Genomic DNA, 60,948 nt, shown 5'->3' with positions numbered 1-60,948 from the left:
CCCCTGCTCTGCTTGCTCATGGTCTCACAGCAATCTGCGCTCTAAGAATGGTGATGACAGACTTATGCTCTGAACTCTGGAGATGCTGCATGCACAAGCAGCTTGGGAAAAGCGCTTTATACATGATCCAAGGCAGGTTCCTCTTAGCAGCTCCATTTTCACCAGGGTATCACATACGTAGGAATGGTGCAGTAAGCCCTGGGAGAGCTCTGGTCCCTGCTCTATTACATTCTCAGTAGCTATGAATTCAATCTCATCTCAGCTGCTCTCCTCTGTGCAAAAGAAATGGTACTTCATTACTGTCAGGAACAAAATGCTTAAATGCTGTAAGTAATCCACAGAAAATCTTTGATAGTGTACACTTGCTTTGTTACGGATCTCTAAAAGATGCTTCATGCTAAACTTAAACATATGGCTGTGCTTTGCAAAAATCCACTTCAGTCACAAGGCTGAACCTCGATATCCATCAAAGGCATGCAGTTTAACAGTCTTGCCTTAGCTTTATGACAGTGTATGTTCATATACAGTCATACAGGCTTTAGATTTGTAATGGTCTGCTAAACATCACTGCATACTCCTAACTGCAGTCTGTCTTCAAAGCAAATAAATTCTTTCTTTTGCCAGAGAACAATGGAGTCAAAGCCTTTACATTTCAAACTTTAATTCTCTCCAAAGCTTTCCCCAGATATGTTCCCTCTTCCAATTATGCTTTGATAAAATACTTCTGTCCCTATACAAGGTCCCGAGGAATATGAGAAATCGGAATTTATAACTCTCAACCCTCTCTATCCAAGGTTCACTGTGGCTGCTTACGCTGCACTGTGGAATGCTTTCCCATTATTTATTTATTTATTTATTTTCACTCCCATGTCAGATGCTGAACACAATTTGACTCCTAGCCCATTAATCATGTCAGCCTGCTTGTTATTCATATAGGTTACTGGGCAGAGTTATAATCATTTCAGCCAAGTAATTACAAAACTTCCATTTTCCTACCTGTGCCCTAGCTACGTGTTGATCCAGCCGGCATTCCTGCTCGGTCAGACAGGTGGGTCTGTAGGAGGCAAATTAATTTAATTGCAAGGGTTGCCAGAAACAGCAGAGGTATATTTTAAATCCCATGACTCTTGGCTGTTTTATGACTATTTTGAAGCGCATGGCTGTGACCACGATGACTCTGTCTACTGTCCTTTTTAAACATCTTCTCCTTTGACTAATTTGATTAGCCTCATTCTTGGCTGGCTTTCCATCAATAAAGCCCCATTCAAAAGATGGCCCCACCGCTTTTGCAGAATGCAGCCTAAAAGAGAACATTAACAAAAGGAAATGTAATATACAATGGAAAATTAAACAATGTTTACTTTACTCTTAATACCCTTTACTCATGTAACTCCTCCAATCGTTTATTAATGCTTGGTCTGTTTTAAACTACCTTTCTTCCAAAGACAGCTTGAGCAACAGTGAGTTCTCCTCATATTCAACTATTTTGAGACTAATTATAAGCAAAAGTTATAAGAGAATGTAGCTCTAGCAACAGAGCTGCACCTTCTTACACAAGGTCAAGTCTTTTGTACTATAAGACAAAGTCTGGTGTAGTTAAAGAACGACACAAAGCAAAGATATACTCCATAAAACATTAATATTTTAATGAAAAATCTTAGCTTCATGTTTCTATCCAAAGACACTCAAAACTAGTTTTTCTCCCCCCTTAATTTTGACCTATAATGGGACCAGTTTGGATAATTTTTTTTGTATTTTAGAACATTTTTTTTTAAAGATTAAACAACCAGGCTAGCAAAAAGGTACCCAATACATACTTTTCTTATATCAAACAAGCTAGTATTTCAATACAATGTAACTATACAGAATATATACATTACACATATGATCACAAAGCAAACACTACAGGCTCAGAACAGATTTGAAAAAACATGATATTCACATTGATTACAATAACTCTAAAAATGATTGTAACGTTGAAACGGCACTTAGTTTACAAAAAAAGTCACAAAAATATATATAGCCACCAAGAACTATGGTTCCTGAAAAATACTAATAGCCAGATAGTATTATATAAAATGTGAAGTGTATTTAAACATCGTATACATTAAAAAACAAAACCAAAACCAAAAAACAATTCTGTTAAGTCAATAAACATGCCAAGTAATCTAGCTGTGGCCAGCATCAACAAGAGAAGCTGTACTGTGGATGAGATGACGACTGGATATACGGCTGGTGACCGGAGACTGGCACAGTTAAGGGGGTTTCACTGTTACTAAAATGCACAAAGAAGCCCAACAATAATTTATTTCACATTTTTCCTCCAGCTTTACTCTTTCCCTCTTCGGGGTTTCACCACAGGGCAGCACCTAGAGCGAAGGCACTGCAGGAACAGGGCAAAGAAGCTGTCCAAGAAATTTGTGTAGCCAGGGCTATAAGTCAGAATATCAAAAGCATGCATCAGCGAAATGAATGGTTAAACAAAATCACTCCTCTGGGGACTTCAGCAACCCTCAGGAAGACTGTAGGTACAGTAGCCACACAGGCTGGCAGCACCAGAAACTAATTCGGCTCTATTTTTTTTATTTTTTTTTTAGTGCAACCAGATTTGTAGTTGAGACCTGTGGGGCACTGAATTACTGTGATAGCACACGTTGAGTTAACAAAAACCCAGAGCAGTTAAGTACTGTTGCATTAAAAAAATTTCACATTTGTTTTTTTATGGTACATTTCCTCAAATACTTTGAACCGACTCTCCTCACTAGGGACCTCTGATGTGGCTGAGGCGCAGTCTGGCCTTGAACCCTCTTATCTGTCATCAAGATGCTATGGAATTTATTATGTCCGTAACTGGAGATGAGAACCCTCCGAAGTCGGGCTTCACCTTGTACGCAAAATTCGAACTTAATCGAGCTGAATGAAAATTAGCTATTTTCCTTATTCTGATGGTGTGGAAGTTGCAATGGATCTAGGAGCAACGGGCGCTCCTACATCTGCATTTTCTCCATCCCTGCAGGGTGCACAAAGCTCCCGTTCTATTTGCATATAAAATGCTTCATGGTGCGTCTCAGAGAGAGACTGGCAATAGTCTCAGTGCTCTTATGTCCTGGGGCTGGAGGGGAAAGCCAGCAACCAAGAAGCAACTGAAGCCCTCATATAAAAACTTTAAACCATAGCTTAAAAACAATAAAATTTTATCCCGTAAGGGATATATAGGGATCATAGTCTTATAAAATATATTTTACTGCATTGGCAGCTAGTACTTTTTAAAAAAGTTTAAATTCACACCTTTTAGACTCAAGAAACATGTGAACCCAGAACCATTTTCAATAACCTAGTCTACTAATCTCTCAGTATGAGAGACTTGACTACACTATCTGCGAGCCTGACAACTGAACTCAAACTGTAGCAAGACAGACAAACCATCAGGAACACACATCTTTTTTTAATGTGGTGTAAGAAAAGTGACAAGCAGTTCTGACAGGGAGCTTAATTTGCTGAATGTGAAGGCATCCCCATGGATTTCCAGGGGAGTTGTGCTATACGTCTGCATCAAAAAACAAAACAAACCCTTACGATTTGGCCAAATCTCCCACACAGCTAAAATAGCACTTCTTTTTTCTTCCACTTATTGTGGGGAAAGAGATAGCTTCTGAATGTTATCCCCTCTCCTGAAACACCACATTCAGTCAGAGAAAAAAAAAAAACAACTTTCCCCTGTTTTCCCGTTGTTCTCATCAGACATACTGCACAATATGCAAGGGATAAAGACCCCAATCAGACTCCAAGAACCCGGGACCCCAGCATACGGCAGAATCTTGCTAGTTCTGTGGTAGTGAAGGCACTCTACTTGCAAAATAAATGGGTGAGGAAAGGATTTTCCACTGAGTGCAAAGAATGGTACTGCATAGAAGGATACAGAGAAGTAAAACACACTTACGTCACTTGTGAATGAATGTGGAGACAACTCACTGGGGCAGAAACTGCCGCAACGGGTCTTACGTGTGGCTATTTGGAAGAAATTCTCGACCGCTTAGAAGGGAAGGGAAGATGGCGAAGGGATTGGAGCATCTCGCGATACGCGCTGGGAGAGCTGGGACTGTTTTGAACAGAAGGCTCAGGGGACCCTACCAACGTGTCTAACTAATGGATAGGAGGATGAAAAGAAGATGGAGCCAGACTTTTCTCAGTGGGCGCAAGCTGAAGTACAAGAAATTCCATTTAAACACGAGAACATTTTTAAGGTGATGGTGGTCAAACAGTGGAATAGACTGCCCAGAGAAATCACAGAGTCTCCATCTCTGGAGATATTCAGAACCTGACTGGACAAGGTCCTGAGCAACCTGTCCTTGCTGACTGCTGCTCTGAGCATGGGGGGTCTGGACCAGACGATCTCTAGAGGTCCCTTCCAATCTTCCAATCTCAACTATTCTGTAATCCCAGTCACACACACCTACAAATGCAAACCAAATAACTTAGGGTAGGCTTTTTTTTTGAGGGTGAGGGTAGGTGGGAGGGGGTGATATGAAAATGCAGTCCAGGGTTCAAAATGCTCTGATAATGTATTGAAAGAACCTTTAGGATTAATCCCAAGTGCAGTTTAAGGCAAGTTTCTTCTAGTTTAGTTAGATATCTATCTCACTCAAATTGGAATCCAAGTATTAGCAACAGAGCTTGTTTTATGATGTTTTATGTTTTTACATCTCTCCTGTGAAGAACACCAGCATTCCAAAGAACTGAACACTTCCAACAAGTTAGGGAGGAGAAATAAAAGGGTATTTGTATTTAATTTGTGGTAAGTTCTATGGAGAAAAGAGATATTAACAAGAAACAATTACAAACAGGAAAGTTAACAAATAAGCCTAACCCTAAAGCAAACAGACAAATAAACCCTCTAAGAACTCTACTGTCCCTGCAGTGAAATGAGATTGAAAAGTGAGAAAAAAAATTCAGATGTTACACAGAGATTACAGGGCTGAAAAGATAATGTGTAACACTGCAATGAAAAACAAAACCCAAGACTTGTCTTGTACCAAGGTGTTAACAGTTAATGATACTCATTTCTTCTCAAGGAAGAACAGATTAGAGCTACAAAGTTGTTTTTTGTTGTTCTTTTTTTTTTTTTTAACTTTTTAAATTTCTCTTTGGTCTTCAGAAGGCAGTTTGCCTTCTGACACAAAATTTTAAGTCTTTTAAAAATGCAATATCCAGATACGTCTGTTCTGTATTTGCACATCTCCTCACCAACAAATTTCTTAGCAAAGTATCTAATGGGTGAAAATTATCATATTCTAATAGAAGATTATGCCCATCTACATCTGACCTTTGAATATTACACCTGTACAGTCTTAAACTGTGTTTCTGTGTAAGTACTTTTTGCTACAAGAATCACAAAGGATTCTTATATACCTGGAAAGACAAATAACACTTATCACAAAAAAGAAAACCCTATATTTGAGTTCAGTGTCATAGCCCTATAAGTCAAGAGAAAACTCAGAAAAAGGCATCTCCTTGTCTCACTGGCTTTTCAGTTACAGAAATCAGAAGTGGAAGAGAACTGGTCTTTAATTTCAGCCCATCAAAAAGACACTGGACTGACTCACAGTACAGTATCCCTAAAAAACAATTTCTCTTTCAAGCCCTTTTAAGACGTACAAAAGGTAGACAGCAAGACTGAATTGTAGCAGAGAACTTCTTTGCAGCATGTTTATAAAACACCCTTCGAATCTGGTGGAGAAACTTCACTCCAGTAACTTGGAAAGGACTGAAATCCTGACTGTTTTCCCTCTATTTAACTAGTATGTTTTGTACCTAAAACACAGCAGAGAAGAATTGTTAAAGTCACTGAAACCCTTTAAGCTCTTTCCAAAGGGCAATAAGCTTTTTTCTTTACAAAAGCTGGCTATTAGTAGAAACAACTCAGACCTACAGAGTATCAGAGCCACCTAAGCTAACTGAATACAAATTGATCTTGCAATATAATATGACTTTAGTGTCTTCTGTTTCTTCAAGAGCAACCTTTCTCTATTGGTTTCATTTCCTCCTCATGTTTGCATAAAGCAAATCCAGATAGAAAACAGAAATTTAAAATCAAGATTCAAAACTAAGGGAGTATATCATGCCTTTGGAATACTAAGATCACGTAATACCTACTCTCTCAGCATGTCATCTGTAGGCTACAGGCATTTGGCATCAAACACCGAGTTAACTTCAGAAGCGATTAAAAAAATCAAAAACCTCCTAATGTATTTCCTAATTTAGCTTTCAAAGCAGTACTATAGCCCAAACAGCCTCAACAAACAAGAATCACTGCTCTGAAAATCCCACACCCTAAATTTGAAGCTTTTTCTAAATATGGAAAAAATGAAATTGCAAATCTTTCAATTTATTGCTTACTTGAGCTGTGTATGTAGCTGGAGTAATGGCCTTTAATAAACTGAGTTGGCAAGGATTTAAAATGTTTTGAAACAGGAACAATTCATCACCACTATATAGGCTTTCTGTAAACAACCCCCTGTTGGGTTAGAAAGTTGGCCTCTGAAGAGAATAAATTGCTTGTTTTGTCCAAAAACAGACTAATAAAAATCTCAGAAACTATACATGCATATGTATAAACAAAAAATGTGCAATAATGCACAAAAGAGCTCATTTTTTTCCCCATCTGTAAACTCCCTCTAGTTAGCTTTTGGAGATGAGTAAAAATCCAGTATTTATGACAGGGGGAAGTGACCAGAACTGCAAACTATCTGGCCAAGATTTAAGAATTTCACTTCAGGAAAACCTTCATTTTCATGCATGGTTTCCCTTCTACAGAAAGACACAGTCATGAGATATTTATCAGGCTTGTGTGGATATACACTTCTCTATCCTCCTCAGTTCATTACGCATCACTAGAATTTTCCTGGCCATAGTATTTCCATGCCTAACCTTAGACAGGCAAATCCAGACAGGCTATTTGATCAAGCAGTTTCTAAAAGGACTGGAATATAAGAAGTAGGAATACCTGGCATGACATCACTTGGTTTGTCAAAACTGATTTATCTGAGATGAAAAGGGACAATGTGTTTTTAAAAAGTGTGTGACTGTTAGTTTCAAAAATGCTTACCATTTCCAAAAAAAGGGTTACAGTAAGCGCTTTGAAAAACAGCAGGCACAGTGATAGGAAGTGTCACTTTTTATGCAGAAGATTAAAGCATCCACTCAAAACTAGTCAAAGATGTTCAGTAATGATTTCCAATGCATCCTTTTGTTTGTCATTTTAAAAAGGTTTCCTCTGATTTCTCTCCCTTAACCAGAGGGTCTGCAGAAGCAAGAGAAACTTAATGAGCTGTTCTAACTGTGGAAGAAGAAATAGTTAAAGTGATCTGAATCAGTTGTTCTTCTTTAGAAGTATATCACAGCTTCCATGATGTTCTGACAAGATCTTTTTGTGCATTCAGTCTTAAATATTTTCACAGAAGTGATCATTCAGTCATGAAAAATAATGTAACATCTGTTGCAGTTTTCTGTTTAAAGCGTAGCTTACAAAGTAAAAAAGGGAAAATCTCCCCAATTTTGTTTAAAAAAAATTAAATTAAAATGTACAGGACCAAACACAGGCACTTTCCAAAGAACAAAAATTAAACCAAACCATGAATTATTCAATAGTAATAGATGACAGCTCCGGTTTCGGAGGGTCACCTGCGGTTGCCTCAGCAGTGGCGTTAGTCTTTGGCTGCTCTGGCACATCTTCTTCCTTCTCTGCCAACCCACCCAGAGACCCCAAGGGGAAAGTGCTTTCACAATTCTGAGTTGACGAGACCTGTGAAATGACAGGCATTTGGACAGAAGAGTTGCTTTCAAAGCCATGCTCCCCTAGCTCATACTGCCCGAGGGTCTCTTCTTGTTCCTGGTTTAAGTAGTCCGGTACTAGGAAGTCACTAGAAGAGGGGCAAAGGACAGAAGAGAAATGTCACTTCTCACACAAACATTGGAGGTATCAGTTTCTTTGCATCAGTTACATCACACAAGCTACATACTGCATTTAATAGAGAGCAAATACTCATTTCACACTGTTCTAAGATCATCGCAGCATACTTCACTGAGCACTATAACCTGGTTCTCATTAAAACACACAGAAAATTTTATTCAACACCATCTATTTTGCATCGTTGTGCATCTGTATTTCCTACACGGTAACTTCTTATTTAGGTTGTATCACCTTGATGAGAACGAAAGTTAACGACTGGAACATCATATGGCACTAAAAAGATCACTGAAAAAAGGGAGCACTCAACCTTTAAAAATAGAAACAAAAATGAGTTCAGCACAGGCAAAGATGTGGGCCTTCTCCACCCCTGAGATAAGATCCACCCAAGAAACAGCAGTAGCACTCAGAGCGGCCAGGCTGTAAACAAAAGCTTGAGGCAAGGAAGCACAGGTTCTGCTGCAAGTACAAGGAGGCTGCCAACTACAGTGGTGTTTTGTGACGTGGACACCTCATACTAGTGTGAAAAGAAATGAACTTCATTTCCTTCCCTGATCCACACCATTTTAGTTCTTTCTGGACAACAGTTCCAAAGCTTACTCTTACCAACTGTTGGCTGAGTGTATCCAAAGATAATCGACCAAACTCTGAAGTGGTATTTGCAGAGCATGAGCAGTAAGGACAATAAATTTTCTTTTCAAATGTTCAGCACCAGAAATGTAAGTTTATCCTGAAGCAAGGTATTTTTTATATCTATATATGCATTTGTATGCTTTGCTTCCTTTTTGTAATCCATTTAAAAGCAGTAAACTTATTTCAGTGGCAGCAGCATTCACTGCTTCAAATCCAAATTAACAATCAACTATGCTAACTCGAGTGTTTGTAAATTCAAGCTAAAGGCAGGCCTATAGACAACTAAAAATCATGTACTTCTCATCTGTTTGATGGCAGCAGTAAAGTGCTTACCACAATCATGGCATCATCCCTTAAGAGTTTTCACTCTAGTTTTGGCGCAAGCCCTAAGAACAAGAACTGCGTAAACTCACAGATTCGAAGCACTTGTACTTTTAAACAACACTGTGCTGGAAAAACACTGACTGGCTTTCCTGGTTTGTTTTGTAATTCTTTCATCTTAACATCACTTCTAAGATAACCAAATAGGAAAAAAATGCTGAAATGTTTTGTAGTAGAAAAAGCATAATGTTTGGACATCATGAGGGATAGCCTTGTAGATGCTGTAACATTTACAATACATTTCCTTTGCGCTTCTGAAGACAGATGACTCACACACAGAGCTGCACCTTCTCTATAAATTTAAGGGCTATCTTGATCCAATTCCCTCATCCACTCTCCTGTTTTGCTACATCAAATTCCAATGGTTACAAACATTTATTTAAATAGGAGAGCACAATGCCAGCCTGATATCACAGAACACATGTAGCACCTTTTAATAGTCCTTAGTGAAGTGCATTTATGAAACATGCCGAGTCTTCTGGGCCCTGATAAACAATAAATATATAACTGGCTTTTACTATTTCAAGACATCACACCTGTTATTCTGTTCATTTAGCAATATGTTACCTAGAAAATGAAAAATATAAGAGAAGGTATGGAGTCATGCAATCTTTCCACAATACCTACCATCAAACAAATACTTAAAATGAAGTCACAAGTCTATTTCTTACGTAAACAAACAGGCTGTGTACAAGACTTTGCATATTACATCATTTACAGAACTCCACAGATAGCAAAGTATAAAATACTGTGGCTTAACACCATTAACCTGTCCATAGATACTACTGAAAAGAGACATTAAGTAGCCTAGAAGCAGCTTCTGCATATCACTGGATTCTTCAATGCCCTCCCATAGAGTTTATACACTGTAAAACAGATCAGATATAACAGATAGTAGTGCAAGAAATAATTTGACTGGAATTAGCTGACAACCTGATGAGAGGCACAGCAGGCTGCCCTGAAAGCAGGAAAAGATGATTTAGGAAAAAAAGGAAAAAGAAAAAAAAAAAAAAAAAAAAGCAAGTTTCCCTGTTAGGTTTTTGCTGTGCACCTCACCTGCTCTGGAAGTAGTTTGCTAGCTCTGACGCTTCATGGTTCAAGCTCCTCAGGTGAACGATTAAATTTCCAGAGTTGGTGAACATGGCGCCACATGTTTTGCACTCGTAAATCCGAGGCTTGCGGATAATATGCCGGGAAACCCGCATGTGGTGTTTATATTCCCCGAAGGAAGTGAAAGTGGCACTACATATCTGGCACCGGAAACAGCGTTTACCTTCGTGCTTCAGGCGATGCATCTTTAGCGAGTAAGCTCGGGTGAACTTTTTCCCACAGCGGTCACACTGAAATGGTTTAATGCCTGCAGAAGAGAGAGAAAAAGATGTTCACCTTTTGTAATGAGAGGTCACTGGCAAAATCCTTCCAGATTTCTAACAGCAAAAGGACAGCAACTGTGGCCAGTCACAAAGAAGTACTGATTTCGGAAGAAACACTCTGGTTAACTTTAAAATGACAAAACAATTAGTACATAGCTGCAATTTCTCAGAACCAGTTGCCAATATATTTCATAATACTGTAACCTGTCTTTAACAGTTACATTTCTTCTTTTTCACAGTTTAAAATGAACATAAGCTTCCATGGTCTGGGCTATGGCTAAGATCCTGAGCCGTAGCCAAAAAGTATCTGACGCAGCAGTCACCTCAAACCATCTTTGAGCTCCTTTGATCTTGGGAGATTCTTGTGCCAGACTGGTTCCCAACAATGCAATTATCAGACTACCCTTAATTGCAACGTCTTTTTCTTGCTGCCTCTGGCCTCAGAGAAGTGTTCTGGCAGGGGGGACTTTGTGCACAGGGATGCCCCTGCAACGGTGATAAAAGGGTAAAGCAGCAGCCTTTATATTGTGTGGGAACCCTTATATACAAGAACTTTCAGCAACTTTGCATGACAGAGAACTCTCTAAGATGGTTTAAGTTCATGCCTCACTTTTTTTTCTTGTTTTAATTTAGACATTCTGATACTAGTTCAATTTTCATTTAGTATAGGCACTAATACAACCCTAAGCCATGAGCTCTGCAACATGCTGCTGTGCCAGAGAGTACGTAATCACACCCAAACAGAATTATTACAACATAAGACTGAATCACCAAAAAGTTAAGTTTAATAAAAAGTCTGAATTCCAGAAAGTGTAGAAATCCAAACGTGAGGTCAAGAATCTGGAATATGGAGCTCTATTCATAATAGGGCTGTCAAGGAATAAAAAAGGTTGTTTCAAAGGGCTGAATGTGCATCAGTCCAGGCTGTTAATTCCACCAGTCTTTCACTCTGCTTTCCTTATGTTCAAAGTGGGAGCTGAACTTTTAATTGGGGCTTTTATACAGAGAAAGCTGTAGTTAAGGTTACACTGAAACTGCCTGTTAAGCATGTGAAAACAAGTTAATATTCTAGAATATCGTCTTGTGGAGCTAAAACTTTTCGTGCTTTTATACTGTTCAAGGGCATCTATTTTCTCAGATAGTTTGAGAAAATCTCTTCGGCCCTTTTGCTTATGTGAAAACATTTTTAATGCTTCCAAGGTCTGAGAGCTTCTTTCGCACACTAATTACTCTAAAACAGCTATTCAAATCTTTTCCAGCTTTGCGCAGGGGCTGCCAATTGACAGGTCAGCCAGAGATGCTTTGCTGAAGCTGTCTGCTGTCAATTATGACTTTAGCAACCTTCTTCAGATAATTTCACAACTGATATGCTCACACAGTTTGCTTTTTTAAATATTAAATGCATATTATTACTGCTAGCCTAAACACAGTCTGGTCATTTTGCCTGAAGGCATTTGACAAATAACTACCAACAGTGAAAAGATTATGCCTTGACATTTGTGGTTGCTCTGCCCTAAAATGGTACAGCATCTGAGTGCAGGTAAGTGTCAATCTCAAACTAGGAGATGAGATGCTAAACTGTTTAGTGCAATAGCCCTTTGATATTCCTTTCATTCACTAAAACATCAATGTTCTTGACGGATACCGCTGAAAAGTCTTGAAAAATACTGATAGCAAAGACATTAAGTGTTCATACAAAAAGAATGCAACTGTTTGAGGATCAAAACTCAGGAGACATCCATACGCTACCTGCTACTACTATCTGTAGTAACTATATTGATTATCAAACCAATTCAATTGTCCTGCAATCCTTCCAAAAGTTCTGAGATCCAAAAGCATATGACATTCCTTCAATGCAAAGACATGAGATGGTTCATATTTTTAATGGCTGTAAGTCTCCTCTACAACACAGCAGACAATTATGACACCTAAGAGGAAAAATTTCAATCTACGTCACCTCTTTAGTATAATAAAAAAGCCAAGTACACTTTGAGATTTCACCTCAAATCTTTATAATAACTTATTCTGATGACTTTCAGGCAATCAAATTTTTTTCAGTCCACACAAATGCTAATTATCCATGAGTGCAGCTATCAGTCAGATCAGATGTATCAAAACAAGCATTCAATGAGACATACCTCTCTACCCAATCTTTCTGAAATCAATTCTCTAGCACCTGGCAGGTGATTAAAAAAGAATTGCATTACTGTATTTGCTGCGCAGAGAGCAAACCTCTGCGAGTCTATAAATTAGCGATTCTTGCAAGCAGTAACATTTCTTACCTGAGTGGATAAGCATGTGTTGTTTTAAGTTCTGAATGCGAGTGAACCGGACCCCGCAGGTTGGACACTGAAAAGGTCTATCTGGACCATTTGGGCTGGGTCTCTCTGTGCTGCTGGTAGAAGGAGCAATGTAGAGTTGGTAGGGATACTGAACGTTCTCCAAACTACAAAGAAAAAATTCACTGATTTATAAGCAAGCTACAGAAAAAAGTAAGAACCCTTGTCTGTGGAAATCTGAACCTTGAACATTTGAGAAGGAAAAAAAAAATTGTCCTTTTGTATTTCTGTGGAGACCTATATTTACATCGGAAATCTCTTCCTCTATAGGTACATGTCTGGCCTGCATCTTAAGTTTTGTATTCACTGACTTTGGAAAGCTGAACAGACACAGAATAACTTCTGTTTCTTTAGGCAACAGGTCTCAACAACAGCTGCAAACTGAATATAATTTTCCAGGCATGGGCATTTTATCACGCATATCGATGATTTACAAGAAGCCAACAGTCCCTGAGGAAGAATTTAAAGAACTGAGTAAATCGGAAAGAAAAGGATTATTTTGCAGTTTCAGTAATATTTACAAAGGAAATTAAAGCTGATTCATTTTTCATTTCAATTCAAGTTCCATGAACAAACATTAGTATCTACAATTACATATTTCTAAGTTTAAAATATTCATCTAATTAATCAATACGTGCTCCCTGTCTGATTCAATCAGCTCTATCAGAATAACTCAAGCATCGTACTTAAAAAAAAAAAAGCACACAGACTATATTAAAGGAACAATTTAACTTTCAAAGTAATTCATTTAAAACTGACTAATTGCTCCTACGTAGCCTCTAGCTGCAAACTGTGTGTTATAATACAAGTCCTCTGGCAAGACACTTGCTTCACCAAAGGGCCTAGAGAAATATAAACAAATTGGCTGGTACAAACAGGGTAACAATAGGAGTTTGTATTTACCTGGGATTCCCCTTTCCTGAGCTTTAAGGTCTCTATTTTCTGTCAAATAGACATTTCAGCTTGCTCACAGCCTGGTGGCAGATCAGACGTCACTGGCAGCAGGGATCTGCTCTGACCCCGAATCTTCCCTGCTGGTGACAGCTAGCATGGCCAGAACAATGCAATTTTACTCAACTCTAATGTCTTAAATGCGTGGTGAATAAAGAACAATGTCTCCCATTGAAGACAGGCAGAAGGTCTCCCTAGCTGAACTAATCCTTTGGGTGGTACTTCCATCTCGAGCCCACATCACTGGTTTCTAGGCTCAGTTGAATTTGTGGACTTGTAACACATACGGGAACCAAGTGTGCAGTTTGCACAACTACATCTGCCTAGCTGCCACACAAAAATCCACAAGATCTAGATCTAGGATCCCTTCTTTAAAATCAACACCCTAACTGTACTTACTCTGGAAATAAGTGTCAGTACAACCGCGAGAAACGAGTATCTGCATTCTGAGTACAAATGAGGGGTTTCAGCAGCAAAAGTTCAAGTTGTAAAATTTGTCTGGTGAGAGAGAGCATCAAGCATCTCTTGACATACACAAGATAAGAGCTTGTTGTGGAGTTTGGTAACAGTTTGTAAAACCAATGAGCATTTTTGGCCTTGCATGGAACTGGAGTAATATTCGCTCTGAAACTCGGTACCGGGGATTTTTACAGAATTTTCCCCATACGTGAGGAGAATATTACCCCAAAAGCTGTATCTTATCCACAATAACGGAAAAGCTGGTACCAGGGAGCACAAACCAGACACACTGGGTCACCTCATGTACGGCGAGGGCTGAGTAGGCCCCGCGAATGGGCCGAGCCGTCTGGGCAGGCCCGGGCTGCACACACACAGCACATTTCTGCTCTAACGCAGACTGCCCATCCTGTTATTACAAGCCTCCTGAGAGCTGGACTATTTTTTTTGAAAACTGGACAAGCAATTTCATTGTCCTTCACTTCTTTTTATACACAGCTGTGTCCAAAAGAGCTGTGGAAAAGACAGATACTGGCAAACTTGTTGATCTCTGCTCAAGGGAATATTTAAAAGAGGGAAGTTGCCAGCTCATACCCTGGGCCTGACAGAATATAGTTCATTGCCACTTAGGGGTCCAAAAAAGATGCCTCACCACATGCATTTGCAATAAAGGAGGTTATTTTCAGGCACAGGTTCTGATTCATCTAGCCAAATTTCTGCCATAAGCACTGGCACTCCTGCTCCTCTTTGTGAGCAGATCACTAGCTAAAGAACAGATTTTACTCAGATGTGGAAACACTGGTTTTATCCCCAGAGTTGGTACGACCGAACGCTTTCCAGTTTACCTATGGAAGCTCTATCAGCACAGACTGACAGACCTGTTATCCCCCCCCAAAAACAAAACAAAACAGAACAAAAAAAAAGCAACATTGCAAAAAAAACATAAGGCACATAAGTCCAGCTGTCATAATAGCCTAATAATCAAATAGCCAACCTGATTTGGGCCCAAGATGGACAACTTTTCCCCCATCCAATGTTTAACAAATATCATGCAATTTGGCTAAGGGGTAAATCCCTTCAAAAAAGGTTTCCTTGTGCTCAGCTGATTGGAGAACTCATAATTAATATTTACACAGCTATGTGCCAACAGAAGTGACAGCCGTGATGCACAGGGCTGATGAAGGGATCGCTGGATGGGAAGCAAGAACTCTCACTCTTAAATGTCCATACAGGTATACACATGTAGTGTGCTCAAATAAGAATTACGTTTTGTTCTTTGCAACAATATTTAATCTGCTTTACAGAGAACTTCATCTTCTAGTGACGTGTTTCTCTGGTCCTTCCTCCCTCATTCTGGCCAAACAGGCTTATAAAGAGGCAAAAGTACATTGTGCTCCTAAAGCTTTCTAGGGAGATACTCAAACACTGCAGAAATTAGGAGCCACTGCTCTCCCTTTGTTTCCAGCTTTCTCGGGCTAGCTCATCCTCAAAGCCTGTACCGGTGCCAGCTTCTCTGCCACTGAAACAGAAACGAGATGTGCTATGGGGACAATCTTCCTAGAAGAAATTTAAAATAAAGGTTTAGTTTTCTATTTAAAAACTTCTTAATGAGAAAGGCTGGTTAAAGCAGATAAAAGGCTCTCCAGCTACCAGTGACTGGCATGTCTTTTTTCATTCTTACATTGCAAGCAGGCTGAAATACCTATCGGTGACAAAACAGTGGACCTTAGCACAATGAAGAAATTACATTTAAAACACAATCATATTTTCTCTACCCTGCTTCTTTTTCCTCATATATACTCAATTTTCCTTGACTTTCAATTTGTGATAATGTGGCATTTAACAGCAGAGATTTATCTAACATCTGAGAGAATTCCTGTAACAGCTGTATTAAAAGATAGGTTTAGAATGTTTTAGCTGTAACGCTAAAAGATACGACCTGCAAGTTTTTCTTCTTTTCAGCAACAGATTATACACATATTCAACACTGTAGAACTAAACACAGACAAATGTAAATGCTGGAATGCTCAGTGAGCCTAAAAATGTCCTCTATTTGTAAATAACAAGTGCTTTAGAAAAATGGGAGTTCTCATTATAATGGATCTCAGAGATCTTTTATAATTGAGCCTGTGCAACTCCTTTGTAAATGCAGCCACAAACTGATATAGAGACTAACTGTTAAATCAGCCAAGGCTGTGTTGGGCATCTTTATTAGAGAAGTGTGTTACAACCCAAAAGTGAAATATCCGAGAAAGAACGTAACAGACATCACTGTGAAACAGTAGTTTTAATATTTACCAGATTCCTGCGGGTCTATTAAACTGACTACAACTGCATGTGAGCTGCTGCTTAAAAAACACTGATTATGGAGGAGGACCAATTCATTATGTTCGTTATTTAACAAAGGAAATCAAGAGATAAAACATCCTAAATTCTGAAATATTTACAAGTGTTTCCACGGTGATAAGGACATTGTATTGGAAGACCTTTAGACAGACCAATCTTTTGCTTTGTTTTATGAAAATAAAATACATACAAACTCAAATATGTATATTTCAATATAAACTTGCATTGTCTAATCACAACTGATTTTGACATTGTGAGAATGTCCACTCATAAAACAATGTACAACCTGGACTTAAACGTAAAGGTCCACTAAAAAGCTAACAAACAGCAAGTGAGGAAGTTTTTCTCCATTTGTATGTTTTGTTGATCACGTTTTCATTTGATTCAGCTAGAGTTACATGTTTGATTATATTAAGAATTCTGTAGTATCTCATTTTACGCACCCAAAACTGTGCACCCGAATTGCTGCACAGAGAATGACAGGCTGTATTTATCTGTTGATATGCCCATCCTGTGCTTGAAATGGGAATTCAGGAGTCCCTTGCTTGAAGGGCTGGCACTGCATTTCACACGTACATGTGAAAGAAAACTTCTTACGACTTTGAAAGCCTCATTTTACCCATTTAACTGATTCACAGATTAAGTAAAGTCTTGGAACTTTCATTTGAATTTATAAAATAAATCACTTGGCAGAAAATCTTAATTCTGCAGTCTAAAATTTTCATAAATTCCCATAACTATTAGTTCCCTTACTGTTATATAAACAATGTGCAAACTCTAGTTCATTTTGCTGATGGTTCTGTTATCCTGAGACTAATTAATTTCAAAACTTGAGCATAAGCTAAGGCAAATATTCTTTCTTTTTCAGCATGAAAGAGACCTTTTTGCAGAATTTTTCAGTGTGTTAAAAGGATTTTCTGTATATTGAATTTTCTGTGCAGTTTGGGTGAAGATCTTTAATTTTATGGGAAAATTCTGAAATAATCCACTGCTGAAAACATGTATGCCACTTGATTTTAGAATTACAGCTTTAAAAAAGGAAGGGATTAGTTCTAATGCAACATGTGCTCCTACTACCAATTCAAACCCAAAGTGCTGGTTATTATTTTTACACTAAGATTTTCTAGCAGATGGATAAAATCTTCTCTGTCATACACAAAATCTTTTATAGGCAGTTATTTTCTCTTCAAATTTAATCCTACAATGGGACAGGTTTCAGATGGAAATGGCAGGAAAGATTTTATGAGCTATGAAAACGCAGCTCTTCATAGTTATCTCTACAGGGAGTTTCACTTGACACAGTTTCTGGAACAACTCCCAAAGATTCACACTTCTTCCTCAGACCCACTTGTCTAACAAAACACTATGCAAAAGCTAGCTTGTCAATACTTTAAAACTTTTCCTGGGGAACAGAATAGCTATCTATACACCATACTTGACACATACCACAAAAGCAAAGAAATGAAAGTCAAACCGATTGCGTGCACCCTTGTAAGCACCTTGCAGGTACGTTGCTTTGCTCCAACAGAACTACCATATAGCTTTGAGCAAACAGACCCATCTGAGCTCTGCCTTCTTTGCCAGCCTTCCCTTTCAAGGGATTCCCATAATAAAACACTCATCTCAACACAGCAAAAGGCTACTACACGCTTACAATAAACACACAGCGTCTTGGTGAAAAGCTGCATAGAAAGTTTGGGAGAAAAGATATAAGGCTGCTCTGTGGCTTAGGACAACAGTAATGCCAGGGGAAGCCACAACCAGGTATCTCATCTTATTGCTTTTGTGGCTTTACGTCAGCTTCAGCACGCATGCAACCACACCTGTTTCACAACAAAGGCTTTTTTTTTTTTATTTATGAATAAAGAGCAGTGATGAAGAAACAGTAAAAACACGAGTATCTTTCTTCACCAGTGTAGCCTGGAAATAAGACAGGAAATGAAAAGCAACAAGTAAGCAAATTCTGACTTTCATCACCTACATTCTTCTAAAGCATCTGATCCTTCAGGCACTGATTGTACTTTGATCAACACAGAATTATATGTACAAACAGCTAAACATTCTGGGATTAAGGCTGGGTAGGTTAATTACAACATACCACTTGCTGCAGAACAGTTTGCACACTACATTGGTACATACCGATCATCATCATCTGCATGAGCGTTAGTGCCAGAGGTACTCTGGAGTGTGGGTAATCCCTCCGTAACCCCCTCATCTATTGAGCCTAGGCAAAGAAAAAAGGGCAACTTAATGCAAATACGTGTTCAAAAAGGGTTTGGGGGGGGCAGGTAAATACACATACAGCTTGCTTTCCCAAATCTCGGAGAGACACTGCTTCCTGGGTGATGAGATATTAAAATTGTCTTGGGAAAATCATTTAGAAAACCCAGAAGCAACGTGTTCCAACTCAATTTCTCCTCTGCACCGATTATCTAGTAAACGGACAACTCAATAAAGGGCAAATATTTGGCACACCTAGAAAATGAAAAGAATCTATGTTAAATGCAGCCAGAGTTTATAAAACACATCCAGTACTAACACCACAAAGCAGAAATGTTACTTTCACCTAAAGCGTATATTTCATCAAATTTCAAGACTTCATGAGCAATACAGTTCAGTTCTGCTACTTTACATGGCTTTCATGTTCCAAATCTTCCACATACGTTATCTATTCAATTGATAATGCCTTCATTTATTGATAAGATGCTGAGACGGGAAGAGCCCCCTGCGAAATTACAAATGCAACACAAAGGAGCCTAAACATCTGTCTGTACGAGAGATGTATACACCAAACCATTGAGAAATTTTGTTCAGAGCACCAACATTTAGACAAGTGGGTTTCAGAAACAGAATCTAAGGTAAATGCAGCACTAAACCAAACCTTTACGACTTCATTCACCTGATGCGCCTGTTGCTCAGACAGGCCTCTCTCACCACCACTTGGAGTCTGGCATTCAAACCTTGTTTAGGCAAACTGAGCAAGGACATTTGGGCCTGATGTCACCATAACATAACAGGGAATTTGGCAGCATAGCACTCAAACATTTCTAAGAACTTGTAGATTCCTCCCCCAGGCATACCCTTTGATAAAAACCATCCTCCGGTTTGGTTACGTGCACCCATTTAGATAAACCGCGTTTTGTTCTCCTGTAAGCTGCGTGCAGGAAGCAGACTGGATCTCCTCACGTTCCTCCTATTCCTCTGACAATGTCTACGTGTGCAATGGAAGATAAGAAAACTAAATGACTGAACTCCACCAAATTTCGAAAGGATCATGGCTGTGGTCATTCCTCTCCAAAACAGAGGTCCCCACACGTATGATCAATAACGTGAAATAACTTGGGAGCGATGCAGAAGAAATTCCATCTTGCCTCCTCTTCCCTCCGTTGAGACAGAACACTAAGCACTGCTCAAACTTTTCTGAAGCCAAGCAGCCTTTGGGTCTCTACCACTGAATCCCTACGAGATGACAACAGACAGGGGAAGGAGATTTCGCTCTCTGCACCTACGTTCTGAGAATGAGCACAGCTTAGGACAGTGCTCGGAGCTGCTCTTGCTGCTAGGGTAGACGTAGCTCCAAGACAGAGGTACATGAGCAGTCTGAGTTCGGGAAGCCTTCTCTAAAGCACGCTAGGAAAATAAAGCATCATTAGGTCTACAATGACAAGTGTCAGACAAAATGGAAAACTGAAAAGAAACAAAAGCATGGAAAGAGAAGCAGAAAACATGTTTATTTTATCAAAAAGAATGAGAGTACTGTCTCCAAAAAAGGCTCTCCTCCCTATAAAGGACAGAGTGTTCTACAAAACCTTACTGAAGTAAAAGATTATTGTCTTAAAGTACCCAGTGTTATGGCACCAGTGATGGGAGGAAACGAGCATCTCCAGCAGTTTCAAAATAACACTAATAGAATCAAAAATTTTAATTTTGCCAAGAACTGACAAACTATGGTTGGGAGATTTGCAACTATGCAATCTGCGAAGTTACAACAGTTAATCCCATTTCGATTTATCCTTCTTTCTCACGCTACGCTTAACTGAAAGTCTACCAAAAAATAATCCCAATTGCTCCTCGGTTTAATTTAATGCCTTCGCCTCTCAAATGGAAACTGTGTTAATAACTTCTGAAAATATCTTCTCATACATAGCTATTGTTGTTACTGTAATGACTTATTTATCGAGGCCCTGCTTCACATCTCCTTCTGTATTATAAAGTGCCTCCAAATATAATAAATTGCAAATGAATGATTCTGAAATTGTCCAAAGAGTGAAGAAGAGCTTTTTGCAATATCAGAAATAAAGGCAAGAATGCTTTTATACCAAATGCACTATAAAACACTGAGATAAATATATGCAATTATACAAGGAAAATATCTTCAGGAAAGAGAAAGCTGTACTTTAACATATCTTTCTGCCTTCATTTGCTGTTCCTATATTACTGCATGAAGAAATACATCTTTGGGAGGTAAAAAGTGCTCTCTGAGCTACAAAGCATGTCTTATCATATATTTGGTACATGGCAACTGTGCAAAAAATGAGAGCATTGTTTCCCTTTATAGGAAAACGTGAATAAAAACTATTATCAGGATAGTTAATAATGTTATGCAAAGACCACCACATATTAATTCAAACATATTCAAGGACAAAGAACAGATTTGCACTTTGAGGATTTGGGGCTGGCTAGTATACTGTTTTTCTCTACGTAGCCCTTTAAGGAAGAACACGCTGTACTAATATCCTCAGTAACAGACATTTCAAGTTTAAACATTATCATCACTAAGATCCTCTGCCCCATGCTGTACAAATGGTCAGCTCCGTGACCTTCGTGGAACAAAAACCAGAATAGGAACTAGAAAATGGAAGATTTTCCAGCAAATGTCATGCAGCTTCCAAACAGGAACCTCTTGAAGATGGATGTGCAAAGCTGCTCGTCAACAGAAATCATTTCACAGCTGAGGAAACTGGCTAAAGCAATCTTCAGCCAGAGGAAGATGCAGCAAGGTGCCTGGGTATTACTTGCAGCACGTTTCAAAAGGAGATTTTATAGCATTGTGGCACCTCTCTTTCTACAACCGATTTCTAATCTCTCATTCTCAGGTCCCAATTCATTCAAACTCATTCTGTGTAGTTTTGCTGACATTTCGAACTCCAAGAGACACCCTCTGAAAACTTCTGTAGATAGTATGCTACTCATTTGCAATCTAGTTCATTCATTTGATCTGTTTGGATATGATATTTATAGTTGGTAAAATTCCCTCCTTTCACTTGATATGCTGTTTGTAACTTTCCCTAATCATTATTTGTACTGGTTCGGTTTTGTCTGTGATGGTACAATTACGTTGATGTAATAATTTGCATCTCCGATCACTTGGCCCTGGCAAAGTCTTCCCCAAGTTCCTACTAAAATAAGTTAAAATCTGAGTCAAACTAAACCTGCTTGAACGAGGATCACTTTTCCTGGAGACTGCCCAGCAAGCAAACTGTTGCTTTTAATCTGTGCGCTATTTTGGCAAACTACATCCGAAGATTTAGAGGTCCTTAAGTTAAGTCTGCTCCTCAGAAAAGGCAAACGGCATTGCCTTTGGTAAATAAAACATTTTCATTTGGAAAAAGAATTAGTGACATATGATATCAACACACGAACTCTACAAAATGACGAACAGAAACAACAACATCAAGTCTTAAAGGACTGGCCAAAGGGAAGATATTTTCATTTCTTTTTAGTGAGTATTACCCGAAATACTTTAACAACACAGACCCTATCTACTGCAAACTTAGAATGGCCAGAGCCACTTTCTGCAGAGAAGAAAGTGATACACTGAGCAAAGAAAAAAAGATTATGCAGGCTACTAGGCTACATTTATTTACTTCATTTTAGTTTATTTACTTAATTAACTGACGTAGCCTTTCATGTATACATTATGTGAATGAAGCAGACCAGCACATTCTTCATTCTTACGGTTTTCAAATAAAAAAGGCTTGATTAAAAATCTTTCAGTAAACAAACTCTACCGAACACAGGTCAAGCCACTTAACTGAAGGCAAAATAGCTGACTAGGGCAAAATTTTGGTAATTAAACTAGAAATACTGCAAATTGCTGGCCTTCTGACTTACTAAAAGCCATTCAATACATTATGTGCAAAGAGAAAAAAACAACCTTTAAATATTAGCTATTAATAAGTAACAGCCTGCTAGAAAAACCCAAAACTGGCTTCAAATTGTCCTTCACGGAAAAAGGTTTCTCTCAGCAATTGGCAGCATTTGAAGAAGCAACTTGAGAACCAAGCCCCACAGAAATGGAAAGATTCTCAGTATTATGACTGTGTGGTTTTGCCTTCGTCTGGGACATTAAGATGACAGTGTTCCACCACTTATTTTGCAAATCTTCTTACAAAGGCTCTCTGTCATGGTTATACAAGATTTTATGTCTGATGCAAAGTACCGTTCTGTCCCTCTGTGGCCACAAGCCATAACTCTTTCAGATTTGGTGTTACAGCGTAACTGAGATCGTGCCTTTTGACACTACTGAAAACAGAATTATTTTCCCCAGTCAAGCAACCAGAGGTAAAAAGGGGCTATCAATCTCTTCTGGATAATCAGGAGGTCTACCAGCAGGCCTGCCTTCCTTAGTTGCGTTCCAGTTATTTAAAGAGCTAACTCCCGTCCCTTCACCAGGGCTTATATATAACATTGCATTAAACAGGAAAAAAGAAAAGCATTTCCACAAAAACAAAACACGAACACATTTCCTCCAGTAAAATCACAAGTGCACACGCATGTACTTGTACATCTGTAACCCCAGAAACGGCCATACCTATAGAGGAAGATTGTGGGCTGATCAGGAGATCTTCCTGAACTTGCTCGCTTCCTGGGACCGTCTGCTGATCGCTCAGGGAGCTCTGGGACGCGCTAACAGGCTGCGATACCTCCTCATGAACCTCCTCATCACTTAACCTCTCCACTTTGACACGCACGTCTTCCTCGATCACGAGGGGTGAGCTGGCTTTCGTGCTCTCACACGTCACGTAGTCTGCAATTCTTCGGTTGGACTCCGAGGGCCCGGGCATTTCCAAAGTCCTAGAGTTCTCCACCTGCTTCACCTTCTCAGACTGAAGCCTTCGATCAATTCCAAAAGGAAAAGTCCAGGGAAAAGCTAAGGAGGAGTCTACAGGCTGATTTCTGGACTCCGGGTAAGAAGTTGAAGGATTCAGCACTTGGGGGGAACTCGTTTGCGTGTTACACTTGAGGGGGCTCTCAGGAGACATAACGATGTAGCTTTTGCGCTTTCTTCGTGACTCTCGGCACACGGGAATGGTTCTTTCCACCACGCTGCACTCAGAAGACACCGGAGAAAGGCTGCCGTCTCGCGAAGTGAAGTTGCAGTTTGCGCTGTTCTCCTGGCCTGCATCTAGCACCTTCTCTTGCTGGCTGTTGGGCGTATTCCATAAGATGCTCGACTTCATGAACTCCGAGCACGTGCTGGCAACACTGAACATTTGCATATAGCTGGCCGCGGCCAACACGTCGATAATGTTTTCTGTATTGATGGACAGCGTTGCCGTGTAAGCGTATTCCAGAAGAGGTATAAAACCAGTCACTGTCACATGGTGCAGGTCTAACACGCTCTTGCTCTCGTCTTCTGCTTGCCCAACGAGTTTGGATCGGAAGAAGTCGCTGCAGGCTGCCAAAACCACCTTGTGCGCCCTGAAGATTTTGTCCTGGACGCGAATGGTGATATCACAGAAGTGTCCGTCGTTGCGAAGCATGTTCAGCTTGCCAAGCATCTCCTGACTGTGAGCAGGGGAATTATGAGTGAATGTTTTAACACCCATTTTTTCACCTTTCTGCTAGCGTTCCTTCCACATATGAGAGATCACAGGTATCCTGAAACAAAGAGAAGAGCTGTCATTTTCATCTCGGAAAGCAAAAGTGAAGTGGCTTCACTTCAGACCCTGCTTGAAGAAAACGCAGTGGAATCCTCTAGGGCCTGGTTTATTATTTTATTTTTTAGGATCCAGACTGTGCAATGGATTAACTATACAAAAATGCAATTACTCAGTTGTAATTTTCAAAAATGCAGACCAAATTGTTTGCAGTCTATCACTAATATCATCTCCCACATTTCTGCTATTGTCCACTCAGAACAAATTTCCAGCACAGTTTAGAGAAAAACAAGTGCCTGTAGCACTACAAAGAAAGCATTTTTGAAACCATCATCTGTGTAAGAAACCTCTATTTTTTCTTTTCTGGGCTCAGGAAACTATTGCTCATGGCTCTTAAGCCTGAGGGACTTTGTCGAATGATTCTTTTAAGTGGAATAGACGTTTTCTTGGATCCACTTATGAGCGTGCAGGAGCAGGCAAATATCCCAGAGAAGGCATTTAATACCAGAAGTTTTAGAGAAACTACAACATGAATTTTCAGAGGGCAGAGTTCAAGCTAGTAAACACAAAATAATAGTTGCCAATAGCTCTGCTTTACTGCTGTAGTGCAGGTACTGATTGCCTAAAGCTGCTTTTAATAAATAATTTTGGACTAGGATGAGAAGTTATTGAAAATTTCTTCAAAAACACAGTGGATTACAAACCTCAAAGTGAAGTTTGGATTTAAATCAAATAGACACAAATTGATTTTATACATGTGATAAATAATGCAAGTAGTGCAACTTTTTCTTACAAAAAATACACACTGCCTGCTTGGGGACCAATTCTCTTCTATGTGTAGGAACAAATGCAAGTTTTCTGTGCAAGGTCCTGAAGGACTAGAGGGGACCGTCTGTCCCACAGTGTCTGGCAGCTGTAAAGACCATCTCCAAAAGAAAAGAATATATAAAATTGGTTCCCGTGTTTGCTCAAATTGTTTCTGAATTATTCCACCATAGAGGGAAAATAAGCTGTAATGTTACACCTTCTTAGGGCCCCCCAAGCTTCCAAGTAAAGTCTTCTGTGTTCTACATGACTCACGTAATTAACATGATACAGAAACATCATCTGGTAAAGCTGGTGGTTAAACATCAATAACAGAATTGGATCTGATTATTTCCTGGAGTCAGTCAGCTTCTTCGCATCATCCTTTGCCTCTTCCTTACACATACGCAGAACCATACCACTCTTGCAAATTGTGCATGTGAAGCTTCCCAGATACAGAGCTCACTGTAGTTTGGAACAACTTCCCACCAGTCTCACAAGTCTTAGCACATATTTAAATGGCAGCTGTCAGAGCCTACCCTGTTCGACAGACAACTGCACTCGGCTTCTTGTTGTCCTCTGATTTCACTTTTGATACCGCAAACCCTTTCGCACTGGAAAAACATTTACGCTAGAGAAGAGACTAAGACTTAACACACGTAAAGGCTGAGTGAAACTATAAGTCCATTTGGATTTAAAATGAAATTTCACACTACTGCAGAAGAAGAAGTTAAGCACAAGCAAAACACTCCTCTTCAGCGAAAGAAAACATATCGACCTCAAGAGGCATCTGAAGATCCAGACTGTTTGTTCTCCAGCATGAATCAAATGAAAAGCATATTTAATTGATCTCAGACCAAAACTCTGCAGTAAAATCTTGTAACAGCATATTCTAAAATGGCCTTAGGATAGCCTTCTTGCTGAATTCCCAGTAGCTGCAGCAATTCCTTGGCACATCAGAAGCCCAGAACCCCTGTTCAGGAACTGGCTGCGAAAAGACTATCAAGGACTATCAATAGCATATCTGGTATTTAGAAATACCACCGATATATAATGGTAAACAAAGAGAAAAACCTAGGCAAGCGATACTCCCAATACTTGTATGCCCAGAAGACTAATCACAATCATCCTTCTCCATTCATCTCAGTGAGTAATGCTCACAATCCCTCCCGTCTCCGAGAGATCTCTCCTGCTCACCTCCTTCAAACCCTCTTTTGAAGCACTGCTTGTCCTGCTTCCCCCTTCCTGCCTGCCTCTCCCCTCTTCTGGCTTCCTTTCCCCTTTCCCTTTCATCTTCTACTTCCTTGACCTTGATCTGGTTACAGAATTTAAAATAAAATAGCGGAAGGCAGCGCAATAAATTTAAATGAATTTATTACACGAGCGGAGCGCCTGCCATGAACGTGGGACCTTGTTTTGTCGAGTCACTTCCACAGCACGCCTTTGCCCCTTGTTCCTCGGACACACCGCTGTGCAAACAAGTGGCTCCTACACAGGCTGAAGGATGTATGCATATGCATGTTACTTTCAGTAAAATCGGAAGAGCTGGGCTGGGGAGGGGAAACAATGCCAGTTATTTATAGTTAATAAGGTAGTAAAAATGTCAAATATTTTTAGAAGGTAATTTGAACAGCATGAAAGTATTTTTTCACATGAAAAGATGGGGATGCTAAAGCTCAGACAGGTCCTAAGGCATTCAGCTCTCTTTTTTAAACTTTTAGTGGCACGGGGCACTTTTATAGCTGCCGTAAATCCTAGTGATGAAAGAGGGTAAAGGACCAAGGCATTACAACTCCACCTCAAGTCTTCGGATTGTCAACATTTCAAAATTACTTTATTTTAAGCTTATTTTCAATTATTAGATATAATCGATAGAAATGATTATTAGATTTACCCTGACAATAACCCAATTATTAGATATACCCCGACAGCAGTTGTTAGATGCTCAGGTATGGGGTACTACATTCAGGAGTGATTAAGAACCAAAGGCAAACTAAACGCACAGTACATCGGGAGCATTTGGGGTCTGGAGATCAAGGTGTGCATGTAAAGTAAGTGATAAATGGGTCGGAGCTGGAAAAGTTGCCTTCAGCTTTAAGCCAAACACCATCAGGGGTTCTGTAAGCAGGTCCTGGGTTGGTGTCAAAGAAATGGGGGCCAGCTTTTCCCTCCCAGCTGCTGGCAGCACGACTCCTCTCTCCCATCCCTAGGCACACACGTCCACCTTGCCCTGTCCCACGCTACAGAAAAGTATTTCAGAGTTCAAGAGAAACAGAAGGAAATTTAAAGATACTTTCAGAAGTTGTTAAAATATTCTCAACGGGACACTTCAGCATGCATCAGAGTTGTTTTTAACTTCGCCTCAGACACTTGCAGCTCGAGCGAATGGTTTTTCCAGCGTGCATTCCCACACTGGAAACGTGTGGGAATTCACAACCTTGCCAAGGCGCTGATCCCAGGACAAGGTGAGAAGTCAGACAAGAGCACTTCAGGACTCCCAGAGAATTTTCTCCACTCCTAGGCAAAAGCAGTTTGAAGGCAAGTGCTACAGAACCAAAGACTTCGTACAATTAGTTTGAACATTAATTCAGGTCTGGGTGTTTTTTAAGCCTACAAGCACTAATGTAGACCTGACCTTTAAGTAGTCAGAGCAACTTAGCTCATTCTTACTGTGTCAAGGCTAACAAAAAACAAGTTTTACCAAGTTATCAATTCACATACGCTGTTTTGTGACGACGATTAAACATACAGCAAGCTTCTGTGCTTAGAAGCAGTAAATATGAAATTCTATGCTATGCCCTGTAAATGGAAAAGAAATGGTAATGGTTGAAAAATTTGGCTTATGTGGCCTGCCAGTTCCACATACGCAAAAGTTGCTTCTTCGCCTCCTGACTAGCACTATGACTCAAAGCAGTGTTTTTAAAACATAGTACCTGGAATGGTCTTGGTTTTTCTTTGAACAAGTCAGTGAAGCACACTCAAAGAACTGTTCGCATTCAGTTTCTGACTTGGCTACATCATTTTACAACTCATTTTTAGCACCACAAAGCTACCGCCCCACCTTTAAACTCTGCGTCCTGACCTGAGGACACTGACAGAATATGAAGACAACTTCTGTGAATACTAAAACCGACTGACTTCAGGTATGTAAATGCCATGTTGGCTCCAGTGCCAAAATGCACAGGAAATTCCCACCCTCCTGCTCCCCAGCCCCTCATTCCTTGAACTTTGAAGCCATGGTGTAAATGGGATCACTACAGCTACCTTTGGGGAAATTTACTCATAACCCAGACCGCTTCTTGGCCACTGGTTACAGCACCATCTCATACGCAGCGGCAGCAGCCCAGGGATCTTCTGTGGGGAGAAATGCGTGAACTGGAAAGTCTCCAGTGGCTGAACTAGGAGCACTGCCCAACTGCACCCTTACCTAAAATATTAGGCTGCTAACATAACTTTCACAACACACCTCATCTCTATTTCTTCTGTGTTCAAGAGGTAGCAATTGGCTGCTCTGAGACACAGAGGTGCAAAACCAGGATCTGCCAACATCCCACCCCGCTGCACAGGTACCAGCACCCCGTTCTCCCTCAAAGCATCTCCCTGGTTAGTATAATTAAGCTTATAATTGAGTTAGAACAACTGCTCTGAGTGTGTACTCAACTTCCAAGTTTGCTGTTTCTATTTCAGCCTTGAAACACTTGTGTATCTAAACACACATCTGTTTCCCCCAACAACACCAGCTGGCCTATTAAAAGGTACTATCTCCCACTACAAATCTTGCCTTGCTTCATTTGACAAAACTGCTGGCTGGAGCTCACAAACCATTCCCATTTCAAATGAATCAACAGTGCTTTCCAAACTTTGTTTAAAACAGTATTTTAGGTCAGCAAACCTAGTTTGAACTCAGCCTGCCATCGCCAAGCCTAGCGGTATTTATGAGAAGAGAAGGCAAACACAAGGTTCCTTTGCTCAAAATTACGTCAATGCACAGCATTCACTTTGGTGTCCTGGAATCTGTGGAATGCAAACCTGTAACCTTTAGCTGCAGCGGGTGAGCAGGCCAGGGAAATGAACCATCCAGAGAAGCACGCAGTGGTTCTGAACTCCAATTTCCTCTAGGATAGCATACTTCAAATTGTAAGCGCACAAAGGAGCTGGTGTTAAATTAGTTACTTCATAAACACAGCGGTTGCGTTAAAACATGAAATAAATGCTGAGCTGCAGTCTATAAACGGAGTCTGAGGGGATACTGCTAGCCTGCAAAAGCCGCGACAGCATCCAGGCCTGGGGCTGACCCGGCCCTCGGTCTCTGGGCCTGGCACCAGGCCTTTCTTCCCCAAACCCTTCCCACTTGACTACCCCAAGACACTGAAATTCCTCAGGCGTCCTCTTCCTCCCAGCTTCACAGAAGAGGACGATTTTGAGGTGTTTTCCTTTGCAAGGAGTCTGCGGGGAGCTTCTGTTCTTGGACAGGGCTCCCCGGCAGGTTTGGCAGGCCTCCTGGAGGAGCGCTGTGTGCACAGCCCTGCTTCAGAGCGGAGAATTGCTGACAGCGAGGTACAAAACTCTGGAAAGCTCCACCTGGGAGCTTTAATTGTAGAGTAATTCCACATTCGAAGCTGAAGCCTAGAAATGCTGCAATCCATCTATTTATTGTTAGCAGTAATATTCCCTTTCACAGCAGAACACAGACGAAAGTATGTTTTTCTTTTTGTACACTCTCCACAAGTACTGCATTTGATAATGCCATTTCTTTCGTAAAGAAGTGGTTTCGGCTCACCACTTCTGACAACCTCATAGAGGTTTTGAGGCCATTGACTCCATCTACAATTACTGTTGTTTATAAAAAGCATTTCTTAGCTTCTCTGTATTCACGGAGAAGTTTACACCTATATATTGCCACTTCATCTTTTTTCTTTTTTTGAAGGAATCCTTTCCAAATATGCTATGGCGGCAAGTTGCTTCCCAAACAGTCACCTCTTCCTCTGAAAAAAGCCCAGCAGAGACTTTCCAAAGGAAGACCTTCCCGAATTTCAACTACATACCACCAGGCGTTGGCGCAGAGGGTGGCAGGAAGTATTTCAGAAGTCACATTCATAGAGGTGGACTAAAACACCAGCAGTCAACAGCTGCACACAAATAATTCTACGCTGATTCAAGCCTATGTAAACAGCCTACATAATTTTCAGATTAAAGATGAACTCCACGCACCCAGGCCTGTTTAACACTTGTGAAAGCCACGTTATGGCAATGAACACTACCACCAACCCCATGTCTTCAACAAATCAGTAAGGATCCAGCTAAGCTCCTCACAAATCCTGTAACATCTGAGTCTTACAAAGCCTAAGGACCAAGGCTGCAACCCCATCACAATAATTTGCTGAAAAGATTTGCACATCTGGAAATCCTGAGCTGTGCCAGGACTTGATAACTTTACTTGCTTGGCACCAACCAAGGTACGTCTCTTCAGTACAGGATACTGAAATGCAGGTGCAAAAGCACTCATTATTCCTTTACTGTAAGTTCACTAACAGACTAGAAATAGTATTTATCTGCAAAGCACAAGGAGGAAAAGCACCTGATAGCTCCTCTACCCAAATAATTACCTGGAAACATGAAGTGCCCACAAAATATCTGTTTCATATTCCTAGCACATCCCTTAAGTTTTCTCAAAATTATAAGAATGGAAAAGCTGTAATGTAACATGCCATGAGAACAGAGAAGTTGTCTGAGGGCATGGCAAAATCTCTGATGGCAGTTACAGCACTGACTCACATTATCACTGCTATTGAAAACATTAATCTTTAATGTGGATAGGAAAAAAACAACAGATGACAGAAAAGTAGATTTGCGTGACACAAAGCTGGTAGGTGCATTTTAATTCTCAGAGCTGCTGAAAGCATTGAGACCAGTGCTGGGGTGCCAGAAACAGCAGTTTATTCTACAAACCAGTTTTTATTGTAAATTGAGATGGTAGGTCAGCTGCAACAGAACAGTTCTGAGAGGATAAAATTAGAAAACATTTACATATACATTCTGAAGGAAATTTGAGCGCATAATTTTTGAAGTAACAACAGACGCCTTTCCCCTCACTTGTGACAGCAGAGTACAGACTATCTTAGGTTTGCATGACTGGAACTTCAGCTTCGAGTTCAACTTAAGAGGGTGCTGATACTCCTCCTCTGTAGGATGCCACGGCTCCCACTCATTTATCACCCTTGCAGTTTATCATTCAAAACCCAGGTACTGTTTTTGGCAACCATGCTTTAATTGCTGTTGTTTCTAATCCATCCAATTTACTCTTGAGGTACATTACCAAACAAGAGGGAAAATGAGCAAAACATCCACCTCTTCAGGATTTGTTTTAACTCTTTATACATGCATCAAGGTGTAAGCTTTGACCAGAAACCAGTGCTGCTGCCAAATGCACTGAACTTGAGCTCTCCATGTCCTGGAACATGCGGTTTACTCTGTGGTGAGGAGACTGATACACAACTTGTATGAAGCTAACAAAAGGACTCACATTTCTGTGCAAATTGCTACAAATAATTTTAAAAAAAAATTCTCAGCTCTCTTCTCCGTTTTTGTCAATGAGAGCCCAGGGCCTGCTCGCCAAAATCTTTCGTCACCCTTATTCAGCACCTGGTAGTGGGTTCCAAAGTTTTGGCTGAGCAGGGCATGCTCCTGCCACGTTCTGTCAATGTCCATGCTCTGTCAAAGCTCCAGGAGCCCGTCCCTTAACTGCCACTGCTCCCAGAAGCGTCCCCTTAGCACGGCTGTCTTGACTCAGAGCTGATCTGAACAGAACTGAAGGGGCCTGTGAGAGAAGCCAAAGCATCTTGTTAGGGACCCAGGTAACACGGTCTTACCAAACCTCCCCATGAGGCGGGATGGGAAAGGCACTGCTTTTGCAATCTACCTCTGCTCGTTCCTCTTACATGGTTTCAGCCTTGTTCGCCAAAAGACGTGCAGTTTGCTATTCTGTTTCTTCCTCAGTTTTGCAGTTTTTTTTGTTTTTTTTTTTTTTACACGCTGGATATTTAACAACTAAACAGCACAATACCTTCTGTTAAAGCAATACAAACCAAGAATAAAGGGGATATATTTACTTGGTTCCAAACATTTCAGTTTTACTGGTTCTAAACAATGCTCCAAGCAAAAAGCGTACAGAAGCCAGAATGAGAGGACCAAAGTCTTCCTCATGCTACAAGACTGCCTCTGCCTGTAAAAGCAGCATGTTTGCTGGATACGTGAAAAAAGCAACGTTTACTGTAATGAAAAACAAGGGAACACGTCTATTGCTTAAATCCCAAGTAATTGAGAATATTCAAAACAACATAAAACACATCACAGAGCTGCTGTTTTTGTAACACGAGGTCTTAACAAAGAAAAGGCTATAAACCATTAGTTAAACCATCATTTTTCAGGAGTTGCTCTTTCTACGCATACTGTGAAGCACAATATGTCTTAATTTTTTTTCCTCTAGATCATTCATTTGCAAAGTCAAGAAGTCGAATGCAAAAATTCAGCCATCCTATTCCAACAATGTGGCAGGAGATATTAGATAAAGGCAGTCTGGATGCAGGCTGACAGAAAGAAGCAGCCTAAGCAGCAGCCTACATCAGAGCCCAGCACATGGCAGAGGATGGAAATGCAAATACCCGAACGAAGGTGGATCGGTCGATAAAAGTGCCACTAGAAACCTTTGAGAATTTCCCAGTGATGAAATGGAACCCGACATGGAACTTACCAATTCGGGCTGACACATCCTCCAGCGTATCCTTTGCAGACTGTATCTGCTCGGAAGCCCCAAACATGTCCTGAAACTCAAAGGAGCTCTATTCCAAGCCCTGCATCTGGCAGAATTAAGAAGTCATCTGTCTGAATGTAACAGATTACAGATGCCAAGGCCACCCTCATTAAGCTTACCAGCAGCCACACACTTGCAACAGACTCTTGTGGAGCTCTGTCTTGTCATTTCCTCGTGAAAGTGACACTTCTAGATTTATTCGTGTCTTTTATCATCCCGTGTATGTGGCCTACAGGAAGCAGCCTACAAGGCTTCCTCCTGACCAGTCTCAAGTTGGCAAGAGGATTTAGTCTTACTGTAAGACTTTCTTTTCATTTCTACAGAGACACTCTGCTCGTGGCTCGGGCAAAAAGAAAAATGAGTTTTGGTCTCTGCAGCTGACAAACTTACGCCTGCCGTGAGGCAGCTTCACAGCAGATAATAATTTCCCCATTTATCTGTGAATCGGTTAACTGTGGAAGGTGTCACTGAGTTGGACTTCAAGTCACATACAGTGAAATGCAACCTGCTAAATGGTTTCGGTCCCATTGGCTTTGGGCAATGAAAATGAATCTGCACAGCACCGCGAACGGCCGCGGCCAAGAGCAGACCCTTCTGACTGATGGGAGAAGCTGCGAGCTGACAGAAGTTTGTGACCAAAACAGGCTGGGAACCACTGACAGGCAATTGAGAGCTCTGTACGTGGGCACTCACTGTGCTAGATTACTACAGCAAGATTAAAGCATAGCTACAACTCCTAGTCTAGATAAAACTTGGAGATTAAAGATCACGTTGTAGGTGTGTAAAACATGTTACCACTCCTTTCATTAGAAGTGGCTCTAAAAATGTTTCCATTAGGCACCGCTCTGTGATTACAAGCATGCAATCTGATATTTTAGTTTTCAAGAAAAGGTGCTAGTGTACTAGGAGAAGAGGCAAGACTGTTCAAAGATTGTCTTATTGTGTGGCACGCACCTGCCAGAAGGCTTGGCAACGTTACCACGGTGTTAATTCAATCTCTCAAATATTTAGTGCCAAAGCTCCGGTTATTTAAAAACATAAAGATGTTTTCGTCTCTCAGAGATCAGCAGTGATATATGATTAGGTGTTTGTATACAACTGCAGAACCTGGCTAAATGAAAACAATATGAGGAAAAGAAGAACGAAAAATAAGAAACCAAACAGAAAAGGAGACACCACCTGTGTTTACTGAAGCTGAAGCATGTCACACTAACTCGATAATGTATTTTTCAGAAAAAAAACAAATGCCACGTAAGATGAGGACTACATTAAAATGTTTGAATAACGTGACATGCAGAATTATTAGCGAAAACAAGGAGATGAATAGACAAACTACAAGTCAGCTAAGGAGCTGGTTAAAAAGAAGTAATTTGTGTATTGAAATGACAGGTTGAAGAATTTACCTGTGAAGTGCCATAAGGACTTGTTTTAGCAATAATCTCCAAGTGTTTCCGTAGAGACACTGGCTCAAAAAAAATGCTGATGAAAAGGCTAAGATGTATCATCAGCACAAAGCGTAAAAACAAACGACTTAACCGGAATCCTAGGAACAGAAGGAAATTCACTGGAAATCCAACAGTATGAAATTAAAAACCCACCATTATATACTAGGGACCTACTAATAGAGTTGAGCTATAATCTGGAAGCTAATTAGTTAAAAGTGACTTTGGAGAAAGATCTCCATAGCATTTAATTACATTGAGCAGCTAACTGAAAGGCCCACAGAATAACCAGACTATTTTAACATCTCATTTTTTGGTCAGGTGTTTGTCAGGATCTATTTTAGCCTCCCGAAAGCTTCTCAAGAGGATTTTTTGGTGCGTTCTTCCCTGCATGTCTGTTCCTTACCTCGTCTGTAAAGTAAACTATGCTTGGGTCTTCTCAGAGCATTTGACTAAGCCAGACGACATTTCAGACAGCAACATGTACTAGCTAGAACCAACAGGGCATCCATTAAGTGCACTGATCAGCAAGACAGTGCTTAATCTCAGGATCTAATTAAAAGAGGAGATTACAATAATCAGGACAGTACCGGAGCGTGCGCCACACATGAATCGTTGGTCTGACGCCACTGAGTATTTTTTACGCAAGACCTCGAAGATGAGATGTGCCTTAAAACATTTACAGATACGTGGAGAAGATAGATGTTTTCTTAAAGGACTCCGCACCTTTCCACATCACTGAAGCTTGCTGGCTGCAACAAACCGCACACCTGATGCACCGGCTGAGCTCTTAAAGATGCACCTGGTGGGAGTGGAGAGCAGCAACCCGCAGCATTTTGGTGCAGAACGGGTGAAGGGCCTCGGGAACGCAGCCCGGTACAACCCGCTGGCTGCTCCATCCCTAACAACACGCAAGCAACTCCACACATTTTCATAACCTGTGTTGTTTTTTTTTCTTTTTTTTTTTTTTTTTTTTTTTTCCAAGTCTTGTCTTCCCGAGCCACGACAGTTTTTCAAGTTTTGGTGTGATCATTTGAAGTCAGCTCTTTCAGAGAACAGAATGTTACCATTCACTACTTCAAAGGACCCAGATTTAACTTGTTGCCTTTTTGAAGCTGCAGTGCAAAGTATAAACTTTATGTGCCTAATATAGCTTTCACATGGTTGAATAAGCAAACTCGATAAATGCCACTTTCCCCAGCCTCCAGCACTTTGAACTTTTCATTGTAGGAATCTCACGTTAGTGCTCCATATAACACATAAAAGTAAATTTTCAGGCTGTACTTAAAACTGAGGCTCATTTAACAACACGGGCAGTAACAGCTAAGAGGTCTTGCTATATATGCAATCATATTTATTTTCTTAATAAAAATTAATGTGCAAACTTCATTAGACGGAATGTATTGTGATATATCACAGATTCATTGCCCTGCAACTGTTTTTTCCACCAGTTCTCTGAAAAAGCCCATGACCAAACTCCTACATTGCCAGTTTTACAGCCGTATGCCCTGAAAGCGCGTGCTGGAGATGCTCGTACCACCAGCATACAAGCAAACCTGTTTGTTTTGTTTTGTTTTTCCTAGAATAAAAGCAACAAATGAATTTGCAGTACCGTCATGCGGGCAAGCCCCAGAACATAATGAGATTGTACCGAGCGGACTGATGTTACATCCCTGAGGCACACATTCAAATTCAACCACTCTTTCCACAATAGCGTCATTTTAATGCGCTCTAAACACTTTCTTCAAAGTTTTCCCCTGCGCTAACTCCGATCCAGTTTGTCCCCGGCTTCCCGGTGTAGACAAGCCACTGCACGACCTCTTCCCATGCTGCGTAACAAAGCACAAGGCTTCGTTTTCCCCGTCTTGGCGAGGAGCACGAACCAAGACCCAGACACGCTGGTACCTGCGGCCTCGCTGACCTGCAGAGGTCGAGCACTTCTGAGCGTATCGGGCAGGAAGCACTGGGTTCAGCAATTCTTCCAACCGAGCTGCGGGAATACTACTACAGTAGCAGAAAAAATTCAAGTCAAACATTAAATTCTACTAAATACTGTAAATTGCCCCAAAAAATCCATACAGCGCTTTTATTTGTCGCATGGCAGCAACCTTCTAGTCTGAACTAATTCCAGAAAGGTAATTTTTCTTGTTGTACCACGGCTACCCACAGCACTGCAGTCCTTGCTCTCAGAAGCTCTGCAAGCATCTCAACAAACTCTGGAACAACGTACATCAGAGAGTCTGCTCATCCCAATCTCCCTCCCAAATCACTAACAGAAGCCCCAAGCCCTTTTTGGGGGTGCCACGGGAAAGAAGCGGGAAGAAAAATGGCATGGGTCGTGTATCCTCGTGCCAAAATATTCTACTATATTCAAAGATTTTCTTGGTAGCTCTACTGCATTGGATCCACGGAAGAGTCAAAAGGTAAACCAAAAATCTCTGCTTCCTCACACACGTGTACGCCTATTTACAGAACGCTGCCAAGTCTTACAACATGTCTTTGAGGAGAAAAGAGGGCACGCGAGGCATGTTTCAGACAGAAGAGAGTCAATTTCAGAGATCACTTTAATTGACGGCAGGTTGAAAACCACCCTTGGAAAGTAAGCCATCTCTCCTGTTCCTCCAGGACAAAACCTGGGCGCGTTACGCCCCGAGAGCCGCCAGCAGCAACAGGATTTCGGGAGCTGAGGAATCCCTCCTCTCCCCACCCCGGTGCTGTCGCCCCCGAGCACTGCCTCCTACCTGACTGTGTGCGAGGCTTTAATTTTTGTCACTTGCAAATGACAAAGCTGTCGCCTCATTTTGCGGAAACAAACGACTGTAACTGCACATCACAATCATTAGGTTTGTGACAGCCAAATTTGGCTAAGTGCTAGTTTTTACTGGTTCAGCACAAAGCTTACCTGTCAACTCATTTGTTGTTTGAAGTACTCAGTTTTATTACAATAAATGACAGCTTTCCTTCTCCGACTTTAATTTCAGATTAGCAAGGAAGCATTACACCTTAATGAAATACACATTAGCCGTAATAAATTAATTTTTCTGAAGCAGGATGCAAATCTCAGCCCTCCCCGAAGCACGCTAGCCCCGCTCCTGCCAGAAGTACAAGAAGCCAGCGCCGACAAGCAATGCCACGGAAAACCTGCGGAAAGAGCAAAGGGGAGAGAGATCAAGGCGCAGCCGCACGTCGGGCACAATCTCGAGAAGCAAAAAAGGCATCGCCGATCCAGACGGCGTGGCCCAGGGCCAGCTAGTCGGGGTGTCACAGACACGGCAACAAGCAGCCGCCTTTCAGACGGAAGCGGCTATAAAGAATCCCCAACAAGTTGGAGCAAGGCAGGAATGCGGTTGTGTCATCGCCCTCTTAGCACTGTGTGTACCCTTTATTTTCCTAATGACTCAATTATGCAGGTAAAATTAAATGCCTAAAAGGAGTTCTTCCTGGCCCCGAAAACTCAAAATCCCGGTGTTTACCCACAAAGCTGCCGTCAGGTGAGCAGCGGCAACGGCGGCTCTCTCGCTTTCTTGCCTTGTATGGCCAAACCTGGGCTGGAAGAACCAACCGCATGGTTCAGGCTGGGAATAACGAGTTTTGTGGATTTTGTTTTGATTGCTTTTTTTTTTTTTTAAGCCTCCAGCATCTTTATTAACATCTCACAGAAACCTCTTGGAGTACGTCTTTCTTAACATGGGTATATAGCCACGAAAAAGAAGCGACAACAACAAAACAAACAACAAAAGCTGAAAGAACTTTAGAAACTACTGGACCCGCAGAGCTCTAACACCACATAAATATCCGTCCCTAACGTGGGACCAACACTCACCATAAGCACCAGGCATCTCCAGGGCTCCTGGGTCTCTGTAGGACACATCTTAACGCTTCCAAAACCCAGCAACAGACTCAGCTGTGGCACGTACCCACCATGAATTCACTTCTTCCGTTAGGTACTCTCGGTGATGCCCAAATGCACTCTACCACCTGTAGTTACGCCTACAAACCAACATCTTCTCGACTATCCCTAACTGTATCTCCAGCTAAACAGCTCTCGGCACAATGATGATGTTCAGTTGTGCTTCTGAACACAAAACACTACGCACATTTATAGCATTATCACAGATGAGCTACAAAATACCCTTTATGAGAAAGCCTCTTACTGCTCTGGAAAAAGCTGCCTTTATTCAACCTTCTTGGGTAGAGCAGGCAAACAAATGTTGTGGTCGAATCACCTCAAAAACAACATAGCAGACCTCAAAGGAAAAAAAAAAAGGTGATGTAGAACAGCCTCTGCAGCCAGAGGTACTAAATAGCCTGGGACAATTCAGCTGGGGGGGGGAACAAAGAGAAAACCGAGAGCAGAGATCTATACAATTGCAAATGAGAAGGTGACTGGCAAAAAAGATTCTTTATTCTTTCTCGTGCTACAAAAACTAGGCGGCACTCAATGAAATTACCGTGCACCGGGTTTAAAAAAAAAAACGCAACAGGAAATCTGGTTTCGCGCAGTTTGTGGAATTCGTTGCACAGCACACTGCAGAAGCTGGAGGTACAAACTGCTCGGAAGGTTTAGGCAAATCCGCAGATGACGGGTCCAAGAGGCACAAGTAAACAGATTGTCTGCACGCACCCTCCAGCTCAGGCCGCCTCTAAATCCTCCGCCGCTGGTAGACGCGCTGAGGGACGCTTACTGCGTCACCTACGTCTGCTCTGCTACTTTCCCCCTAATGATTTACTTCTGGCCACTGCCACCGACCACACGCCGAGCTCCACGCGTCCTGCAGCCCTTATTATCCCGGCCCTCCCGCGCTCTGATAAACCTGTTTGTCTGAAATAATTATTTCCCCGGCTCTAAATTGGAATATATTAAAAACACGCCGTCTACAAATAAAGCGCGGTTTAAGTCACTTCCTTAAATTGATTAAATGGAAATAAAGAGCTAAATTAAATTCCCGGCCTCCACAACTCCTCCCTCCCCATCACACACGTGAATGCCATTTTACCAGGTTTGCAGCTCGCTCCCTGCCACCACCATTTCATTTGTGCACCTTCTGCAGAGCAGCACCAGACATTTGTTTTCACCCCCTGGAACCATTAGAAGGATCAATGTGACCTCCGAAGGAAGGTAAGAGGAACAGACTCCCGTGTTTACTTAGCAGTAAGTACACAACTATTTAATTAGATCTATTTGCTAAAAACTGCATCTTTCAAGGCAACAGCAGCGACCGCAAAGCGAGGAGCTTCGACTTGCTACATAAACCAGTTTTCAGGGCTTTTTTTGCTGCTTAACACTGCTGGAACAGCAATGGCCCCTCTCAAAGCGCTGCCACAGGTGAAGGCACATTTCCCACCCAGCTCCGTTCCTCTGTCAGAGCGCCGAGTAACCGAGCTGCTGCCCCTCTGCAGCCACGCAACTCCAAGACTGATGTCATATTTCCAGCGACAGACTCGACGCGCTCCGCGACCGTAGCGTTTAATTTCGGAGTCAGCGCTTGACACGTTGAAGTATTTGGAATTCCTGAAGTCTGGCTGTCTGCACAGTTGCATAATTTGAGCAGGGATAACCTACTTCTAACCAGGCAAGAGAGATGTATGTCAACAGACAATCCCTTCTGCGTCAAGGGACATCTCCTTCCTCGCCACGTACCTGCAAAAGCATCGCTCGCCGGTTTGTCAGTTTGGTTTTCTTCTCGTTTAAGCAGGGAATTACGATGCCAAGAAAAAAAACTGAAGTTACACATATCACCACAGCTTGTTGCAGAAACAGACATCCCCAAAGATCGTTGAAAAATAAAGTTTATCAGATGCAACGGACAGCACCACTGAAGCGCCGGATGAGAAGGAAGCAACACGAGGGCAAAGGACCCGAGGTCTCCTTATCGGCGACAGGTGAGTGGTGTTTGTGCAACCTCGCCTTACGGCAGACATCACACAGCTACGAAGGACCCAAAAAGAGAGAGCCTCCTTCAAACGGGTCACGGGACAGAACCAAAAATAATGCTGGGCCACTTGTTCAGCTTCACACGCAGGGGAAGCTGTGCTTGCTTTTGATCCTCTTGGCAACCAGCTGACCAGCCCCTCGGAGCAGCACACATTTGCAACAGACACCACAGAACGAAACCACCCCTTTTAGAAGTTGCCAGAGTTTATGATTAACCTCCTGTTGCAACAAACATGGCAAGGATTCAGTTTCACTTGCCGACTACTGCTGTTACGTATTACGGAAGAAATACATAAAGGCTCTCGCCCCCCCCCCAAAGCTCCCGGTCACAACGAGAAGAGTTCTCTCACCCCGTAAACAAAAACCGGTGGGAAAGCTCCTGGGTGGGAAAGCAAGCGCGAGCCTCCCCTCCTCGCCAGCTAGCATCCGTGCAGCACCCACCTGGGGCGGTAGAAGGAGGGCGAGAAATTCCCTTCCCCTGGAAAGGGACTGCTCCGAGTGTTCGCACCAATTAAAGCTTCAGATTAAAACCAGCTGTTTAAATAGAAGGAGTCCCCCGGGAGACGCGCTTACAGCATTATAGCCAGTTTCTGGTATAAACAGCTTTACATCAACGGGAGCATTTACGTTGGTAGAGCGGCATCTCGGCCCGCAGGTTAACGCTTGTTCAGCTCCGTCTTCTTAAACGGGAGCACTTAAACCCAGGCAAGGTCTCCAAGCGCATCACAGCCCGGATCCGCGTTACGCGCGGACATCGCGCTGCACGAAGAGAGCTCAGTGGCAGAAGAACGGCACAGCACATCTGGGATGCCCTGCAAGACCCCGGGACGCCAGCCTGTGAGCCTCCGAAGCAAAGCCATCCCTCCCCAGTGCCACCTCGCAGGGCAGTACCACGAGCGTGACCCGCACGTGGCAAACAACACGCCACCCGGTCTGCCAAACGTGCAGCTCGAAAGCAGGAGGCACCTCAGGGGGGGGGGGGGCAACTCCTCCACCTAAATAAAGGCTAAGAGCACCCGGCACCCAAAGGGCAAGTGAGATTCAAATTAAAAAACAAGGAAAAAGGGAAAGCGCCATGCCAGGCAGGAGACACACAGAGAAAAGGCAGGGGCAAACACCTAGGTGGGAAAGCGGAGAAATTTCCCACGTGGGTAGGGCAAACCTAGGACGTCATGCGAGGAGAATAACGAAAGCAGGAGGCTTCTAGAAACACGCGAGAAAGATTCTGAGCTGGATGAGAACGGGAGGCTGACAAGATCAGGGAACTTCTAAATTACAGGTACGGCTGGAAAAGAGAAATCCAATGAATTTCAGACCAGTGGTTTCCAGCTTGGGATCTGCAGGCACGCGGGCAGCACACAGCCTGCTTCCAAGCGGCCTCTGGGAGAGCGAACGGCAGAGAAAACCCCCGGCAGCCATGAAGCGCAGGGTAAGAAGAGGTGACCCCTCTGGCACGTGTAGTGAGGAAGTACCACGCTCCGGGGGCAGGCGCCAAAACAGCTGCCGCCGGGTGTCTGCGGGGACACAGGAGACATGGAAGGACACGCAGGGGAAGCCTGCTGCCTGGGAGCGCGCAGGAGAAATGCCTGCGCCCTGAAAGCTACCTGCGAAATGCCGCCCGTTCCTCTCCTGGCGTGTGCAAAACGGGCACGACACGGGATGCGCCAGCAGCTTTCGGTAGACAGGCGACGCGATGCCCGTTGCACAAGGCCCTGGAGACAGACCCTCCCTCACCAGCAGGAATAACGAGCTCCGCAGAGATGGCAGAGCCGTCTCCCAGCTTCGGTGGGAGAGAGACGTGCCTGCCTGCTTGGGTGGGAAGCCTCAGCGGCTTCCTGCGGGCAGCAAGAAGCCTCCCGGGGTGCCCGCGCTTAAGCGGGCCGCGGCGGTCAAGCACGGAGGCATTCCCCAGCACAACCTGCGTACGGAAAAAGCATAAAAGGCGTTTGGGAAGGCAGCGGTGCCCTGCTCGGGGCGCGCACGCCTATAGGCGAGGAGGCGACAGCTCTGGCGAGGCGGGAGCGCGGCGCGTGCCCCCCCCCAGCTCCCGCGTGTGCCGGTGTTTACGTGCCCGCGGTGTTTATGTGTGCGTGGGGCAGGCCGCAGCCAAAATAACCCGGGACGGGCGGAGGGGGGGAGGCAGGTGAGAGCCGCACCGAGACCCCGGCAGGTGGGCAGCGGGGTGCTGCGGGGGGGGGGGGGCAATGACGGGGCAGGGGGCTCTGCCTCGCAGCCTGGGGGCTCCCCTTCCTCCATAAACACACACGGGGGAGGAAGAAATAAATAAATAAACAGACAAACAAACAAATAAATAAATAAAAGCAGCGGCAGGAGGCACAACTTCCCCAGCTGCTGCTTGCCCCGGGGGGGGGGTGTGTGTGTGGGGGGTCTTACAGGCCCGGAGGGGGCTTTGGCAGGGCTAGGGGGGGGGGACATGGGGGGGCTCTGACAGACCTGGGGGGGGGGGGGGGGGGGGGGGCGGGGGGGCTGAACACAGGGGGATCCCACAGGCCTGGGTGGGGGGGGGGGGCACGGGGGGCTCTGAAAGGCCTGGGGGGGGGGGGGGGACAGAAGGGCCCTGAGGGGGCTGGGGGGCACAGAGGGGCTCTGAGGGGGCTGGGGGGGGACAGGAGGCTCTGTCAGGCCCGGGGGGGGGCACAGCCAGGTCCAGGCCAGGCGCTGCCCCCCCCCTTCATCCCCCCCCCCCCCCGCCCCGTCCCCACGCGGCGCTGCGGGGGGGCGCTGCCGGGGGCGGACCCGCGGTGCAGCAGCCAAAGCCCTCCCCCGGCGCCCGTTGGTTCCCCCCCCCCCACCTCCGTTCCCCCCCCACCACCATCCCCGTTCCCCCCCCCCACCCCCCGTTACCTGCGGGGCCCGGGAGGAGGCCGAGCCCCCTACCGCGCCTGGGCCATGGCGGGGCGGCGGCGGCGGCAGGAGGAGGAGGAGGAGGAGGAAGGGGGGGGGGGGGCGGGAGGAAGGCGCCGCCGCCGCCGCCTCCCCCTCAGGCGTTGTGGGGGGGGGGGGGGGGGGAGCGAGGAGGGGGGGGGGGGCGGCGGCGCGCGCGGGCTCGGCGCGAGGAGGGAGGGAGGGAGGGGGAGGAGGGGGCGCGGGGCGCGGGGCGCCGTGTTTGTGTCCCACAGTGCTCCGCGCGGGGCGGGCCGGGGGCGGGGCCACGGGGAGGGGGCGGGGCTACGGGGAGGGGGCGGGGCTATGGGGAGGGGGCGGGGCTACGGGGAGGGGGCGGGGCTATGGGAGGGGAGGGAGGGGGGAGGGGGAGGGAGGGAGAGGGCGCAGGCGCGGGGAGGGGAGGGGGGAGCGGGGAGCGGGCGGGCAGCACCCGGGGGGGGCACCCGGTGCGTGCACAGACAGGGCCGTGCACGCGGGACACCCCCGCTGCAAGCACCCCCCCCCCCCCGGGACCGGGCACCCCAAACAGCGCAGTGTGCGCGTGCACAGACCGGGGCTGGGCACGCGGGGCCCCCTGGGGTGTGCACCCCCCCCCCCCGGATCGTGCACGCAGGGCAGCCCAGGGCATGCATGGGGCAGCGCCGTGCACGCAGGACACACCAGTTGCACGCATGGAGCAGCACCGTGCACAGCGGACACACCAGTTGAATGTGTGGGGCAGCACCGTGCACGCAGGACACACCAGTTGCATGCATGGAGCAGCACCGTGCACGCAGGACACACCAGTTGCATGCATGGGGCAGCACCGTGCACGCAGGACACACCAGTTGCACGCATGGAGCAGCACCGTGCACGCAGGACACACCAGTTGCATGCATGGGGCAGCACCGTGCACGCAGGACACACCAGTTGCATGCAAGGGGCAGCACCGTGCACGCAGGACACACCAGTTGCATGCATGGGGCAGCACCGTGCACAGTGGACACACCAGTTGCATGCATGCACAGAGCGGGACCGTGCACATGGGACACCCCGGGGGGTGCACCCCTCTGGATCGTGCACCTCAGTGGGTGCATGGACCAGGACCTTGCACATGGGACTGCGAGGTGCGTGCATGCACAGACTGGGACCGTGTACACCGGATACCCACGTTCATGCATGCATGAACAGCACAGTGCACACAGGACACCCCCTGTGCATGCATCCCCCCGGGACTGGGCACCCCAGGCACACCAGTGCGTGCATGCACAGCCTGGGACTGCGCACGTGGGACACCCCAGGGGGTGCACCCCCCAGACCATGCACACCAGGCACGCCAGTGAATGCAAGGACCGGGACTGTGCACACAGGACAGCCCAGTCTGTGCACACACAGACTGGGACTGTGCACGCAGGTCCCTCTGGTGTGTGCACCCCTCTGGACCATGCACACAGGACACCCCAGCGCATGCACGGAGCAGGACCGTGCACACGCAAAACCTCTGTGCATGCACACGTGGACCAGCACCATGCCAAAAGGACTGTGCACACCAGACACCTGTGTGTGCACCCCCAGACCATGCACACCCCCGTCCATGCACCCCCCAGGACCAGGCCCCGTTCCCAGCGGGTGCCCCCCACGCAGCTGCTCCGGCACACAAAGCGCAGCCACGCGCGGGAGCAGAATCCGCCCGTTTACATCTACCCCGATGGAGCTGGGAGTTAACGAGCCTCGAGTTAATCCGCTCCTGTCATTTGGTCCAAATCTGCACTAACTTGGGGCAAGCGCGGTTTAATTTGAGGTGATTAGTGCGGCCATTTTCTCCGTGGTCGCTTTATTTATTTATTTATTTATTTATTTATTTATTTATTTATTTATTTATTTATTTATTGCAAGAAGTGCTCAGTAAATTGAGGCAGGAAACAGATTGAAAGGCCACCGTCCAAGAACGTTAATCAGCGGTAAAATATTTAAAAGCGGCCCCTGGAAAACGGCACGCTGCTCCCTAAATTAAAAAAAAAAAAAAAAAAACGAGGCCAAACTCCTCGTGCTAGAGTAAAAACCCTGGGACCGTTTTTTTGCTGGTTTCTTGCAAAACCAGGGGGAGAGCGGAACCCCTGCAGGCTCTGGGATCCTGCTCTCTGCTGCTTCATTCTCCTTTTGCTTCCCCTGGCTTTGCATTCGCGGGGAGCTGCAGGGTAAACCTGGTGCACTGCTCTTTTGCAATTTACTTTGATGAAAAGCAGGAGCAAAACGGCACCAATTTGGGCAAATTGCACGTGTGCGTGCGCACAGGTTGCTGCCGCCTTTTCCAGCTGATGAATAAGACATAATCTGCAAGGCAAGGAAGAATCTGGTCCTGTCTATCTGTGGTTTAATAAAGATTAATCAAAATCAGGGCTACCATCCCTGCTGTCCAAATGCTACCCCAAAAAGTGCAGAGCCGAGGGCATTTCGTGGTGACGCTGCTGCAGACCAGGTGGGTCCGGCGGACGTGCAGCCGATGCCATTTCCTGAAGGCGCTCGATCTGATTTGCCTTTTCTTGCTGGCTGCAGAAACGGGTGCCGCGCGTTGTGGCATCGCTTCGAAACGCCGATTTGGGATAATTTCGCGTACAAAGCCCCGGGTTCATGCAGCGGAGGTGACGGTGGGTCGCTGCCCTTGCTTCTGTCCTGCCCAAGCCTGGCCTCGAGCAAGCCGTGGGCTTGGCAGGTGAGGGACCGGCTCCGAACGCCCAAATTCACATTGGGAAGATTCAGTGTGGTGCTCACGGTGCCGCAGCAAAATCACCAAACCCTACAAGTACCGCCCTTAAATCAACAGCTGCTGAACCTGCTGCGTGCATCCAAGACATAAAGCTACGCGGTGAAACAATGCATTGACTTTATTTCGTTTAGTAATTAACTCTTTACATTGCTGAGCAACCGGCGAGCAAAGTGCATGGCCCCAGGAGCTGGGTGAGCGCACGACAGCAAACCAACATCACCCCAGCGAGATTTCCCCCAGAAAGCACCAAAAACAAGGAGGGTGAGTAAGGGGGACTTCTGGGTGCATGCACTGGTGGCTGCATTAGCTCACCTAGCCGTTACAGCAGCCAAACCGATCAGCCCAGACTGAAAAAAAAAAATTAATAATAATAATAAAACACAAACAAAAAAAAAGCACCTTAATTTAATTTCTTCCCCTTTTTCCTTTTCCCATGCAACCTCCCAGCTCCTGGCCGTGTTCTCCACCTGCCCCGTTAGGTTTCCAATTAGCAGCGGGGCCTTGGGTGTGGGAATCGTGTGGGTCTGGCAGTCAGCAGGCTCTGCAGAGCGTCGGGGGCTCCTTGCATGGGACGCTCATGGGTTTGGGCTTCAGCTGCCAGTAAATCCTGGGCTGCCTCCGTGCTGGACCAAGGCAGCCCAGAGCACGACTGGGATGCACGAGCAATAGAAGGTGGGGCTCAAGGTGCTGGATGGCACCCACAGCGTTACCCAAAATCCTCACGACCCCAAAACCTTTGTAGAAAACTGCGTGAAGGCTCTGTGGAAATCCACTCCGGGGATCACACTTAATAAACGAAATATTCCCAGATGCCTAAAAGATCAAAGTCACAGCTTTCCCGTAAGAGGCGACTTGCTTTTAAGCACATTTTCCAACATTGTGAGCTCGAGTCGTTGACACAGATGGAAAAACTTTGACATGAAACCCGGGTAATTCGGTGGTAAATCTGCTCCGCATCTACCGAGAGCGAGCCCGAGCTCTTTTATTGCTTGGGACCGTAACTTGGCCGGGCTGGCTGCAGTTCCGCAGGTACAAACACCAGCGGGGAAGTTAAGAGAAACCTCTGGCAGCATCGTGACGGCTCCTGGCCTCCACCTGCAGCTCGTACACAAGATGCAAACTCCTGATGCCTTGCCTCATTTAACAGGTGAGATCTGAGCGTTTTGGAAAAGGTTGGAGGCTTAAAGCCTGCAGCGAGAGCGGTGTCAGCAGCACCGGCAGCTCCTAGGGCAGCTCAGCCGTCCGGCACAGCTTCCCTTTGAGGCAGCTCTGCTTTTCCTGCTGCCAAACCTCCAGGACTGGGAACGTGTTTGACCTTCAGGGTTTGCAGGTCCAGCTCCGGTGTGCCGGCTGCACGCACAGGAATTGTCCCACCAGGAAGCTGCCCGCGTGCTCGCGCCTCTCCTGATTGCCTCTGCTGCAAAAAAAAAAAAAAATGTGCTGCTCGTGCAGATTTCCTCGCTGCTTCCGTCTGTTTTGCACCAGGAGGTCTCAAAGCCCCGGTGGGACTTGCTGTTGGCCGCACAGCTTCCCTGCCCCGAGCAGGATGCAGAGGGCACTGATGCAGGATGCATTGGAGACATGCTTAAAGATGCTCAGCCGCTCTCTGGGGGCTGGTCTCTGGCTTGGATCCTTGAATCTTTCCCCTCCTGGCTTGCTCACCGCCTGCAAGCTCCCAGAACGGGCGATCCCTGGCTCGGTGCTGTTTCACCCCCTTGCTGTAGGATGCTTCTCCCTTTGCTTCAGCAGCCCTAGGAGCAGATCCCGTGCTCTTACGGGTCTGCTTTTCTGCTCCGTGCAGGATGCTCCCCGTAGCACAGAAACCAAACGACACCTTCCAGCGCCCTGCGCAGCTTCCCTGCATTGCTCCCACCCTCAAGGAACCGCTGCCTTGCCCTTGCTTGGCACCAGCGTGCAGGAACCGTCCCCTCCTTGCTCCTGCCTGCTGCGCTCCCTGGGGCTCAGTTAACCACCCCAACCCTGCCGAGCACTTTGGCAACCCCCAGTTTTCTCCCGGTGCCCCCTCCTTTTGTGCAAGTGCAGCTTTGGGGCTCATCCTGTGAAGGACACGACGCGCTCGAGGCTGCCGGCGGCTGCAGGGAAGGTAGCTCTGTCATCAGGGGCCAGCTGCGAGCCCCCCGCGGGGTTTGGCTGTGCCAGCCTCAAGGCACCAGCTGTCCTTGTCGTGCAGGATCAGGCCCGGAGCTGGCACCCGAAAGGAAAGCAGCGGGAGGTCAGGGGAAGAGCCTGGAAATGAGCTGAGCCTGGGCGAGCGCTGCGGAGCAGGATGGGGAGGAGGGGACGTTGTGCCAAGGGCTGCAGCTGTGGGGGCACTGGGGCAGGGTTTGGGGGTTTTGTCCTCTCTGCACCCGGGATCCTGTCCTTGAGGTGTGCTGAACTGCAGCAGCCCCTCTGAAATGCTGTCAGCCAGCACCTTTGGGAATCAGGCAGCTCGCTTGGGCGACTGAGTATGAATTTATCAGGCATCCGCGTGGAGAAAGAGATCTAGAAGAGCAGAGGGGCTGAAAGAGCAGGATATGTCAGCTGAGCTGGAAATAACGGCCTAAACCAGGCGTAATGGTCCTAGGACACGCCAGGAAAGATGTTTCCGTCAGAAGTGAGGAAGGATTCATGGCTGGAGCACCAGGTGCTGGCGTGACCTTGCTGGGACACGGTGGCTGCTTCTGCCCAGGGACAATAAATCCAGCCCCGCGCGGAGCCTCCTGGGGCACGAGGAGGGCACCTCGTGCCATGGGCCTGGCTGGCTAAATTCAGCAAAACGAGGCTGAAAGAGCGTGCAGCTCCTGCCTGCTAACAGGGGGAGGAGAGGTTTAAACTGGGGAGAGAGGAAAGCAAAAGTAAAAAGGAAACCAAGGATCAGCATGAGCACAGGAGCACGCAGGGAGCAGCTATCCAGGAGTAATGCGGGTTGGGGAACCCAGCCCTTGCAGGGACGAGGTTCAGGAACACGAACAAACACCCTTTCAGCAGGTACTTGTGATGCCTGTGCCTGTGGCACAGAACCCCCCTTCCCATCCCGCATCCTCTGGGCGACGCCGGTTTTAAAGACGTCGGGGATGCCGGAGCCTGGCTTCTATCACCCCCTCGACAGCTGGGCTGTGTTTCTCCATCAATCACGATCCTATTCAGAAACTCCCCTCTCCTGCTGCCCAAACAGCTCTTCTGTGCCACACTCCTCCAGCACGACGTGGCGGAGCGAAGTGCCCTGCATCCACGTGGATGAAGCCAGCGGGGGCTGCACCGTGCCCAAAATGCTGCTGGATTTGGGGTGGAGCAGCAGCAGCTGGGCTGCCCCTAATCGTTCCCCCCAGTAAGGCCACAGAAGCATGTTACTGCCCACCAGTCCCCGCTCTTTTTGGGGTGCCGTCATGGACACGGTGACTGGGAAGCTCCAGTAAGTTTTATTTTCTGATGCCCCCATTCCTTTTTAACTTCGTAACACCCAGATTGTAACGATGCCCGGCTGTGATTGATTAGGGGCTTTTTCCTACCCGTTAATATTCCGAAGCCTTTGGCATTGGAAATCCCAATTATTGGACTCGAAGCCAGCGATGGCAACAAGACAAAAAGGTGGGGGACAAGACGGGGCAGGAGCTGGAAAACGGGACCCGGCTGTACGGGGGCCAAGGGAAGGCACCTGAAGCGAGCGTCCCACAGGGTTATAAATAGGGTGTCACGCGTCCTGTGCCCAGGGCTGCAGTGACACATCCCAGGGCCAGATATCGCTGCCCACACAGCCCAGCAAAATAGCTGGAAGGTCTGCGCCGCCACGTGCCAGGTTTCAGCAGCCCTGCGTTTCAGAGGACGGCGCTGCACACGGAGAAACAGCACCGAGGTCTCACTGCAATATAAAAAGCGAAGGGGCCAGCAACCCTCCTGTTTTAGCCCGAGGCTGTGTTTCCTCCCGGTAAGCAGCAGAATTGGCTGCGCGTACATAAGCGCAGGGAGGAGGTGGCTGCTCATAGCAGGCTGCAAAACAGAGGACGATTCAAACTTCTGGGGAAGCGTTCTTGCTCCCTGGGTTTTGTCAGCTCTGTCACATGATGTTTTGGTTCAGCATCTTAGAGCTGAATTAACTGTTTATTTAAAACAGAATAAGCTACTGGAAAGGGAGATTTAAATATTGCTTTTGGGACAGAGACAGAAAACATCCTGCGAAAAGCGTTAAAAAAAAAAATACAAGAAGGTGATTGGCAGGAAATCCTTTATTGAAGAGGTAAAGGCAGAGTCACAAACAGACTTGTTCTCAAAGTCAAAAACAAAGAAAAAAAGATAAAATCAGAAAACAGTATTTTTTTTTTTTCCCCTTGCAACCGAAGTCCCGAGCTCACTTCTTTCGGATTTGTTCCGCTTGCAAAGCTCGCCCTGATTTGTGCACGCCGGGGGAGCGAGCCCCCCGCCGTGTAACACGGGGGCCGCACGCGGAGCGAGACCTCCCCTCTCCGGCACCGCCGCGGGTTTCGGAGCGGGGACGTGGGAGCAGCATGATAAAACACAGACAGTCTTTTTTTTTTTTTTTTTTCCCCTTTTTTCTTCTCATTTCCAGACAGCTACTGTACAAAACAAAAAATTTATAATAAATACCTAACACGAGAGGCTCAGTACGTTGCTACAATCCTTCACTGAAGGGAAACATATATATACACATATATATCCTAATATATAACCTCTTGGACTTAATCAGCGTAAAGGCTACGTGTTTCTACAGGAAGGCAGGACGGGAACAGCACGTGCCAGACCCCACACCTCACCCAGACCCCGCACCCCAGCCCCAGGCAGGGCCCTATCAGCATCCTGGCTGGAAAAGCAAAAAAAGATCAAAACTGGGTGCGTTTTGATCAAAACCAGGTGCATTTTCTGCAAGGAGCCTCCTGCCCTTGCACAGATGTGCACCTTCAGCCGCGCTCCTGCGGTTGCTCCTTTGACATCCCGGGGAGGTGCCAGGGGAAAACGGGCACAGTGCGGGATTTGCCTGCAGCAGGGAGGGTTTTTTTGCATAGGGGAAGCTCTGGCTAAGAGGCTGCACAGCTAATATGAGAAACTGGAAGAGGCCCTTGGCGTGCAAGACTCCTGTGTGGGGCTGATAAATACGGACGTTTTCCTTGGCACCGTCTCAGGCTGAAATTTCTGACCCATCCTAAATGGATGCTGGTTACAACGCTGGAGAGGAAACACATGCTCGCCTTTGAGCTGAAACCCTCTCAGATGCAAAGGGGAAAAGAAAATAACCCAGCAAGGCTACATGACTTTAGCATCCAGCTATTTGTTAGAGCGAGAGGCCTTAAATTCCTGGAGATTAATTAGCAGACAGAGAACATTGCCCGAAGGTAGGTCTGAACTGCAGCCCAAGCAGCTCTGCATCCAAACTCCGCAGCTGGCCTTTGTTTTTTTCTTTTCTAAAAAAGAGCCAAGCCAAAACCCTCAGCCCTCTGCTCCCTGGTTATACGCCCCTTGGCTTTGAGAGGGGTCAGCCACCGAAGGGGTGAACGTCCCCGCTTTCCGAACCTAGGTTAGGGGACGGGCTTCTGGCCAGTGGCTCAGCCCCTGGTCCCATCCTGCACGGTGGGCACAGCACCAGGAAGGGTTTCACGCCAGCTCAGAGATGAACCCCCTGCTCCAAACCCAGAGGTCCACGTCGACTGCAAAATCCTCAGCCCTCTCCCTGCTACCGCAGAGCTTCAGCACAGCGTCACATCTCCACGCCGGAGCCTCCTCGCAGACAAGGCAGGCTGTCTGCTTGGAAAGGGGGCAAAAAGAATTTCTCCCAAAGGCACGGTTCGCAAGGTGGACCTGCCATTCTGTCACCTGCAAGCTGGTGAAAACATCTGATCGCCCCCCAGCCCTTCTTGCAGAAGCGCCCTCTCGTTTTGCAGCAGTGTTTCCCGTGCTCAGAGCAGCTCCTGGACAAAAAGCAGCTCCACGAGGCCGCTTCGTTTTGCAGAGGGGGAAAGACAGATGTAGCGAATCCAAGTCCTCCTGCTGCTGCCAGCCAGCAGGAGCGAAGCCGGGTGTTTTTGCTGCGGGGACGTGCTGCTCTCCTCAATCCAGGTTGGGGTTTCCAGCCCTTTTCTCCCACTCCCCTCTGCCATGGGAGAAAGGCAGACAGGAGGGGCCATTCCCCCTGGGAATTCAAGGGGGGAGACGCATGCCTGGCCATCCGCAGGGAAGCGGCAAGGGGCACACAGAGAGGAGCCTCTGGACGCTGAGACATCCACTCACGGCACGATGTCCATGACAAAACATTTGCGGATTCCAGCCCAGCTCCCAAGGCAGCGGCTGCTGCCAACACATGTCCAGCGAGAGGCGACTGCTTCAAAAGGGGAAAGTTCAGCGAGTGAGCAGCATCTGCGCCGCGGCCAGACAGCGTCCGGGCTGGGAGAGGGGGCCCAGCCGGTCCCTGCTGGGCAGGAGGAGCTCCAGCCCTGCGAGGCTCCGTTTTAGACCTTCCAGTCCCAAATTAAGCGGGGCTGGAGCCAAACGCTGGATCTGAGCATCCTCACGCGCCCCAGGCTCGGGAAATCAGGGTTGAGCGGTGGCACCGGTCGCTGCGGTGGGGTGGGAGAGGCTGGGTCTCACTCGGCACCTGCGGGTCCTGGGGATGTTTGGGAAGGGGGGGGTTGCAGTGTTGGAGGTGATAAATCCGGCAGGAAGCGTGACGATCCCATAGCCCGGCCTCCCACCTAACGCATGCCCTCAGCTCGGTCCTGCTGCAAGCCAGATGAGCAAATTATCTTTGCAACTAAAAGCGCAGCTGATAAAGTGAGCATGCAGCGCACAGAGCCAAGGAAGACAAGAGAGGGGATGGTGGCACAGCCAAGTGGCCCTTCCAGAGGGGAATGGGGCACAGCAATAGGCGTTTCACAGCCAGAGCACTGCAGAAGCTTTAATTAATCCTTGTGGCAACCCTGCAAGTGGGATCGGGTGTAATTAAGCCTTGGTTTTAGAGCTGGGGAAATGGAGGCGTGGAGACAAGAATTCCTGGTGGGGCTGCGGCTCAGGGAACAACGGCGGGTGCTGGGGGATGTTTGGAGGCAGAGGTTTGTCACCGCCTGGATGATAAATCCAGCAGAAGCTGCCACAACTGATTAGCCCAGCCCTCAGCTCATTCCCTCTTCCAGCCAAACGAGGGAGTTATCTCCAGCTGAAACCACAGCTGATAAAACGCTCCTTGTGCTCAGACACCCACACTGCTGCATGGCGGGGACAGCGACCCGACCCGACCTGCGCAGCGGCGCTTTTGGAAAGAAACCCTGAATTTATCACATCCTAGACCAGCACCACCCACCCCAGCCCTCCTCGGCCCGCAGCCCCAGCCAGCCAGAAAGGAAAAAAGAAGCGATTCCTCCCCTTTTTGCTGCCGTTATTCCCCCCTCTGAGGTAGATGCTGATGGGGGGGGATGAACTACGGGGGTACCAGCGGCTATCGTCCTTGAGGGCATCTGCGTCCCCATCCCCGGGGGTCAGGAGCATCGCCCCGTCCCGTCCCGTCCCCACTCAGCACTGCCGCAGCAGGCAGGCGGCGGTGGCCGGCGGCGGCCCCGGGGAGCTGCATTTCTCCGGGGCGATGATGGTGCCGGTGTAGTGGATGCAGGAGGCGTTGCGCGTCCGCACGCCCTCGCCGCACGTCTGGGAGCAGGGGGACCAGGGGCCCAGGCGCCAGAGCGGGCAGGGGACGTCGCCGCAGGGCTTGATGTCCTCGGGCTTGAGGGCTCGGTCGCAGGTGGAGGAAGGTTGGCCCTCAACGTCCCGGCAGTCCACCGTCCGCCTCTGCCAGCCCGAGCCACAGGTCTTGGAGCACTCGGACCAGTCGCCCAGGACCCACTGGGAGGTGAGCATCGGGCGGATGACGTTGGCCGACTTCTTCTCTTTGCCCTTCTGCTTGCTGAAGGGGACGTCCTTGGGGATGAAGAAGGTGTACTTGACCTTGGGTGGGAAGACCTCGCTGGCGATGGTCAGCAGCTGGACGGTCAGCGGCTCGGGGAGCTGCCGGAAGCTCTGCAGCCTCTCCAAGGTCGTCATGGAGCCGCTGTACTTCAGGATGGTCCCCTTAACGAGGATGTCCTGCTCCATGGCTGAGATGGCGAAGTCGCCGTTCAGCAGGTACTTGCCCTCCAGGGTCCTCAGGGCCAGGTAATTCCCGTCGTGACGGACCCCGCGGTGGCTGCGCTGCTTGATGTCGATGTTGGTGGCCCCGGCGGGGATGGTGACGATGTCGTTGTAGCCGTACCTGCGTGGGGCAAAGCGACACGGTTATTTTCTGGGCCTGTTGAGAGGAGGCCCGTGCAGGGGATAACATTTTCCAAGAGGGATCACGGCTCTGAAGCCGTCTCTCAGTATCCCAGGGTGCTGCGGCTGTGCCAGATGTGCGCCAGGCTGGAAGAAATCCCTAAATTACATGCAAAAATGAGCAACGCGATCAAAGGAATTATCACAGTGATCATCCTCGGGAGGAAATTCCGGTTACTTTCATGCTGCCCGCACTCCCTTTCGTCTGAAACGGCCGCAGCATTTGGCACCAAAAGCCCAGATGTGCCCGGAGACTTTGTCGCTGCTGAAGGCGCAGTGGGGCAGGGGAGAGGCGGGCGCATCACAGGGTGGGTCCGGGGGCCAGACCTCGCTGCCAAAAACAGATCAGGAGCCAAACAGTTACCAGCACAGCCATCGCAGGCTGCGGATGGCTTGGCGTGAACTGGAAAGGCTTTCCTAGAAGGCAGCAAGAACCGGGGCAGCAAAAAATACCCGTGCCAGCGCCTGCAGTGCTGTAATGCCGACTGGCAGCCGTGCCAAAAGTGCCGCCCCGTGCCACGGGGCCAGCAGGGGTCTCGTGTGCATTCCCCAGGTTGATGCTGCGGTCGGTAATTACCGTCGGAGTATTTTGGAGCAAAGCCTCCGGGTCAAACCCTGCTCTCAGTCGCCCTGGCCTCCATAACCCTGATCTTAACGGGATCTCTTCTTGGCCGTAGCTACCACGCTAATCTCTCCTTAGTCAACCACAAACAATTCATAGGAGAATGGAAGCTCCATTCATCTGGCTCCCTGGAAGGAAACCATTTAGGAAATCTAATTTGACTGCGTGAGTCACCTCGCCACATGGAATGGGATGTGCTGGGCTTTTGTTGCTATCTGTTCAGCAAAGCCTCCGTGGGACACATGAACTCCGGCTCCTGACAAAGCATCTTGGGCGAGGGAAGCAGCTGCCTCAAAGCCCACGTCCTGGGACCAAACCTCACCCCAAGCCAGGGAGAAGCTGAGCTATTTATATCCTGAATCAGCCCTCAAAATGTGCCTCAAGCAGGCTCCCTGCACTGCGGAGGGATTCCTATCATAAACTCCTCAATGCGACGGCTTTATTCCCGTATGGGGTGTCAGCACCAGCTATGGTTTTCGGAGATAAAACTCCCCCTGCAGAAGACTGCCGCAGAGTAAAGGCAGCGAAGCCCTGGAGTCTGGGGATGAGCTCAGCCCGCGTCTGCAGGGCTGCAAACCCCGGTGGCTCCTTGAGTCCACAGACGCAGCCCACAGCTGGGCGCAATGCTTCGGGTGCAGAAAGCAAAACGTCTTTACATAGCTTTGGAGGATTCCCAATATTCCCGGTCCAGCAACAGAATGGAAGGATTTCCTAAACATCACGCTGTTTCCCAGCAGTGAGAAGCAGAAGCAGGCCCTCTCTGGTTTTGCTGCTTGAGAGCAAAACACGCAAAGCCCCAAATATCCAATTTACCCCTCTGCACCACGGCAGCTTCCAGAGCCAGCACCGTAAGCCAGGTCCTGCACAGCACCCCCTGCTCCATGCAGAGACACCCCAGAACCAGCGGTGGGGACCAGGGGTAGGGGCAGGGGAGCCAGGCAGGAGCCCGGCCGTGGAAACGCTGCCTCTGCTCTTTGATAAGCCCGGGCCTGGTCTCGTTTCCTCTGTGGCGAGCGTAGGAAGCGCTTACGCAGACGCTGGGCTTTTGTGAACATCTGCCCAGCGCTCCGGGGCTGGCTGCGAGGGACGGAGCGAGCAAAGCTCCCCGGCCAGATGTTGCCGGGTCAGGAGCTCTGCGGAGCGAGAGCAGCTTTTCCGATCGCAGCCTGGAGAGGAACAAACGCGTCTCTGCTCCCTTCCGACGGCCTGGCGCTGCTCTTCTCCCCCAGCCCCTCTCTGCGGACCCGCTCTCCCCTGAGCCTTACTTGGATCTGTTGAGCGAGCCGGATATTTTCCTGCAAGTCGAGCCGTTGCCGCCGCACACCCCGCATTTGTCCAGCTTCTTGGAGGACCCGACGACGTGATCGCAGCCGGCCTTGATGCACTGCCCGTGCACGCAGATGGAGAGGGTCTCCGGACCACACAGCGTCCCGTCGATCACCTGGGGAGGAGAGGGCGAGGAGGAGCAGTCAGGGCACGGCTGCCTGCAGGGATTTGCTCTGACTCAGGGTAGGGACAGGCGTTAGGAATTGCCATCACGAGACACCTTACTTTGGCCTCAAAGACTTTAAACTCGCTCCTCCCCCTGGCTCGGCAAAAGAGCTTGCAGCGGTCCCGGGGGGACACCCCGGCGTACTTGGGGACCCACTCCAGCCGGTTCCCGTCCAGGTCGGTGAAGTTGTAGCTGTTGTACTTCTCACACTGCTGCTCCCGAAAGCTCTTGCCTGGAAGGAAAGGCAAAAATGTGACCCCAAAGCCCTGGGCTGGGAGGCAGGAACCATTATCCTCTTCTGCCATCGTGGAGACACAGGAGAGACCCGAGGATGGGGGGAGCACGCGGGGAGCACACGGAGGAGGGACGCTGAGTGCCTCCCACCCGACCGGAGGGATCGCAGCCCCCGCAGACGGCTTTTGCCCAAAACCGCCTCCGACGGACTGCAGAGCAATCACAGGATGCTGGAGAAACAGAGAGAGGGGAGTGGGTGAGCAGATGGGTGGCTTACCATCCTGCGGGCACTCGTCGGTGTGACACGACTGGTAGCGGGTGCGCTGCCCCTCGCAGTACCTGCCGCCGTGCTGGGGCCGGGGCCGGTCGCAGTGGCGGTGGGAGAACTGCACGCCGCCGCCGCACGTCCGCGAGCAGGCGCCCCAGGGGCTCCACGGGCCCCAGTCGCCATCCACCGCCGGCTGCAAGAGGCCACAGGGGGCTGAGAGGGGCGGAAGAGGCACAAAAATTCCCCTCGTCCGCCCCCAGCTCCTCTCCCCGTGCCGCTAAGCGGGGCCCTGGTCCAGCAAAGCACTTAAGCACATGCTTTGCGTGAAGTTGCTGCCGGCTTCCACGAGTTCGCGTGCTGGAAGTTTGCGCTTTGTTGGCTGGCTCAGAAATCGCTGCTAATACCCCCCGGAAAAAAAAAAAATAAATACATCAGTTTAATCAGAGTTAATTGCAGAGCTGCTGGCTGCTCGCTCTGGTTAGGACCAGCCTGGTGAACGCGCAGCAGTGCGCTTCTAACACAAATTAGCAAAAAGCACAGTGCTGTCGGAGGAGATATCCAGAATATAAACCCAGCAAACCCCAATATGATCCCAGAGACTGTGGGATGGGGATTTGGGAACCCCAGAAATCCACGTCCCAGCCCGGCAGCCCCACGTCCCCCCGAGCTGTGCCGGTACCTGGGGCTGGAGCGCGTCCTGGGGCAGGCAGGCACCATCCCAGCAGAGCCCGCCGCCCTTGCAGGGGGTGCCGTCGGCCCAGGGCAGGCTGCCGTTCTTGGTGTGGCACAGCGGCTCCCCGGTGCCCATCCTGCACCACAGCTGGGCGCAGATGTCCTCCTCCGTGGTGTTGGGGCAGTGCTGGAAGTCCTTGCCGAAGATCTGCTGGCACTGCTGGTCCAGGCTGTAGAGGGCCCCTCGGCCGGGCAGCTCGGCGGGCAGGGAGAGGGCTTTGGCCGGGGCATCGAGCAGGCAGTCGCCTGGAAGCGGCAAGGAGGTGCAAGAGTTAGGCTGGAGATGCATCCTGACACCACGGGTGGCACCGAGAAGGTGACCAGAGCTTCAGCCTGCGGTCTGACTGAGCGCCCTCCACCCCACGAACCCCTCCAGGGCTTGCAAGGAGCCCGAGCAACCGAGGAAACCGCTGCCGAGCCTTACCGTGCCCGCCGTCCAGGAACTCGGTGAGGTACATGGCGCTGCAGGGCGACCACGGCTGGCTCTTGTTCAGGTGGACAAAAAGCGGGGCCATCATGTGGTGCTTGCCGAGGGGCCCGAAGAGCCGCTCGCAGGTCTTGGAGTCGTCGTGGGGCATGCTGAGCACGTGGCCTGGGGAGCAGGGAGCACCTCTGTGAGTCACCTGCCGTTTCCTACGGCTGCAAATGCTATTTGCTTCCGTAAATCCAAAGCGATAAACAAAATGCTTGCTTGCTGTAACGCAATGATGCATGAGATGTTGGGGAAAACAACCCAAATTAGCAGATCTCCAGGAGCAAAACAAGGGTGAGAAGCTCCTGGTCCCATGCCGTAGCTCGTCACAGCTTAGTTACACCAGAATAAGGCACCCATTTCTACCAGCTCTGGCACTTGTAAATATGTTTGCTCACATAAACCAGCCCGTGCTGGTGCCTGAAGCCCCCCCGGTGCCACGACAGGCTTTGCAGCTGGTACCCAGAGTGGAGATGCCAGTGCTGGGCTGAAAACAATATAAAACACACACAAAAAAAAAACAAAACAGGAAAAACACCAGAGGCTGTGCATTACCCAGTTCATGAGCCAGGGTGTAGGCTGCCTGCAGGCCCTCGTCCTCGATCACCGAGCAGCTTTTGTTGCGGTCGCACATGGTGCCGATATCCGCCACCCCCAGCGTGTCGCAGCTCTGGTGCCCGCAGAAATCCTGTCAGAAGGCAGCACCAAGAGTGGTGAGGACGGGGAAACCCAAAACTTGGTGCCCAGAAAGCACCAACCCACGATCTGCTCGGCTCATCCCCACCGGGAGCTCCATCCCGTGCTCTCCTCTCCCTCCAGGGCCACCTCGATGCCTCATCTCCCCCCCCAGCCCGTGCCAGGGGTCCCTGCGGACCTGTCTGGTGAGCAGGATGGCGGTGTCGTAGTGCTCGGGGTGCCGGTCGCTCAGGGGATTGAACTGCTGCTGCCAGCTGCAGAAGTTGCGCAGGGTGAGGCCGCCGTTGTCGGACACCTCCGGCCCCGCCGCCTCGTCGTCCACCACCAGCACCTTCACCACCACCAGGTTGATGGCGTTCTTCAGGCTGGGGTGCTTGTAGATGCGGGCTGCCATGGACATCAGGGTCAGGACGTGGTTCTGCAGGGAGGGAGAGGGATGGGAAAAGCCTTGGTGACACCTCATCCGCGGGGGTGCGTGGTGTACCTCGCATCTGCTCGGGGCGACTCTCAGTTTTGCTAGGCAATGAGAAATCAGACCCGTTTATGAAGCCTACCACGTCCCCACGGAGCCATGCAACCACCTGGGCTGGTGGACGAGGTGCTGCCTTCCTGGCACACGGTGCTGTGCACCTTGTGCCAGCGGGAAGGACGCGGCAGGTTACGGGCAGGACGATTCCACCCCGTGGTCATTGCCTTGTCCCCTTCTCCAGCCTCCGCCTGTCACATGCCGTGAACCCTTTGCACCCAGGGACCCTGTGGGAAAGCCTCACGTGTCCTCACCAGTGCTCCTGCATATTCCCAGGGCATTAACCCTGCCCTCGTCTCCCCGGGGCAGGGGCCGCCGTGCGTGCACAGCCGCCGCTGCTGCAAATTTCCCTCCTGCTGCTGCAAAATTCCTGCCCGTGCCGGTCGGCAGGGCCCGAACCCGATGTCCCCAGCCACAAGCCACGCTTTCTGCCCACGACACTCGGCACTGTTACTCCTTGAACGTGTTCTCTGGCCTCGGCCCACGCGTCCGAGCCGCGTGCGGCTCCTTCCCACCGCGGTCCCTGCTCGTGAATGGGGCTCGCTCCCACCCCGGGGCTTCTCCCAGCAGCATCCTCTGCTCGGCGGCTGGGACAGCCGGCGGTTACTTCATATGTCAAGTGCGCCAGCAACGTTTAGGCTGATGTAAACATCTTATCGGAGCATCGACATTCCTCTTCTGCTTGGCACCCGTTCACAGACCCGGAGTCAGGGGAAAAAAATGCGGCTATTACACAACACGCGAGTGTTGGGAAAGAGAAAGTGGCTTCTCCCGGCCCCAGACGGGTCGCCCCGCCGCGGCACCGCCAGCCCACGGAGCCGGCGGGAGCCCCCCGTGTGTGTCTCATGTCCCGGGCCAAAACACGCAGCGAATGTCGCGGAGAAGTCACCGCCGAGGCCAGAAACGCGGACGAGGTCCCTGCGAGCGCAGCCACTTGCTCCAGGGGACGGGGGAACTGTCTATCCCATGGGGAAGTCCATTGGGAACCTACCTAAAAATAGCACAAAGCCTTCCTAAAATTACCCCTGGGAGGACCTAGAAGGATGCTCTGCAGGTCCACAGCCTCCCATTTCCTCTGCATCCAGAGTGCTCGTGTAAAACCACGCGGCATCGCCAGCCATTGAGGGGACGATGCGAGAAAAAGGGGCAACTTCTTCCCAACTGCACTGCGGGGAGGTTTTCCTCTCTACAATAGTCTTAAGGTCAATACGTGCACCACAAAACGTGCCTGGGACACAGAAGCTAACCTTAATGCCATCATTCCTGCTCAAGCACTATAAGAGGCGTTAAAAATCACGGGATCATCCAGCACCTTGGAGCAAATCCTGCCCTGTCCCTGTCCATCCCCTTCCAGGTGTCTCACCAGTCTGTATTTTTTCACCTGGGAGCTCTCAGAGCCCTAGGATGTGACTGTGGGGCTATGCCCAGCCAAGAAACTATTTCAGTAGCGGGAACGCGGGGGCTTGGAAAACATCCGTCTGCCTGCCCTCCATCTGCAAAGCGCCAGAAAGAGCTGGAAAGATGTAAAGTGAACCAAACAAACGGCTATTTAGCACGGATTAAAAGGTCAAATTCACTTGTTCCACCATCTGGTGTCTATTTATACCCGTCCTTGGACCGTGCAGGA

The 60,948-nt window shown here is 47.3% G+C and overlaps 2 protein-coding genes across 7 annotated transcripts in view; both read right to left on the bottom strand.

Annotated features, from left to right (window-relative positions):
• Positions 1-1,107: 1,107 nt before the first annotated feature.
• ZBTB44 (zinc finger and BTB domain containing 44) lies at positions 1,108-43,304 on the bottom strand. 6 transcript variants are annotated; one of them, XM_066981214.1, is made up of 6 exons: positions 43,185-43,304; positions 23,260-24,329; positions 18,585-18,669; positions 12,636-12,799; positions 10,254-10,337; positions 1,108-1,300 (listed from the first exon to the last, which is right to left on the bottom strand). In XM_066981214.1, the coding sequence occupies exons 2-6, from the start codon at positions 24,275-24,277 to the stop codon at positions 1,194-1,196; spliced, it is 1,458 nt and encodes a 485-aa protein (XP_066837315.1). In that variant the 5' UTR covers positions 24,278-24,329; positions 43,185-43,304; the 3' UTR covers positions 1,108-1,193. The 6 variants fall into 6 exon arrangements, with proteins under 6 accessions (XP_066837315.1, XP_066837312.1, XP_066837313.1 ...); XM_066981211.1 differs by lacking the exon at positions 1,108-1,300 and adding an exon at positions 1,623-7,919 and having other exon boundaries at positions 10,037-10,337; XM_066981212.1 differs by lacking the exon at positions 1,108-1,300 and adding an exon at positions 1,623-7,919 and having other exon boundaries at positions 10,037-10,337; positions 12,636-12,748.
• Positions 43,305-50,180: 6,876 nt separating this feature from the next.
• The window catches only part of ADAMTS8 (ADAM metallopeptidase with thrombospondin type 1 motif 8), a 17,369-nt gene continuing 6,601 nt past the window's right edge, over positions 50,181-60,948 (bottom strand). Inside the window, exons 2-9 of the mRNA XM_066981159.1 lie at positions 58,974-59,213; positions 58,655-58,787; positions 58,052-58,219; positions 57,575-57,873; positions 56,905-57,088; positions 56,453-56,625; positions 56,167-56,342; positions 50,181-54,220 (exon numbers count right to left, since the gene is read on the bottom strand). Of these exons, the coding sequence (XP_066837260.1) occupies positions 53,488-54,220; positions 56,167-56,342; positions 56,453-56,625; positions 56,905-57,088; positions 57,575-57,873; positions 58,052-58,219; positions 58,655-58,787; positions 58,974-59,213 (2,106 nt within the window). The 3' untranslated portion in view covers positions 50,181-53,487. The remainder of the gene's footprint in view (positions 54,221-56,166; positions 56,343-56,452; positions 56,626-56,904; positions 57,089-57,574; positions 57,874-58,051; positions 58,220-58,654; positions 58,788-58,973; positions 59,214-60,948) is intronic.

This window comes from Anser cygnoides, chromosome 21, assembly GCF_040182565.1.
Source record: "Anser cygnoides isolate HZ-2024a breed goose chromosome 21, Taihu_goose_T2T_genome, whole genome shotgun sequence".
Taxonomy (NCBI): Eukaryota; Metazoa; Chordata; class Aves; order Anseriformes; family Anatidae; genus Anser; species Anser cygnoides.
Note: the sequence above shows the minus strand (reverse complement) of the source record. Positions and strands in the feature narration are given on the sequence as shown.

Coding starts and splice junctions, on each gene's coding strand:
- ZBTB44 (XM_066981211.1), bottom strand. CDS start 24,277: ATGGGTGTTAAAACATTCACTCATAATTCCCCTGCTCACAGTCAGGAG. Junction 10,338..12,635: donor ACACATGCTTATCCACTCAG/GTAAGAAATGTT, acceptor TCTCTTCTGCAG/GCATTAAACCATTTCAGTGT. Junction 7,920..10,036: donor GCAAACTACTTCCAGAGCAG/GTGAGGTGCACA, acceptor CCCCTCTTCTAG/TGACTTCCTAGTACCGGACT.